Raw genomic sequence first — 69,603 nt, forward strand, 5'->3', positions numbered from 1 at the left:
GATGGAAGAGGACATAAAAAAAAATTTAAAGAAATAATGGCTGAAGAATTTTTCCAAATGTGATGAAAACCATAAACTATAGCCAAGAAACTCAAGAAACCTTGATATGGTTTGGCTATGTCCCCACCCAAATCTCACCTTGAATTGTAATAATCCCTATGTGTCATGGGAGGGACCCAGTGGGAGGTAATTTAATCATGGGGGTGGGTTTTTTTTTCCTTCCTGTCACCTATATTTAGTAATTCGTTCTTCATCTGCTCCCTTTTTTCTCTCTTCCTTGCAATCTTGAATTGTAGGATGTTTAGTGAGACATTGTCTATCTCTCATATATCTTTGCATTTCCTCAACTTTTAATTGCAGTCAACTTTGCAAATTTGCATATTTTCTTTATATAATCAAGTTACATATAATGGAATTTTAACCTTTTTTATGATTCTTTCTTATAATTCTGTATTCTATATAAGCCTCCCTACAATTAAATATTTCTCTGATCCCCAAACTCCTCACTGTGAAACAAGGATGGGCATACATGCCTCTTCTGGTTGTTGTGAAGATTAGACGATCACATGTCAATGGAACCTAGCTCTGTGCCCAATGTTTGGCAAATGTTGGTTTGTTCTCCTACCTAGGTAACTTAAAATTTAAGACAATTCTTGGTTGTATTAAGAAGAAATAAAATATTACTTAAACTGAAAATATTCACAGATAAGAAGCAGGCTCATAGAAGTTGGCACAACTAAGATTTGAATTCAGATTTCCTGATCCCAGAGTGTGCCTTAATTACCAATAGTTTATTATAAAATAAGACGAAGAGTATCTTCACTTCTGTCTTGTCAGTGTGTTAGTCTGTTTGGTCTGCTATAACAAACTACCATACAGTGGGAGGCTTAGAAAAACAGAATTTTATTTTTCACAGTTCTGGAGGCTAAGAAGTCAGAAATCCAGAAATGGACAGAATCCATGTCTAGAGAGGGCCCACTTCCTGGTTCACAGATGGTGCCTTCTTGCCATGTTCTCTCATAGTAGGAGCTAGTTAGCTCTCTGGGGTCTCTTTCATAAGTATACTAACTAATAAAGTGCATTAATCACTTCCTAAAAGCTTCATCTTCTAAAACCATCAACTTGGGGTTAGGATTTTCATATATGAATCTTGGGAGGACACAAACATTCAGATCATAGCAGCTGGGTTCTCCAGAAGCAGACTCTGAGACAAGGATTCATGTGCAAGTGATTTCTTATTTATTATTTTCCTTTCAAGGGAAATCAGTAAGGAAATGAAGGAAGAATAGGGAAGGAGAGGAAGCCAAACAAGGTGCAATATTGGACATAAATCCTGTGGAAGATAGGCGTGGCCTGATCCCAGAGATAGGGGAGAATAATGTGAGGTAGGGGAGCTTGGCTTCTATACTCCTGTGCCCAGCAGCTAAGCAACATCCAGAGAGAGGTAAATTTGCAGGCATTTTTGAATCAACACGTGCAGGGGATGGGCATGGGAAGCAGCTTCATTAGCATGAGGCAAGTCTTCTAAAGAAGGGCTGGCCATCAAGAGCAAGAGCAGAGAGGTGCACAAAAACAGTTAAAGGGATCTGAAGGGTCTGGGTGGATCACCAACACTGTGCACTTCAACTCCAGCCTATTCCTTGTGAGGCTGTTTTCACAGATTTGTTTTCACTTTTTCAAAGAAGATGCTTTTAAAGATGTGTGCGTGTGTGCGTGCCTACACGCGCGCGCACACACACACACACACTAATACCATTACAATGGGGGTTAGGATTTCAACATACAAATTTTGATGAGACACAAACATTCAGTTTATTGCACACACACACACACACACACACACACACACACATATATATATATATATATATATATATATATATATATATATAACCTCTATTCCAAAGGCCATCATCAAACTAGTTTGTAACTGGAATTTAAATTAGGATAATATCTTTTTGATAGTTTCACGGTAAGGAATGATTAGTATTCCTCTTACATAACTTCAAAGCTAAAAAATCCTCAGTACCATCATCTTCATATTTCTTGATGCTATCTAGTCCCTTCTCAGAATTGGCAAATTAGGCTTTGGCAGGACCTGATTTCTGCTTCACCCTTGTTTTTTCTAAAATATTCTTGGCTTCTGTAATAATAAAGCTAATACTTATAACTATGTGCTATTCTAAATGCTCTTTGTATGTTAACTCATTTAATATTTGCAACAACTGTGTTGTAATAAGTACCAGCATAATCCCAATTTATGGTTGAAGAAACAGGCACAAATGGGTAAGTAGTAAAAGTGGGTTTCAAACAGTCTGGCTCTAAAGTCCAAGCTTGTCATCACTATGCTGAAATGCCTCTCCATGAGGACAAAATTCCCTCCAAAAGCAGCCTACCTTGATTTCTGTTTCATCTACTTTCTTATCAATGACTTCCTGTTAGCCTGAATTGAACAATAAGTACTTACGACTAGTAAATACTTAGTTCCTGAACTTGGTGATTCAGATAGCAGGACGCCTAATGTAGCTTCCTTCCAGTTTCTATTCTAGGCCATCTTTGGCTTGCTTCATATTCCCTCCCAGCAGGATTCCACAGAGGGCAGGATTTTGCCACTTTTGACCATTATAAATAAAATTGATCAAAGTACCTCCTACAAATCATATGACATAATAGAGAATTAACAGACCTTTTATTAAAATAATTACAAATCATATTTAAAAAGAAAATTACTGCACACTATATAATATAAAGCTTTAAAACATGCATATAAATTGATATAAGAAGACACTACTGATATCCATAGGGTCAAGTTTATTTACCTGTATTTATTTACATGATCTTCAGGGAATGTTTCAGGTGGAGAAAGGGCCTTGGTCAATGAGCCTGAAGACCTTTGCCAGCTTTTGGCCTGAAGTCAACTTCTTCATTTGAGATAATTCCTGTTTTATGTACTTTCATTTGAGATATTCCTGGCATATTAAATGAAACAAAATCTATGAAATAGCAGACTCACAAAAATACATTTTGAAGATTGAATGTGGATAGATGTATTTAAATCTTTCCTACTTTTTGCACTTCCATAATATATATGCCATTTTTTCTACTAATGAATTTACAATATCTCAGGGCCTTATATTCTATATCTTAAAGATGGATTTTTAATAAAAATATTACTGAATAGGTAACACTTGTTTCCAAAAGCTATGCTCGCCTGTCAAAATTCAGAATTTGTCTCGTCATCCTCTTGCTACTTAGCATTCAGTGCCCTCTACTGCCCTCCCTGGCTCCACCAAACTTCTCTCAGGCTCTGACGGTGGCATGCATTCTGCTCTTGATGCTTTCTTCCACTCTCCTGTCAAAATGCATTTAAATCCCATTCACCATGAGTATTTTTATGAGCTTCTTCTCATTAGAGTGATTATGACTGCCCTTGAATGTGGCTTAATGTTTGCCCTTTGAAAGAACTTGTATTTCAATAGAGAATTTCTGAATATGCAAAACCTTCACCCCAAATAACCAATCTTTAAGGGATTTCAGGCACCAAGTAGAAAAGTAATAAGGGGACAGACGGATCTGTTTGTATCTGCTAATAGAAACATGGATTTCATCTATTTAAAAGTGATAGAAATGTCTATGATTAATGTTTTCTTTCCTAGACCACATCATGTGGTGTTTGCACATGGTTTTACACTTGACTTCCCATTGCTAAGGATGAAGAATCAAATTATATTAGAGCCTGTTTTTGGAAACCCAAGGGGTACATGCAGTTAATTCAAGATATGTCCTCTATTTATTTTCCCTGTTTTTCCTAAGGGATGTAAAAAACATTTCCAATGGTATTCCTTCTGGACATCTTATTTAGCCAGTGGGCAATTTTCCAGTGTTCTAATCAATTTAAATTGATGCTTTTAGAACTCTAAGCTTAATATTCATACTAGAGCCTCTTTTTACCTAGGTGAAATTCTCAAATTGCTAGTATAAAAAGATACTTCCTTCTATTAAATGGGATTCAACATATCCTCACTCCATAGTTTCAGTTCAGAGATATGAATTTAAAATACATTTAGTTTATTTTGGCCACATTAAGTGGATCTGCTTTTTAAGATTTATGTAATTCCAACATGTTTTATTGCTTATTTTTTCAAAAAATGCACATAAAAGAGGCTGAATATCAGAATAATTCCATATAACGTCTTATGCTTTCCCAGTGGTTTTGTAGAGCTTAAATCCATAAAATTGTTTTGAAGGATTTTAATTTCCTTTTTTTTTGTTTGGCAGCTATCCCATGTTTCGAAAGAGCCATTTCCTGGAACTTTGTCAGACTATTTTTACTGGCTTATCTGCATCTGTGTTTTCTTATGTGTGACCTGATTATATCCAAGGGGAGGTAGCAATACTGAAGTCAATAATATTCTTCATAATTTCATAAAATACATTTTTTTTATTACTGTCAACACTGTTATACTGTTATTCAGTGCTACTAATTTGCTAGCTTCCAGGATCACAGGTGTAGGTTGAGTGTCTTGATCAATTTATGCTGCTTTAACAGAGTAAGTGGCTTGTACAACAAGCACGTATTTCTTACAGTTCTACAGGCTGGAAGTCCAAGACCATGATTCAGCATGGTCAGATTCTGCTGAAGGCTCTCTTCTGGGTTGTAAATGGTTCCATCTTGTTGTGTTTTCACACGGTGGTATGCGGGAGGGAGCTTTTTGGGGTTCCTTTTATAAGGGCACTAATTCCATTTATGAAGATTCCATCCTCATGAACTAATCATCTTCCAGAGGCCTGACCCCCAATACCATTACAATGGGGATTAGGATTTCAATATATGAGTTTTGGTGAGACATAAACATTCAGTTTATTGCACTGAATATTTTCATAACAATTCACTTCCATACAACAGTGGATGCATGACTTCAGGGTTCTTAGCATGTATGTTTATGCAGAATGACATGAGGGACTTGGGTTAAGAAAGGGTATCAGTTAAGACTGCATTTGGCTTCTTGTCATAGAAACTCCTCTAGAAAGTTAACTGAATAGGGTTTTCTTTCTCTGCTTTTAAAAGAAGAGTAAACTCAATAGCCAGGGATAATCAGCTGCTCAAGAAAGTCGTCAAGGACCTGAGCTTCTTCCCAGTTTCCTGCTCTGCTATCCTTAGCCTGTAGTTTTCATCCTCATGATTGAAGGAAAAGAGCTCCTCCTTCAATCATTTAAGGGAAGGAGGGCAGAGGGCAAAAGCTCATCTGATTTAGTTTTTTGTTATAAGGAAAGTAAAAACTTTTCTGGAAATACTATCTAGTGTATATTTGCTTATATGTGGTTGAGAAGGACTAGGTCACAGAGCTAAGGCAATCTGGGAAGGCATGTTTTGAGTTGGTACATTGCAAATTTAATCAGGATTATGTTAGAAAGGAAGGGATACTGGGTGGGCAAAGCAGTGTCTGTCACAAAGGGATATAGGGCAAGGTAAATGTATGGAAAATAGAGCATCCCTGATCTAAAGATCAGTCCTGAAGCTGCTAATGATGAATACAGAAGGAGCTTCCATGAAGTACGAACCACTTGAACCAGGTCACTGAAGGCTTTACCTTGTCATCTCACCATGATTTTGAACTTGCTGATGCAGAAACCTGAACTATAGACACATCAGTGATGTTACCAGCTTTAGGATGCACATTCACCTGAAGCTGCAGAGGCAGGGGGAACACTGGAACACTGGAAAGATAATTTCTTAATTTACAGTAAGGATATAGCTAACAAGTGTTTCAAATTTTGATGCTAACTAACCAACCCATCTCTTCCAGTAGGTAAATGTATATGTGAAGCCAAATAATTATTAGAAAGAAATCAAAGAGAAATTAAAGTTGGAAGACTTTGATAGCTAATGTAGTAGAACCAAGCCATGGTAGCCTGTGCTTCCATCCTTCTCCCACCCTGCAGTATCAGGGCCCAGGAGTAAAATACTGTGTCCTAGGCTGGGCAAGGGGTATGACGCTCCTATTTGTACCTCTAGCTTTCCATTTATTGGCTTTAGGAGTTGACAAACTTCTCATTACTACATTGACATTCTTTCCTTTGATGTGTGATATAGTCACTCTCCTTACTCCCAATTATTAATCTGGTGAATCAATCAGGGAACTGACTGGAAACAAATGGAACCACTTACAAAGATGAGGGTAGGGAACCCACCAAAGGGGTGATGCACCCTAGGGCTAACCAAAGTAGGGAGATATCACCACTCCTAGAGTGATGTTGCTTTGGCTTAGCTCTAGGTGAGGGTGGCCTGGCAGGAGCTGGGGACTTTGGTACAGGAATATAGTCACAGCCAACCCATGGCCTGGCAGGCAGACAGCTGAGTTCCTATAGACATCTGCCATTATCCGTATCAACTGGAAGCGAGGGAGCAGGGGGAAACCATGAATACCATCCCAAGAGGCCTGCTTCCTAGGGTACAGAGAAGTGTGGAGGAGGCTGGAGAGGGAATCTGGAGTGATCAAGGCTAAAAACCCAGCACCCCTAATCAACTGACTGTTTGATCTCTTCATGCTAATATCCGTATCTCTTCTGACCCAGTAGTTCTTATTCAAAGATTAATCATTATCCTCCCTTTCCAAAGTGCTTCCTGTGTATGGCACCTCAGTCCCAGGCTGTTGCGATGACAACCTGTGCCCACAGTCTCTCAACTAGGAGTTCAGTACTTCTCACAGTGGCTACTCAGCCCTCAGCTCATGATTACTTAACTGGTTTATCTTTTTACCTGGCTGCCAGGAAGCTACAGATGAATCTGTGTCTCATCCTTATCAAAGATACATGTTTTACAATATGTATTTTTTTAGCTTCTTTCATGGCTCCATTTTCTCTTTCCACTTAGTTCCTTTATTCCCTTACACTTTCTTTTAATTTATACACACTTTTCTCATATTAAGGCATGAATATCTCTAGGTCACGGTTTCTCAACCTTGGCTCTGTGGAAATCTGGGCCAGATAATTCTTTGTTCTTAATGGTGAATGATGTATCTTTATTCATAAAGTATTTTACTCATGGGCACTGTCCTGTGCATTGTAGAACATTTTGCAGCATCTCCAGCCTCTACCCACTAGATGCTACTACCACCCACCCCCTAAAAATATCTCCTGCAGAGGCAAAATTGGCCTGTATTGAGAAACTGAATGAGAACCTGATGGAGATCACTAAATGAAGTAGTATATGAAGAGGTGAAGTAAAAACATGAGTCAAAACATGGCACCTCTCCTGGTTGTGCCACCTTTGCATTAAAAATTTGAGAATACATTAATTAAAACAGGTATGTTATACGGTAACCTTTACTACTCCTGTGACTTTTCAAAATAAAAGATCAAGAGCTGCAGGCTACAATCCTTGGTGTAAACACCAACAAATACATGGAACAAAGCTATCAGGCTGGATTTTTCTGTCTTTTGCAGATGTGTAACTATGGCTGAAGGCACTGTAGGTGCCGTCTCTGATTCAGTACCAAGCATAAGCATCGCTGACTATGCAGGAAGGCATTGGCACCAAACATTTAGTAAATTTTCTGCAGACTTGAGGGACTGGTTACATGAAGCTTTGGGCAGTCTCCGTCACCTTTCTGGCTGTAACTCTACTTTCTTCTACCCTCACTCCTCCCCGGTTGCATACAGAGCAGTCAGGCTACATCCAAGATTCTGAGGGTCTCACTTTCTATCCCCTAGCATTTATCTGTATGTGTGTGTGTGTGTGTATATGCTCGTGTATTTATATGGTGATAAATATGTATAAATATGTGCAAAACACTTAAACATTTAAATATGTATAAAATATATTTTTATATATGTTAATATATAAAATATATGTACATAATACATATATATATAAACACTTTGTGGTATTAGCTTATGAGAGAATAGCAATGTCTCTACTTCATTATGTAAGTATATGTAACAGAATGAGAGAAAATTTGTAGCACAATGGATTTCTAATGGAGGAAAATGTCAAGTGCCACTTTAGGTGTAGGAGCTTGACACAGGTTTAAAATGAAACAGCATTTTCCACATATTTTATTTACCTGAACTTTCCTCTAAGTCCTGATCATTGGGGTTGTGGTTCTTCTTACAAACTTAACTCCATTTTCATGCTCCATTTTAGTCATCAGATATTTTATTTAATCTTGATTTTCATTATCAATTGCTATATAAAAAACTGCAAAATTTCATGACTTTAAACAGTAATCATTTTATTATTTCATAATTCTATGTGTTGGCTGGGCTCAACTGGAAGGTTCTTTTGTATAGACTTGACTAGTGACTATATCTTTGGTGTTTGGATATAGCAGCAGTAAGCTGTGATGGATATCACATAGCAGTAAGCTGTGATGGATATCACATAGCAGTAAGCTGTGATGCCCGGAGAATATCCAAGTTGGCTCACTCACATGACTGGCACTTGATGCTTAGTACTGGCTAGTTGCTCTGCTGGGGTTCCTGAGTGAAGAGGCTACACATGTTCCATGCACAGTGGCTTGGTTCTGAGAGAGGGTGTCCCAAGGGAGCTCACTGGAAGAAAGAGGAAGTGGAGGCTGACAGTCTTGTGAAAGACTAGATCCAGAACTGGCAGCGCATCACTTCTGCAGTGTCTTCTTGGATATGCAGTCACAGAGCCAGATTCAAGATGATGAAAAACTTCCATTCTTGACAGGGAAAATGATAAGAATTTGTGGCCATCTTTAGTCCACTGAAACCACCTACTGGTTTTCAGATGCACAATGTATATTTTTCCTATTTGGGCCACTTTGGTTGTCATTAAATCTGGTATCTGAGCAGCACCTCTTTCATGATTTGGCCCATCCTGCTGAGTTCTTCTGCTTCAAAATTGGCTTTTTCCTTTTCATTTTTCTGCCTGTATCTTGATCTTAGACTTGGTAACATTTCAAACTAGAGGGTACACCTTATCTTTGATTTCAGTTATCAAGTAAACACGAGGGTGTGTTTACTCATCTGCTCTGGAAAGTTCTCACTGTCTTCTAATAAAATATGTTCATTTTCCATAAAACCTTCCAACCTGGGAGCAGAAGTGCTATGACTTCAATCCATAATCACATCTTAGGATACAGGTGTCAAATAGCAGTTTTTCAAGTGTGGAGACTTGTGTTTATCTTGATAATCCCCCAGTTTAACGCCTAGTTTTTTTGCCCCCCAATATTTTGTTGATTGACTTAGTGAATGAATACTTACAAAAGGAGCTACCACAGTGAAGATGGAGGGAATGAGGTTTTGGGGAGGCTGTAGAGGTTATACAGATTTGTAAGAGTTATAGATGTCATGTTACATTTGTGGAAATGAGTATTCAAAACTGAAGGTGGGCAGGGAATAAATGTGGATGTGTGGATCTTTCCTGAGGTTAGGGAGGACAGAGGGGACAAGGGTTATACTGACTACACATCAAAGTTTTTCCAGGATAAGTATTATGTCTCATTGTCCAAATATTATGCTATTGTGTTCCTTATAGCCATGAATATGTCACCTATCTGTATGATTTAGCTCCCTCATTTCTGAGAGCCAGGCAAGGCAACCCGTTATTAGAGGAGAAAATGATGGTGTATATATCCAGCTTTTACTAAAAATCATTCCTTAACTGTGGTTTATAGTTATTTAAATTGTTTTCAGTGTTAATTTAATGATAAGATTTTATTTTGGTAATAAAATCAGTATGATGGTTAGAAAGAGGATATGTATGCTTGGAAAAATTGGAAATATCATTTTTGAAAGAAATGTGCTATGCACATATATTACATCTTGTGAACGGTGTTGTATATCGACAAACCTGCTCACAGCAGAAAAACTGGCTGTCACTTCTCACAGTCAATAAGTATAAATCAAGGACATAGCAGTAAGCTGTGATGCCCAAGCTTCATGGATAAATTTTCCTAAAGAATAATGCACTAAAAACAAAACTACATGACAAAACAAGCACTAATTGCAAATCACTGTGAAACAGTGGCACAGAATCTTTATGTTGTGCTATTAGCGATAGCAACAGGAAGCAGTCAAATGCCTACACAGATAGGGGTGGGTCCCCGGTGAAACACCACCTCCAAGCTGAAGACAGTTTAAAGCCTGAAAGTCAAACTACAAGTAAATCCTCAGACCTGACTGAGAACTTGTCTTCCTGTTTGGCACGCTTTCTCCTGATTGATTCCCACCCTTCACCTAATTCACATATATCTACCCTTTCTAATTGGTTTTCGACACTGTTTTGCCCACCTTTGACTGGTGTCTTTGCTTTAACCTGTTTTTGCATGCTCACAAACCAATCATCATGGACTTCCCATTCTGAGTGCATACAAGCCCCAGGCTCAGCCACAAGAGAGGGGATTTTCCCACTTTTGGGTAGGGGAACCACTCCCCACATTCCCTCTTTGCCAAGAGCTTTCTTTTCACTTAATCATTTCCACTCCACTCACTCTCTAGTGTCTGTGACCCTTATTTTTCCTGGTTGTGAGACAAGAACTTGGACCCAGCTGATGTAAGGAACAGAAAGACCACAATACTAGTCTACTCATCCCAGTTTCAAACTATTATCAATACCAATTGAAAGAAATCGGCTGGGCATGGTGACACATGCCTGTAATCCCAGCATTTTGGGAGGCCAAGGAAGGTGGATCATTTGAGGTCAGGAGTTGGAGATCAGCCTAGCCAACATAGTGAAACCCTGTTTCTACTAAAAATACGAAACTTAGCTGGGCCTGGTGGTGGGCACCTGTAATTCCAGCTATTCAAGAGGCTGAGGCAAGAGAATCGCTTGAATCTGGGAGGCAGAGGTTCAGTGAGCCAAAATCACTTGTCACTGCACTCCAACCTGGGTGACACAGTGAGAGACTGTTTCCAAAAAAAAAGAAAAAAAGAAAAAAAAAAGCAATCACAATTTTTTTTCTTGGTCCCCAAATCTAAATATTTTTTCTTCAATAGGAATTGAGCAGAAGCACGTCTCATTATAACCCCAAGATAATTTTTAAAAATCTGTTATAGTAACATATTTTAATAAATGTATGAGTTAATGCAAAAGATCTTGAGGCTGATGTTCTTAAAAGTTGACCAATGATGTAGCCTCTTTTCTTGATTCTGCGTACAGTAGGGTTACTCAAGGTTTGTTGGCCTGGTAGCTAACAATGTTAATGCTAACTCTGGAAGTCCAGAAGGCATAGGTCAGGACACATAGTTGTTTGTGAATATTTACACTGATATTCAAGTTTTAAAAGAAATATATTATAAGTGGTTTTGTTTCAAAGCAAGAGAATACTGAAAACAAAAAGTGCCACATCTTTTACTGAGTATCATCATTCATTCATTCCTTCATTCAGCCTACAATCTGTTTCCACTCCCTCCACTCCCATTCCTTCTCAATACCAGAATTAGCTTTTAAAAACAACCACATGACTTAAAAACTCCTACTCACTTCTTGCAGCCCATGGGATAAAGTCCAAACTCCAGGTGCAACACATGAGGCCCTTTTCATACTGACTCAGTTTCATCTCACTCTCCAATTTCATTTTTTGTCCTGTCCCTACTACGTGCCATAATCTCTAACTCAGTACTTAAGTGAGATGTGAAGACCATCTGCTTCACTATTAAAAATGCAGATCCGTAGGCCTACTCAGATCTACAAAATTAGAATCTTTGGGGGATGGGATCCAGGAATCTGCATTTTAACAAGCACCCCAAATATTCTTACCCATACTGAAGCTTGAGAGTCACTCACCTGTGTTGATACTCTCAGCACATTGCTATATCTTTGTGAGAACTTCTCAAATAATTAAACATATCAGGGCATACATCATAATTTTCAGGCTAGCAAATGTCACTGCTATTATCTAAAGAAGCAAGAGCTCTTCCCAAAGAGGAAGGTTTGATCTTCCCCTAGAAGAAACTGGATAGCTGTAGAAAAAAGAAAGACTATAATTCCACTGGCTCAGAGTGGAAGCAGAATAAAGCCTCGGACACTCCCATGTGTCTGTAAGAACTCCAATCCTTCTTTCATGGTGTGTTTCCAAGTGTCCTTTCCTCATGTTTCACTAAGTATCTGCACTCCCATGAACTCAGGCAGCCTGGGATGCTAAGAACCTCTTACCTCTGGACTGCTGGGTTCCACTCTTCCCAATTAAGACCCAATGCAAATGTCACCTCCTCCATGAAGCACCCCCCCCGTAATTCTGGATCATAATGTATCACTTCACCCCTTGCACTCCCATCCAACTTCACGTATGTGATTTTCTCATGTATTTTGGAGGTAACTCAAACGTCCCCAAGTCCCACAGCCTGTGGGTGCAAATGCAGTCATGTTAGTGATAATACCTGAATTATTTATCTTGGTATCCTTTTTGCCCCAGGAACTCCAGGTCTGTCTTCTTGTTGCTGTCTCCAAAGCTAACAACAAAATCCCTTCACACAAATCGTTCTTTGGCTACAGGCCTCAAGGTCCGTGCCATTTCCGCTGTGAACCTTGTGGGGTTGGCGTGCACAGACCACTCCGCTGCGCGTGCACTCCTCTCTGCTGACGGCCAGTGCTTTGAACCCCAGAAGTGTTAAATGGCTTGGGAACATAATTTTAAAACTGACAGTTGGATAAACACCAGAAAAAGCACCAAAAGGAACCCAGGCTCGAGATGGGCCGGCTACACCACTGGGCGCTGAACCTGTCTGGAAGCTTCCTGGCAGCGACATTGAAAAGGGAACACCTGTCGTGGGCGCCCTTGTTTCACTGTCAGATGTAGAGCAACTGCTAGACGCTCTCCACAAAAACCTGGACGCACTTCATATGTGCCCACCAGCAAGCTCAAATACCCGGTGAAGCTGGGCGCCCGCCACCCCCAGGGCAGGCAGCCGAGGAGCTTTCAAGGGGGTAAAGCGAGCCTTGTGGGGCCAGCGCCCGTTCTCCCTCCTGCTGTCCGCGGGCACACAGGCAGGCTGCGGCGCGGCTGCATTAGGGCGTCCTGCAGCTCCCGGGGCGAGGGGGCGCTCGGCCTTTCGGTTCTGCCCTCAGAAGGGAGAGGAGTTGGTCCTCGAGTGGAAGTCAGTTCAGGGACCCCACCGCCCCCTCCCCGAGACCCCGCCCCGCCCTGGCCCTTATGCCCCCTCCCTGCAACTCCCCGCGTGGGCTTCCGGCCACTGCGACCCCGGCCCGAGAAACCGCGCTCGCTCGTTCGCTGACAGCCGCCTCGAGGGCGGCGGGGCGGGGCCTCGGCGCCGGGGGCGGGGCCTCCAGCGGGCGGGCGGGGTTTTGGCGCCGCGAGGTGGCGGCGGCAGAGCGGCGCAGAAGGGAGGGGGCGGCTGGCCGCGCGGAAGGAGTGAGTCACCTGACCGCTGCCCTCGCCGCCCGCCGGGTTCGCTCGCTGCAGTCAGTCGGGCAGCGCCGCGCCTCAGCTCTGGTGAGTGGCTCGGTCGTCTTGCCGGCCTTCTCCGGGAGGGCTGGCGCGGTCGGGGCGGCGGGCCTGTGAGGGGAGGCCCGCGGGCAGGTCTGGGGGAGGCGCGGGCGGGCCGGAGGCGGCTCTTTCTGGGCTGGGCGGGGCTCGGGGGGCGCCTGCCGTCCGAGTCCTGGAAGTGGCCGCGACGCCGGAAGGGGCGTCCCGTCGGCGCCCGAACCCCCTTCCGTGGCCGGAGCTGTTGTTTACCCGCGCGCGCCGTACTTTACTCGGGGCGGGCGGGGGCCGGTGGCCGCGGGGTCCCCGCCCCAAGCCCTCGGGCTCCAGCCCGGCCCCTCGCCCGGGGCCCCCTCGGGCTGTGACACATCAGCACCGCCCTCGCGGCTGGGGCCCCGTTTTGTCCTCCGCCACCTCCCACCGCATGCCCAGCCTCGCGTCTCCCCAGTCTGGTGCCTGTCGCGCGTGCAGTCGCGTGAGAAAGGCCGAGTTTGTGGCAGGGGAGAGAAGGCCACCGTGCTGAGCTGGATTTAGCGAAGACTGGCTTCGGGGACCGGAGATCCCAGGACTCCCTTTGTTGGAGTTTTGCCCACGCTTTGTAATTAAGCCTCGCACAATATGGTGAGAGTGGGCGTTGATTCTGGAGACACCAGCTTTGTGCTCGTGTAATGTAACACGAGTGCCGTTGCTTTCTCATTCTTACACGGCAGTTGCATGTCATTGAGTAGAATTGTGCGGAATGCTTTTATGGAGTGAGGCTTCTGCGTAAAATGTGTGCTGATTCCAGGTAAAGTGTAGTAGTAATTGTGAAAGAACGTGTATGAGAAAAACAAGCTACAATGTCATGCTTGGAGGAGCAAAGACTGTTTTTGTAGGATGCTATGCTTTTTGGAGAATTATCTAGGTGTAGGGACTGTTACCCATGGCGGATGCCATGGGAATTTGTTCATATATTTGAACACTCTTTACATCCCAGAGGGTTTGCATTGAAGGCAATTCAGAAGATTAAAGGGTGGAAATCCCAGATGTGTTAGTGGCGGAGCGCTTGAGCGCTTCACGTAGTCAAGCAGAGAAATGGGAAGAGGTCGGCTTGCTTCTTCCTGGTCTTTGGGTAGTGGTGCAAGGGATGGGCTGGGCTAGGAGGCACTTGCCACTTCTGCCTTTGGACATCTTAAAGTAGCCCAGGGAAAAAAAGGTTCCTGGTGAGTCAGCTTGGAGTAGAGTAGCTTTGGTGTACTGACTCTTGTATTGCTGTTTAACCTATGGTTCTGTCAAGTGGTTTACTATGGTTCAGTATGTTGGTTGGTTAACAAGGTAGGATGACTCTTTAAAAAAAAGTTTGGTTGCTGAGTCATTCGCCCCAGCTTGAGAGGTAATTAGAAACAGCTGGTGCAGATTCTCTCATCACATGCCTCCACTATAACAGGCCAAGGAGCGCTCTAGAGGGGTTGCTTCAGAGGGCTGAAGGGGACCCAGCTGGGTTGTTTTGGTACAGGTATTCAGTGAAGTGGAAGAGTACTCTTAGGCAGTGGCCAGTAGCACTGAGATGGTATTTAAACGCAGAGCCTCGTTACCTGAAGTCTGTGAATAAATCTGCACTGGAGAGAGCCAAAACTCGGGAAGAAATTGGCAGCTAGGAGTAACCCAATAAACAGTATTGTAACAAAAATATTTACCACTCTCACTGGACTTAGTTTCCTTTTTGTGGTTTTGTTATGTGGTCTGTAGGTTTCAAGCAGTGAGCCTAATTCGTGCTTCATAAAAATTTCTTTGTAAATACACAGAGCGGAGTTGCTCTGTTTTTCATGGCCCTTGGCTTTTTATGCATACACAAGAAATTTCAGGAGCCAGAGGAGGGTAAGCACAATATGGGTGGAGTTAACAGGTTATATCGGGTCAAGTCTGGAAAGAGCTGTTTAATGAATGGCCAACCGTATATACCTGTCTCGTTGTCTTGATTGTATGACACTACTGTCTTTACACCTTGTGTCATTGCTTCTTGCTTTAAAAAGGAACACACAACCCACATCGTTACATGAGTCCTCATTGCAAACAAAGTTTAGGAATGGGAAATGTAGAGCTGGGAATTTGGCCCTTACTTTCGTGAAAAAAATGATTTCTATTAATGGTAGTTAATTTAAAACATTTTGTATTGGGAAAAACTATTTTGTTGCTTTAAGTCTGGGACTAGAGAGATTGGAAATCATGAATTTTTTAAGTATTAGTGCTTCTAAGGTGGGGTGCAGGGAGGTTCACTTGGAAATAATATATTAAAACTTTTTAAATGTCTTTTAAGAAAGACATTAAGCTTAAAGATGCATTATGTACATATTATATAATGCCTGTACATGAGCCCCACTTCTTTTTTATTGGGGAGCATAGTCCATTAATCACTGTCAATAACATTCTTTCAACAACTAGAATGCTTTTTCTTTTATAGTTTCCTCCTAAGAGTTCTTTCAAAATGTTCTTAATTATTCCATTTAAGTTTTATAGGTCTATTCTCTGTGTATTTTACTTTAAAGATTAGAAGCTTGAGTATAAATTTCTTGTTTCATTGTGGATATTGGGGATGGAAATACAAAAAACACAAAATTTCATTTGATAACCTCTATTTTGAATTTGGAGACAAGCCTATGGTTGGTTTGTTTAAATGTACTTGATCTGAAGTGCAGTGATAGGTAAAAAGGTGCAGTGGAAACACTTGAAGATAATCTACACATTGGAATGTAATATGTATATCACAAATTTTGTGAAAATTACTTTGTACTTTTACCCCTTGAAGTCTTTTTTTTTTTTTTTTTGGCCAAGCTTACACCTGCTTAATGAATACGGTAAATGGCATTTATTCAGAATATCAACCTCCTACTAGTGGGGGTGGTGGGGGGGGTGAGGGTGGTTAGTATTTATCATTCAGTTAAATCTCATGTGCCATGTGCCTTCCACACACCTGTACTGTGAGAGATGATGTTCAGAATAACAGTTGCAAAGCCCTTTACAATTACCACTTGTCAGAGGTTCTCTTCATAGTGCTGATGTTTTAGGAATCACCACTTCCCTCCTAATTTTCTGACTAATGTTCTGTTAATGAGAGAATTGTCTTACCCCTAAAACCTGCATTTCCTGAGCATTCTAAACAGAGGGTTTATTTTATGTGGTGGAGTGATGATTTTTGAGATTGTTTTGATTTAAAATATATGTCAAATGAGGTGATGTACTGATGTCCAAGGTATGGGTAATATGAACGCAATTCGCCAGAATCCAGGCCCGTTGGAAAGAGTAAACATTTCATGACTGCAGATAAAATATTGACTTATACTGCCCCGAAGCCCGGGCATCTGGCTTGCGCAGTGCACTAACAACTGAAGTTGTGGGTTTAATCACTGTTCAGTTGACAAAGAAGCAATAAGCAGGATGTTTAAAAGTAGATCCGGAGCCAGACTGCTTAAGGTCAGGTTCTGGTTGTGTCACCCACTTTGAAGCCTTGGGTAAGCTCTTCTACCTGGTAACTAGTGCCTCATTGTTTCCTCTGTAAAACAGGGATGGTGATAGTAAAATCTGTATCAGACAGATTGTTGTGAGGATTAAATGTGTTAATACGGGTTAAGTGGTTAGAACAGTGCCAGCTTTATAAGAAACATCAATAAATGTAAGATGTTATTATCTGCTGTTCAGAATCAGGGAAGTACTTAGTTACACAGCAATGTTTCATAGCTGCTGAGGGCTGAATTGCAGTTATTGCTCACAAGTGGGACTGAGGAGTGCAGCAGGTTGCTGCTACTGGAAAAACGATGGGAACACTCTTATGTTAAGGCAGTAGCACCATCTCAAACATACACCCAACTTCCGAGGACAAGGAACACAGGACATAGCTTTTTACTTAAAGAAATCTAGCGGTTTCAGCGGAATGCTTGAGATGGTCACTAACCAGTTAATTTAAACACTTGCCATCCTTTGCCTAGTTTTTTCCACGTTGTAGTTGAAGACATTGTGGCCTGGCAGCTTTGGTAACCTGTCCACCCCTCCCTGCTTGTTAATACCAGGACAGAACTAGTTTTTCAATACATATTCCTGGGTCTTATCCAGTTTGTTGGAAACATTTGGAATGTAAATTTGTATGCCAGTTAGTTGCTTCTAATTATTGTGTTTTCTTTAGATGATATGCCTATACTAATATAGAAAAATTATCCACGAAATGGATATGAATACAGTGGATATGTTTCTCATATAGCTTCTTGTACCTGTAATTCAGAACGGTCGTGTTATTTTGACCATTCTCTCAACCACAGTGTCAGTTTCCTGATGGTGAGAATCTGTGTCTTTCTGTTTGGATGTGTTTCTTTAAAAAACTGTTGGTTGCTGGACTAGGTGGTATGATATGGGTTCATTCTAGTTCTGTGGTTTTGAAACTTGGGAATGTTTAACAGATTAAAGGAAAGAACATTGTGTGTTGTACCTTGTAAGTCTGCACTGAGTTGAAATTCTTTTGATTATTTAGCTTGTTACTTTCTGCTTTTGTTATTGGTGTAATTATTGAGGAAGCAGCTGGAATTAAGTCATTCTAGTTCATCTCCTAAAATAGACATAAATCTTGTGACTTATTTTTACTCATAATTGGCTTAGAATTGAACAAAATATAATTTGGTTTTCTAGATGTTAAATGTCTTATATGTCTAATACTTTGAATATCATCACTCCTCTGGAACAGATTCTTTGTTTAGGATCAGGGACAGGTTAGAAAATATCCATAGGATCATAAAAAGTGCCCCAAAGCAAACATGAGGAAGAAGAAATAGTGGTAGCCAGAATCTTGGTAGTTAATGACCATTGTATGAGCATAGTGGGCATGCAGTGAAATTGTCTGGCAGCTGGTTCCTTTCTCAGTACCCACACAATTTAGAAAATGTTCCATTAATGTAGCTGAAATTGTTTGCAGGTCATGTTATTTGAAAGATAAATGTAAATACTTTTCTCAATGCCTTAGGAAAGTCATCGTTCAAACTAATGTTTTTGTAATAAACGAATTATTCCCAGTTTCTCTCTTTTTTTTCTTTTCTTTTTTTTTTTTTTTTTTTTTTTTTTGAGAGAGGGGCATGATCTCAAGTTCACTGCAGTGTCCGTCTCTTTGTTAAGCAAGTCTCCTGCCCCAGCTTCCCTAGTGGCTGGGATTACAGGCCCCCCCACCCCATGTCCAGCTAGTTTTTGTGTTTTGGTAGAGACGGGTTTCACCATGTTGGCCAGGCTAGTCTTGAACTCTTGACCTTAAGCAGTCCACCCGACTTGGCCTCCCAGAGTGCTGGGATTACAGACGTGAGGTTCTGCGCCTGGCCCCTAATTATTCCCAGTTTCTATCAGGTAAAGTTATTTTCACTTTTTAAATTTATCATTTTTAGATCAGATCAGTCATAGTGGACAGTTGCACTCCACTTCCCCATCCCTCATTAAAGTGGAATTACACTAAAAAATGTTTTCAATTCCTTTGTAGCCTGGACATTGGTAATAGCCTACCTCCAGGGCTATAGAGTAAATAATATAGTAAGGGTAATGTCCCTCCCTCCCCCAACACACCCTTTTTCCAGTTATCTCTTCTTTTTGTTGACTTGTCTGCCTCCAGGACCCTAGGGAGGTGTTTTTGTTTCAAGGAGGTAAACTTCTCAGGGTCCTATTGAAGAAATAGGGAGACCTATCCACCCAACTTCCTGTTTACTGATGTCTTCATATGCTTAATGCCTTATTCGTTTTTTAAAGTGTACCAGTGTCTTTTGGAAGTCAGCTAAATTAGTGCAGTTACTTTTCCATCAGACAGTTTGTTATAAAATGTGTGGCTATAAAAGATTGAATAAATTTATTAGGTTGTAATTTCATTAACATGTATTTTATATTTAAACATTATTTAAAAAAATGTACAGTGGTTATCTGATCTTGGCCCAGCCCTCTTTAATTTCCAATGTATCTGATGTCTTTCTCTCTCTCTTTTTCTCTCAACACTTTATTATATAATTTATATATATATGTATTTTTATTGCGTTTCAGGTAATGGGGTACATGTAAAGAACATGCAGGATTGTTGCATAGGTACTTACATGGCAATGTGGTTTGCTGCCTCCATCCCAATCACCCATATCTGGCATTTCTCCCCATGTTATCCCTCCCCAACTCCCTACCCCCCACTGTTCCTCCCCTGGTCCCCCCCACAGACCTCAGTGTGTAATGCTCCTCTCCCTGTGTCCATATGTTCTCATTGTTCAACACCCACCTATGAGTGAGAACATGTGGTGTTTGATTTTCTGTTCCTGTCAGTTTGCTGAGAACGATGGTTTCCAGATTCATCCATGTCTCTACAAAGGACACAAACTCATCGTTTTTTATGACTGCATAGTGTTCCATGGTGTATATGTGCCACATTTTCCTTGTCCAGTCTATCATGGATGGGCATTTGGGTTGGTTCCAGGTCTTTGCTATTGTAAACAGTGCTGCAGTGAACATTCATGTGCGTGTGTCCTTATAATAGAATGATTTATAATCCTTTGGATATATACCCAGTAATGGGATTGCTGGGTCAAATGGAATTTCGCCAAACTAAGCTTCATAAAGGAAGATGGCGGTTCATGATGTCTTCTTGTCAACTGTTTTTCTTAGGTATATTCTCAGCATGGCTCTGGGTACTCCCCTAGATCAGAGTCATCATTCAGGTTAAAAGAGATAAGGAAACAAAAGCTTTTGGCTCTTGTAATCTTTCCTTTTTCCTCACATTAGCAAAAGGCTGAAGTAGAAAGCATTTTGCCCAGCTGACTGGGTTCTTTGTTGGCATGCCTTCAGTTTCAGTTGTCATCCAGAGAAGTCAAAGGAAATGCTGCTTGGGGATGAACATGTAATTATGATTAAATTTACCTTTTTGTTGTCTTTTTGTGGTAAAGGGCTATCACAAGTGCTAATCAAGCTGTAGGTGTATTTCTGTAGATTTCTAAAAAATGTATTTTATCTCTGAGGGCCTCCTGTCTTTGGACTAGTTTGTCTGTTCCAGACCCCAGAAAGGCTGGGCCACCTTCTCTGAGCAGGTTGGCAGCAGTGGTCACAAGCAGCAGAGGAACTTGGATTCTGAAGAGCTATCCTACCACTGCCTTTCAGATGCCAGTGTGGTAACAACTTCTCCTTTATTGCTGAATTAGCTTGGAATAGCTCTCTAATCTCTGAAGAGTGAGGAAGAACTGTGTTTTAAGTTTCAAGGCACTTTGTTCGCTTTTCTCCCTGTCCCTGCTGCTGTTCTCCCCAGACTCACACAAACACTTATTTAACTTTTGGTGTATGCAGACAGCAGGGTTGCTAAATTCATTTCAATATTTTTGGCATTCCTACATGTTAAATACTTGGTTTACATTTAACTTATGAAACAATTATTTAGGGCTTTATAAGCCAGGAACTTTTCAAGATATTGGCAATAATGAACTTTTCAGAAGTGACAGTCTAGTAGACAGGTAAACCATTCCCATAGTATGTGTTGATTGCTATGGTAGTAACATGTAAAATGTGCTGTGGAACCATAGACTATTAGAAGCCTAAGTTTTGAGAAATCGGGAAAGCTTTAGGGATGTTTAATGATAAATGCATAGGTTAGTGGAGGAAACAACTTGTATCAATTCATTTGAGAAGCTTAGCTGTAAGACTAGAGAGAAATAGATTTTAGTAGGGGAAAGTTGGGTTAGGAAGGGAGGGTGTGTGTGTGTGTGTGTGTGTGTGTGTGTGTGTGTGTGTGTGTGTGTGTATTTAAAAATCTGGTCAATGGAAAAATGTTGAAGATGCAGGCAACAACCTCGTTTTATCCTTGGCAAGTTTCTCTTAACGGTTACAAGATGGCTGCCACAAACAAGTTCAAGTGTCACAAGAAAATATGACTAAGTTTCCTGGAAGAAGAGACACTTTTTTTTTCTAGGTTGTTTTTATCAGTGAGAAAAACTTTTCCCTAAAGCCTCATAGTAGATGCTACTGTATCCCCCTCTCTTCTGTTCATAGGCCAGCATTGCGCACAAGCCAGTGCCTGAACCAGTCGAGGTCAAGGGGAACGGCACTGCTGTGATTGGCATAAATGGATCGTGATTCGTCTTAGGTTGTGACTGGGGTCTATTTCCTCGAAAATTGATGGCCTGAGGTTGAGAGTAGATACGTGATCACAATCAGGGTTTGATTAGAAAGTGAGGGGGCGAATGGTGTGAAGTTAACAGTGACATCCTTGTCTACTAGTTCTGCCATCACTACACATAGATACAAACTTCTGAGGAGAAAAAGGAAATGTGCTTGTCTTTGGATTTGGAATTTTAGGTGCCTTTTTTTTTCTTTTTTTATGCCATTTTCTTCTATGATCAAGTAGCACTTTTGCAATCAAATCAATGTTTTATTTAAAAATTATTTAAAAATTGAAAATGTCTAATTTGCCAATAAATTTATGTATAAATTTCTTTCAGTACTCTAAACATTTCAAAAATTTCCTGCTATTGTCTTATTCCTTTCAGGGAGAGGAGAACATATAATTATATCTTGTAGCTTCTGATTATGTGTATACCAAGAGGACCACTCTGTTTCTCAGTCCATAGTGCACACCCACTTGTGATCTATATGGCTTGTACTGAGTACTGAGGCCAGCCTGGCTCAGATAGAATGGTGAATTCATTGGCTAGTTGGGTTAGGATTCTTTAGAACCCAAATTCTTGAATCAGGAGTATAAACAGGAACATCTCCCCTTCTCTGTGCACTCATTCCTTTCCTCGAAGGGAAAGCTGTCCTGTGGTTAGTTTATTTGTCATTCATTTCAGACTTCAAAATTAATGCCACCTTAAGTTTATACAGTATTCTTGTAGTAGTCCTAACTTTTCAAAGCACTTTAAAATTTATTTAATTGACAAATAATAATTGTATATATTTATGGGCTACAATGTGATGTTTTGGTGTACATGTACATTGTAGAAAGACTAAATCAAGCTAATTAACATGTCCATTACCTCACTTACCTTTGTGTGTGTGCGTATGGTGAGAACCTTTAAATCTACTCTTAGCAATTTTGAAATACAGTGGGCTCCCCACCCACGTTTCAGCCGTTTGTTACCCATGGTCAAATGAGGTCCAAAAATATTAAATACAATAGATTTTTTGAGAAAGAGACAAACATCACATTCACATAACTTTTATTACCGTATATAGTTATAATTGTTCTATTTTGTATTTGTTAATCTCTTACTGTGCTTAATAAAATAGCTAGTATATATAGGGTCGTTACTGTCTATAGTTTTAGGTATCTACTGGGGTCTTGGATTGTATCCCCTGTAGATAAGGGAGATACCCGTGTGGTCACTGTGTAAAAGCATTCTTAATGTTTCATTCTTTCTTCTTTTCCATCCCAGGTTTTGGTGCGTCCTGTGCTGTGAAAGGCAGACAAATAATGTAAATCCATAAACAATTGAGTGTTGTAAATTTACAAAATGAAAACTAATTGCTAATGGTTGTTTCTTTTTGAGAGTAACAAATAGACTGTGATAAATGGCCAGAGTGGGCTTCTGAACTGGTGTTTTTTTGGGTAGAATTTAGAAAGACTTATACTTCTAGTATAATTTTTGTCTCAGATAAATGCAATAGTAGTTACCTACTCAGTAGTTCCTCAAATGCTATTTAAACTGATATATATTTCAGTTTTATGCCTCCCAAATTATTACTTATTTGGCTGAATCTTGTGGTTATAATACAATAAAAAGTAGTTATTAGGACTACTGGTGGAAAATCTGTAGCTTAGAAATCCTCATTTTAGAAATGATTATTTTGACTCCCAAGTTAACATAATAAAAAATAGACTTACATTTTTAGTTTTAGCTATGTATATTGAGAAACTGTGGCCTTATGGTGGTTTTTAGGGATTAATGGATTAGGTTGTTTTTAAATAAGGCATCTCAGTTTAGTATCTCTACTTGAATAAAACAGTTTCAAATCTGTGATTTATGTGATATACTGATTGCTGTATGGTAACTTCTGCTTTATTTAATTAAAATCGTTAACATTCTTTTCAAACTCTTAAGCACCTCTCCCACCCCTGACCCGCTTTTTGACTCAATTTTATTGTGAGTTGGTGTATAGTTAGGAATTTGAAGAGCACTTTTTCTTGTTTATTTTGTCTTTTCAGTTACTATGCATACTATGTGTGTCAACTCTTAAACCTACAGAGGGTCATTCTGGCCTTCAATTAGTTTTAAGGCTTTCACCTCCTCTGTGCAGTTGGAAATAAAGAATACGAATCATAGGTATAACTTTTAAAGTTTAAAAACAAGATGACATATGAAGAATCTTTAATATTTCATTATGGATGTAGGACATGGATACTTAATCCTCTATATTGAAAGTAACTTGTAGTGAAATGCTTTCTAGCATTCTTCTAGTTTTCCATATGTAGTATGTATAACTATAGACCTTGATGATTTAAGCTGAGCATAGTTTAGTGTCAGGTTCCTTTCAGTGATGTATGAGATTGGTTATTGGTTATATTATCCAATGAGTGTTATTTAGAAATCAATTCATCAGGGCTGGGTGCAGTGGCTCATGCCTGTAATCCTAGCACTTTGGGAAGCCGAGGCAGGCGGATCACCAGAGGTCAGGAGTTTGAGACCAGCCTGGCCAATATGGTGAAATCCTGTCTCTAAAATATAAAAATTATCTGGGTGTGGTGGTGCACGCCTATAATCCCAGCTACTTGGGAGGTTGAGGCATGAGAATTGTTTGAACCTAGGAGGCAGGCGTTGCAGTGAGCCAAGATTGTGCCACTGCATTCCAGCCTGGGCAACAGAGTGAGACTCCCTCAAAAAAAAAGAAAGAAAGAAAAGAAATTCATCAGATATTGATTCATAGGAGAAATTTGTTGTTCCACAAATGCCCATTTAATCTGTTTGTCTTAATAGTGTTCATTCTCATCATACACAGGATACTTGAAGTATTTCTTGTACTTTTGTTCTTCCATATATCCTCAGTTTGACCTGTTCTTCCCCACATACCACTTGAGTCATGTAACATGACTTGAAATGTAATACTTGGACTTTGCAGCAAAGACTGTTTCAATCTTTTAAGTTATTGGCTTTCTCAAGACTGTAGTTCCTTATCTGTGACAGAAGTGGGTCATTCTGAATCAATGTGCTCTTTTAATTGGAAATTCTTTAGGTCTGTGAAATTAGCAGTTATTTTGGGCATACTTGTGCAGTTTTAACATTTTCATTTTATCTTGAGATCCTTAACAAGCTTAACTGAATTTTTATTATAGGAAGTGTTAAGCCAGGTAATTTGCAGAAGATCACACAGTTGATGATATAAGTAGAGTGTTAATCTACTGATTATCTAGGGCTGCTGGTAGCCTTTAAATAACCTAAAACTTGATTTCCCCTTGTCCTTAGTAATTCTGTGTGTTTAACATTTCATGCTTTTCAAAGGGCTTTGTGAGACAAATAGGGTGGGAGCTACCTACTTAGGCTGTCTATTCAGTTTCACAAATGCACATTTGCTCTTGTTACATGGTTAGGCTTGACTTGATGGGTCTTTTTCCTTATTTTCCTATAGCAGGATTGTCTTTATTTTTTTATTTTAGGTTTCTATAAAATTTAATTTGTTCTTTAGTAATTATTGTGAAGAAGCTGCTAAGTTTTAGGGCCCATTAACTTACCATGTAGTGATAAACCAATTATCTGCTGACAACTGTAGGAAATATCTACTTTAAAGGGGGGAAACATAATTGGCATTCTTTGGGAGATTCCACAACAACCAAAAAAATTTTTCAAGAAAAGTAAAGAGAACAACCTTATCTGCCGCACCTCACCCCTAATTCTGCTTTAGAGATATGTTCAATGTTTGCTGATTTCTGCTGTTTAATGTTTTTGGTGGATACCTCTGTCTTTCTGTTTATACCTCAGTTTATTTATCAACCTAAGACATTATCTGTTGACTTACTGTTACTGCGGATGATGATTTTGTTTATCTCTACTATTCTCTCACCTGTCTTTGTAATCATATTATTAATTTCACTTCTACTCTTGATCACCTCTGCAACTCCAGCTCTAAACATTTTTTTCTATTTCTTTTTCTTGTCTCATTAATCTAAGACAGTGTTTTTGACTCTGCACATTGTAAGTTGTGTGGAAATACTATTCCCATTCTTTCTGATTCTGTCTCTCAGCTTGTTTTGTCAGAGTTAAATATTATTTACATTATGTGCTATAGTCATAATTCATCCTCCCATTATTTGTCTATTCTGAAAGTTGAAAACCAGTTAACCAGTTTCATTTATGTTATCATAGCCGTGTCAATACTGGGCACTGAGCTGAGTAGTGTACTCTTGTATTTCTTTCTTTACAGTTTCAGTGTTGCCCTGTGCTACTCAAAAAACATTTCTGGCATCAAATTCAAATAATAGCTGATGATTATTGAGCAGTCATTATGTGCCAGACATTGTCCTAAGAAGATGAAATATATTATTTCATTTGAATCTGCCCCAGAAGTACTATCCTTGTTCCTAGTTTGCCAAAAAAAAAAAAAAAAATTGTCACAGAGAAATGTAAAGTGACATGCTCAACTGACAGTGGGGTCCTCAAGTTATAAAGTGTTATTAATATTTTGTGCTATCCACCTGTAAGTATCCCTAGAGCAGTTAGCTGCTGTTTTAGAGTTTCTGGAAAAGTCTTTATGGCCTTACTTGTGCTCCCTGATAAGAACTCTTTGTCCTTCTCATCTTCAGTCCCTGACTGTGGGATTTTAGGGGTATCTGAGGTGTAAGTATTTAGAAAGTGGTGTAGGCCATACCTTGGAGGACGCTGAGTTGGGAAATTTTACGCTTTGGGGGAATTTTCATTCTTTGCTTTTCTCCCCTCCCCTCTCAGTTTCTTGTGGGAGCCTTAAGTTAGTTAGGATAGTAACAGCTGCACCTGCCTCTCTGCACATTAGTTGCTCATCTTAGAAAGCCTACAGTTAACAGTGGTAAAATATTGAACACCTTCCTTATATGGAAATGAGATGGTGCCCACTGTCACCATTCTCACTGTTCAGTCATTGCAATAAGGGAAGTAAAAGAAATAAGCATAAAGATGGGAAAGAAGTAAAATTATCTCAGCTTTTAGATGATGTGATTATGTGCATAGAAAATCCTATGGAATCTACAAAACAACTATCTGAACTAGTAAGCAAATTAAGTAAGTAAGGTTGCAGAATTCATGGTTGATATTTGAAAGGATAATTTTGTTTTTACACAAGAGCAGCAAAAAAAAAAAAAAACAAAAAAAACGGAAAACGAATTTAAAAAACCAACTTGATTTGCAGTAACTATAACTATAAACATTAAATGCTGAGAAATAAATTTAGCAAAAGTTTCACAAGACCCCTTTACTAAAAAGACAATAATGCTGACGTGAAGAACACCTACTAAATGGAGAGAGGTGCTGTATTGGAGGACTCGGTTTTTTAGATGTTGGTTCTCCCCAAATTGATCTATAGTTTTATTGCAATCCTAATCAGAATTCAGCTAGCTCTTAGAGTAGAATTTAATAAGAATTAAAAAGCCCAGAAAAATTAGACATTTCACAAAAGAATATATACAAATGGCTAATAAGCACATGTAAAGGGGCTCAACATCATTACTTATCAAGAAGTACAAAGTAAAACCACAGTGAGATACCACCATACATATTAGGATAGGCAGGATTAAAAAGACGACAGTACCAGGGGTTAATGAGAATGTAGAGCACAGTTCTCCAACCTTTTGGCTTCCTTGGGCCACATTGGAAGAATTGTCTTGGGCCACAAATAAAATACACTAACACTAATGATAGCTGATGAGCTAAAAAATAAAAAAACAGAAAGGTCCATGCATGATTTTCATGACATTACAATAATCTCAAACTGAGAACAATGCAAGGGTGCATCTTTATTATAGTAGTCCATCAGAGTCAAATGGATAAACAAATTGTGGCATATCCATGTAATGGAGTGTTATGCAGTAATATAAAGGAACATCTGATGCATGCAACAAATGAAAACCGCAGAATCATTAGGTTGAGTGGAAGAAACCTGAAATAAGAGTATATAATGTGTGATTCCATTTGCACGTTAATCCATAGTGACATAAAGCAAGTTGTTGGTTACCTGGAATTGGGCTTGGGGAAGGGCACATGTCATGCCCATGAAGGGGTACGTGAAATTTTGAGGACTGATGGAAATTTCTATATCTTGATTGCGGTGGTGGTGGTTTTATGCACACATACAGTGTTAAAGCTCATTGAATTGTATGCTTTAAGTAGATATCGTTTATTCTATATAAAGCATACCTCAGAGTTGCTTAAAAAGTAGTGACTGGCAAATGCATGACAAAAAATATGTGTTCAGTAAATAAGCTTTACGGATGTGGACCAATTCTAGTTAGTAGTTCATATTTTCATAGCAGAGGTAAAAATCCTATTCAGAATCAGATAGATGCCAAATATGTTAAGGAAATAAAAGATTTCATTGTTTCTTAAATTCTTTGTGGTAAGAAGCTATAACAGTGGAATCTGTTAGTCTTGTTTTGGTTCTGGAGCTTGGATTTCCTATGTTCTTTCTCATCTTGTTCTGTATTTTCTTCCAAGCTCTTCTAAACTTATGACATGGAATTATCAAAGTTGAATTTGTTAATTTGGGAAGTAAAACATCTTTTTTGTTTGTTTATTTGTTTGAGACAGAGTCTCACTTTGTCGTCCAGTCTAGGGTACAGTGGCGTGATCTCGGCTCACTGCAACCTCCGCCTCCTCGGTTCAAGCGATTCTCCTGCCTCAGGCTCCTGAGTAGCTGGAATTACAGGTGTGCACCACTACACCCAGCTAATTTTTGTATTTTTAGTAGAGATGGGGTTTCACCATGTTAGCCAGGCTGGTCTCGAACTGCTGACTTCATGATCCACCCACCTTGGGCTGCCAAAGTGCTAGGATTACAGTCATAAGCCACCATGCCCAGCTATACCTTTTATTTTTGACCTTTGAGTAGGTGAGTCTATAAATAACTCCTTCGAAGTTATCTAGCAGTTCAGACTCTTCTCTTATAAGCTTAACGTTAGTTTCATAATTTCAAATGTGGATTTAGATCCAGCAACTATAAAAAAAGAGGTCCATGACTTAACTATATACTTTTTAATATTAGGAAAAGTAAATGAAAAATCTTGCCTGTATGGGACCTCACGTGTTGTAATAATCATGAGCTGCAAAAATGGTGTTGATTACCCCTTTGCCAATTTTAAAAAAGCGATAGCATCTTTAGTTATGTAATAGTTCTAATGTAAATTACCAGGCTATTTACTCATCATTTTTGGTGTTGCTATAAGCTCCACTGCTACTTACCTTAGTTCAGACTTTTTTTTGTTTGCCATTTTCGTTCAGCCTTTTCAAAATGTTTGTGTACCTTATCCAGTCATACTCAAGGCTTTTCTTAAGGCTGAGAGAAATAACTTTAGAAAATGTGATTATCAAATACAGATGTTTAAACAGTTATATTTAAGCCTGTAAAAGGTTAACGAAAATAACAACTTGATCACGGAGTTTCTCTTCCTGGTTACTGTACTGAATTAAGTTTCAACAGACTTTTTGATGTTATGTTTCCTTTAGAAATATAGAATGATAGAAAAGCCATGGCTTTGGAAATATTTTTTTCCTAGGGAATCTCCACCTTAAATTTAAAATTATTTTTAAAATAAAGACCCTTAAAGGAAAGTCAAAGATGTAGACACATGATACATGTGGATCATGTCATGTGTCTACACATGACACATGATACATGTTGGATCTTTGCCATCCTCTTGAAAAACTGAATGTAAGGTTCACCTAATTTCAGAAGAACACTCAAACTCTGGGTATCTTAGGTATATTGTAACAGGAACTGATGGCTTAGGGGATTTTGAAGCTTGGTCTTAGGGAGCTTAGCTTTCTTAGCTTAGGGAGTTAAGAAAGATGTCATAGTGAAAGGAGTTTGCCTGTCTTCTGAGCCATTGAAGACCCTGCCCTGCAATTGAGTGAGGTGAAAATAATTAAGTTGATGAAGGTGATGTTAGGCAGAAACAATAAGGAGGCAAAGGTAGAAATTCCACATAGCCACTGAAAAAGGGAGAAGGCAGGTGTTGAGGAATGGACTGGGCTGCAGATCAGGGCACTGCTTTCGTTAAAAGGCTGACAGTTGCCCATATGCACCATTCCTGGTGTCCACTGGCCACCAGTTTTGGCCAACCACACACACCCTTGACTAACAGAACTATTAGTGAAATAACTGTTCTGATTAATTAAATATTATGGTTAATTGACCAGGAAAGTAGTTTTTGTTTGAAGACTTACTTCAAATAAATACCTTTTCGAATGTCCACATTCCTGTGTAAATTGATTATAATGATCATTATCTCTTACTTTGAGGTGTCATTTTTATTTTAAACATATCTAGGTTATGTTCTTGAAGGGACAGTCTTTTATTTGTGTTTTCATAGCACTTAGTGCATCCGGTGGCACAGCTAACACTTGTAGGAAGAACATTTGCCATTGTTCAATGAAGATAAAATATGTATGGTCGCCTTTTTTTAAAAGAAATTGAGGTAGCCGGGCGCGGTGGCTCAAGCCTGTAATCCCAGCACTTTGGNAGCACTTTGGGAGGCCGAGGCGGGTGGATCACGAGGTCAAGAGATCGAGACCATCCTGGTCAACATGGTGAAACCCCGTCTCTACTAAAAATACAAAAAATTAGCTGGGCATGGTGGCGCGTGCCTGTAATCCCAGCTACTCAGGAGGCTGAGGCAGGAGAATTGCCTGAACCCAGGAGACGGAGGTTGCGGTGAGCCGAGATTGCGCCATTGCACTCCAGCCTGGGTAACAAGAGCGAAACTCTGTCTCAAAAAAAAAAAAAAAGAAATTGAGGTGTTATTTATTGTACCCTTCTTCATTGAGAATTAAAACACAACATAGTTCATTGAGACTTGAGGTAAATAAAATTCCAGCTCTTTTGCAAACGTGGAACTTTATACAAAGTTATCTTCTGACTTGTATTATATGCAGTGTTATAGACCTGGCTCCATGATCAGATGTTCACCTTAGGTTTTTACAAGTTTTTTTTTCTTTAAATAAGTTACCTTTAAAGTTACGTAATTTGATAGTCATAACATATTGTTTTACTTTCTGTATGGTTTTGAAAATAAAAATGTTGTGTAGTAACTGTATCAAAACTTAAATTACATACATTCATCAGAGAGCAGAAGTTATTTCCAAATTGAGGTGTAGAAAGTTTTAAAATGCTTATTCTTTATCAGCACTAGTGAGTGAATTGGCAATTTCAAACTTTTATTTTGAATGATAACAATAGTATTTCTAAGAATATAGAAAAACTCACGTGTAACACAGGAATCTAAATTTAGTATTAATAAATTAATAGAATTTTAGATTCTGGAAGGCTGGAGTGTTTTACTTTTTAGGTTTGTGAAATGTGAGAAGGTGCGTGATGGACCTTAGATGACATGAGTGTGCTGTTCTTGTCTGGTATAGTTGTTACATAGTTAAATTACTGGGTAAAAAGGGATTGCTGACCACCACTTAGATGGTTTCCAGGATTAGGAGAAGTGATTTTCAGAACACTAGAACACTCTTCTACAGTGCCTCAAGCTAATGAGAGCAAAGGGCAAGGTCTTTTCATTACTGTAGGTCAGCTGTATCAGCCATGCTTATAGTTGCCATTCCTTGCTCTTTTTTTGCCTGTTGTCTTGCAGATATGTTTTTGACTTCCAGAGGGATGAGTTGGCCTCTTTATTGCCCCTCAAGGCTCTGGAAAAGTTGTCCAATAACTTTTCTCTGAATACTTGGCTCAGTGACATTGTCCCACATATGTTGAAATAGATAACTGGGCTGTGTTTGGAAGAAGATCTAGGTCGGGGTCCCCAACTTCTGGGTCGCACAGCAGGAGGTGAGTGGCTGCCAAGTGAGCATTACTGCCTGAGCTCTGCCTCCTGTCAGCTCAGCAGTAGCATTAGATACTTGTAGGAGTGCGAACTCTATGGTGAACTGTGCATGCAAGGGGTCTGGGTTGTGCGGTCCTTATGAGACTCTTAATGCCTGATGGTTGAAACAGTTTCGGCCCATCTGTGGAAAAAATTGTCTTCCATGGGACCCATCCCTGGTGCCAAAAAGGTTGGGGACTGCTGATCTAGATGATCTCTGATGTGTTTTTGTATTAAAAATAAGAAATTGTTCATTCAGCAATGTGTACTTGTGTTGGACCAGCTACTCTGTTATACCTGTTCTAATAGGTATGCTTGGGTTATGGCAGAGAACAAATCAGGCAAAGTTGTGACATTTAAGCAGAGACCTAAAAGGTAAGGTATTAGCCGGCTAAAGAGTAGAAGTCCAGATAGTGGGCACAGTGTATGTGGAGGCCCTGAAATCGGTAGGAGCTTGGTGTTTATGGAGCATGAAAGAAGAGGCAGTGAGGCTAGAGAATAGCAAGAGGGGGGCAATGGCTTGACTTTAAGTCTGGATTAATGGATGGAAAACCCAGCTACATAGGACTTGAGGACATATTAAGGATTTTGAAGTGATCATAAGTCATTTATTTGGAAGACAACATAGGATTTTTGTTATGAAGAGACTGCATTGGAGGGGATCAAGAGGGGCTTTAGGGGTTTAAGGCTTTTGTTAATATTATCACCATTAATAACAGCTAATACTGTTTCCTTACTGTAGACCCAGCACTGTGCTGTAAACCCTTTTCCCTTATCATCTCATATATACTTCAGAACATCTCAGTGAGGTGGTGTTCTGTTTTATAGATGAGGGAACTGAGACAGTGAGGTTAAGCAACTTGGCTAAGGTCATATAGCTAGTAAGTTGCAGAGCTGGGATTTGAACCCGGATAATGTAAGATTCTAAATTCGGAGACTCTAAATCCTGAGTTGTTTGCCATGGGGCCTGTTTTTTTCAGTGCGTAGATGATGGGCCATTAGGGGACTTGAAATTGAATGGATCACAACGGGGATTTTAAAAAAAATTGAATAGAAAATATCAGACTACATGCATGTAATAAGCATAAATATTGACATGTGAAACTTTGTTTTTCTTTTTATTTTGTATAACTATACTTGTACATTTGTGAGCTTGTGAGCTGTTACAGAAGGTTAAACAGGATTTGTCAGGCAGGTGCTGATGATGGCTTGGATTAGAATTGTGCTGGTGCAGGTGGAGAGAAGTGGACCTCAGTGTTAAGAGGTAGAGACAGCAGGACTCCGGAAGCAATTAGATAGAGGTGCCCAGCTGAGGAAGAAATGAGGAATGAGTCCCAGATTTATTGTGTGAAGAGCATCAATCATGGTGCATGCTGTATTCAGTCCACTTTAAGGGAGACTGATCCTTCTTAGAGGGGTCCTCCTGGGTGGCTGTTTTGCTACCTGAATCTCTAGTTTCTTTCACCTGCAGCTGATAGGACTTGGGGTTGGCATCTCACCCAGGGGCAGCAAATCTGTAAGCTGGCTGTGAACCCATGAGATGATGTGTTACCGAAAACTGCCTAAATAGATGTTGAGCAGAGAGTAAACTCTGTCTCTGGAATTTGAGGTGAATAGTCAGCCAACTGGTGGCAGGATGAGAAGCTATGGGCCACAGATGTATGTAGTTGGGCTACTAGCAGCTCTAGGGTAAAGGTGTAGGAATTATTTGTGTGGAGTCACCTTGGGATCTAAAGAACCTTTAGGTTTCAGTGTCTAAGGCCCAGAGTCATCCTCTTTCTGAAGCTCAGGTTCAGTTTTTTTTTCTTGCTTTCTGTGTGGGTCTATTTCCTTATTCTGAAGCATAACCTTTTAGTAATACCTGGTTCTCCGCATTACTGCAGTGAGTCTTCATACTGTGCCTTCAGCTAGTACTAACTGGAGACAGAGTGATGGAATAGTTAAAAAATGTCTGGTGGCAATTCCCCTTCTTTGTCTTATTGGTCTTTTGATGTTGGCCAAGATGCTTTTCACTGAGCTTGGTATCCACATCTGTAAAATTGGGATGATAGAGGAGCATCATAGGGTTGTTGTGAGGCACTAATGATAGAAACTGTCTAGCACTTAGCTCAGTGCCTGGTGAAGAATTAGAGCTTAATGATTTGCCATTAATAGTTGACATCTTTAGGACAGTCTCTGGAGAGACTTAAGTGTGTTTGTTAAACTATGGGAAGGAGCCAGCATAGAGGGAGACATACATATGAGACAGGGTGTTAAGACAAGGTATTGGGTCCCAGAGAAGCAGGAATGGCATGGGATTAAGACAGTACATTACAGATTGTTTTCAGCAGAAGAGGGAACCTGGTGGAGGTGGTAGGAGGAGTATTTTTTTCTGATGTTGAGTCCCAGTTATGGTGATTTACCAGGAGAGATGCTGATATCAGGAGGAGAAGGGTGGCAAGTTGGAAAGCTGTTACAGAGAACATAGCAAAAGACAGGGATATAACAAAAAATTGGTAAACAGTACTGAGAGCCTGAGACTGCACATTGTGAATTTGTAGTGACACCAGTCTGTGTGTTTCTACAGTGTTTTCTGGCAGTGCTGTGTTCAAAAGAATGATGAGCTACAAAAGTAAGATTAGTATAGTTTAAAGGGTGTGCATCCCAAATATCAGGAAAGAATAAGGAGCCTGGGAGCTTGGGTACAGGGACATAGCAGGAGGTCAGCCATGGAGTCCAGCTTGGTTGGGAGGGCATTGTGGTCTGGGCAGGGTGTGTAGTCTTGAAGAAAGAAGAGGGCAGTGGTCTCTGTGTGGTGCCATCCCCCAAAAATACATAACTCTTTTGATTCATGGTTTTCCCTATTATTCTTAACACTAATTCCTTGTTGATAACTGAAGTATTAAGACTAACTGCTAAAAATAAATTTATATTCTTTTATGTGCCCAAACTGGAGTTAGAGCTAGTGTTTAATTTTGAAGTTACCAGTGATTTCATGTGGTATGCTGAATCAGTAAATAAGTTGTGATCCTTAACCTTAAGGTAATGTTTAACTGCCAAATGGGGGATTTTAATTTTCATTGACTACTTCTGAGGAACTTAATATTTCAGATATACTGAGGACTTTAAAAAGAAACACTAGGTGGAAGAGAATTTTTAAATGCTTATTTATTTTTATTTTTTTAATTTTTTTGCAGCTAAAACAGCCTGTCTTTGAGGTAAAATTCACCCATAATGTGGGTCTGGTCCATCTGAACTTCAGTAGTCCTTACGTCTTCTTTCATTTTTGCCTGGAGTGTGTGACAAATCTGAAAGCAGTACCATTTACTCACTCACTGACCATTTGAGGGCTTCCCATGTTTCAGGCAATAAGGTGTCAGAAGACCAGAAGTGAATGATGCAGGGATGATACCATGAGGCATTACACAGATAAAGGCCAATAAGCTCCTCACAGTATCATCTTTTCCGACCATAAGATGCTGGAAGAAAATATTAGAACTCTTTTAATCTTACTTTGAACGTCTGTGTTTCTCAGAACATGCATGTTAGGATAGTAGCACGTGTCTGAAAAATATAGATAAGCATACATGTATTGGGGGTACACTTCTTTTTGCTAATAGTGTGTATGTGATCAAAAAATATTTGGAGACTATTACATGTTAATATGTATTTAAAAATAAATAAAATTATTATAACTTTTGCTTGTTTTTAGCATCTTGAGAAAAGTTTCTGCATGTGTTAAACCATGTTATTAATGAGGTAGTTTTACTTGCCTATATTTGTAGTGTGAAGTAAATCTTACTGTATAAAAAGACTTATTACCAAGATCTGGCTTGACATGTTTGTCATTTTTTTCTCTGTATTGGAGGAACTTTACCTTTTGTAGAACAGTGTCCCTTGTTATAAAGCACTAAATTCACTTGCCATCTGTCAGATGTTGAGGAATGGGACATGGAGAATGTGGAACAGCACATGCCTGTTTTAATGTCAGTCTTATCCCAAAGTGTGACCTCTGGGGACCTCGCTTCTCACCTCTCTGGCTGTCTCTCCTCCCTTCTCTCCCTCACCTGTCTCAAAAACAATAGAATTGGAATGTCCCCAGAAATTCCCTGCTCCCATCTGTTTGCTCATAGTAGGTGGTTTCTCCGTGTGAAATGTCTCACTTTCAGAGAGCCATGAAATTCTTGGTTCAAAAAGGTCATCCTTCCCTCACCTCAAGAACATTTTCCCTAAAATTAGTTAGAAAAACTGCCATCAAGAGTCTATTTTAAATGAAGTATATTGAATAAATGCTTCTAGGTTGTTCCTCTGGAGGTTTTTATTTTCATTTTTGTTTCAATGAGTATGTACCTTATTCTATATTTGACAGTCATTTATTAACAAGATGTTTTTTAAGTGAAATCTTGCATGTGTGTTTGCAGGTTGATGACAATTAGAAGCATGCTTTCCACTGAACTTCCTGACACCATTTGTTATACAGAATGTCTCTGAGTGAGAACTCGGTTTTTGCCTATGAATCTTCTGTGCATAGCACCAATGTTTTGCTCAGCCTTAACGACCAGCGGAAGAAAGATGTGCTGTGCGATGTCACCATCTTTGTGGAGGGTCAGCGGTTCCGTGCTCACCGGTCCGTGCTGGCGGCATGCAGCAGTTACTTCCACTCGAGAATCGTAGGCCAGGCTGATGCAGAGCTGAGCATCACTCTTCCAGAAGAGGTGAGAGATCCATGTTTCTGGTTATTTTAATCTACTTCTACTTAAGTTTTTTATGGTTCATAATGTTAAAAATAAAGCACAGCCTCTTTGTTAGGTGGTTGTGGAGTATTTCCTATTTCCCAGGTTCTGTAGCAACCCATTTTTTTAAAATAGTTTTTTTCATGTAAAATCATTAATTTTGAATGTTGGTTAACAGTGTTTATTGAGCAGTTGGATATAACATAACACCCACTGTTATGTTATTTTTGATGAAATGACCAAATCAGGGTATACCCAGTGGATTATAGGTAATTGGAAAAGTCATGATTTTGAGAGTCCATGCTGTATGACATTCTCTTTCTAGGGGCCCTTTCCTGTGATCAGCAGCTGTAGCTAGGTATATTAGCCTGTTCTCACAGTGCTAATAAAGACATACCTGAGACTGGGTAATTTTTAAAGGAAAGAGGTTTAATTGACTGACAGTTCCACATAGCTGGGAGGCCTCACAGTCATGGTGGAAGACAAAGGAAAAGCAAAGGGACTTCTTGAGAGAACTTGTGCAGGGAAGCTTCCTCTTGTAAAACCATCAGATCTCCTGAGACTTATTCATTATCATGAGACTAGCATGGGAAAGACCCGCCCCCATGATTCAGTGACCTCCCATTGGGTCCCTCCCCTGTGGGAATTGTGGGAGCTACAGTTCAAGATAAGATTTGGGTGAGGACACAGCCAAACCGTATCACTAGGTTTAGGGTTCTATAAAACGTCCATTTTCCCAAGACATCTCCTATGAAAAGTAGTCACTCTGTAAGTGTTCTCTCTGTCTCCTCTTCTTTCTTTCTTGACTTTGTCTTTATGTATTGAATAGAAAAAAGAAATAGTCTTGCGTCATTTTTATAGAGCCTTGTTTTTACATACATCTTTTTCCCTGGCCTGTTGTGGAGCTCAGGCTAATAAATATTTGGGTCCTTGTTAAGGTACTGCCTTTAAAAGGAGCTCTTGTTTGGGTGGGGGTGTGCTGACTGTGTTGACTCAGCAGCGTCCCTTGCTTTATTTAGTTAGTAACTGCTATTAGCAGAGTATCAAGGCCGTGGGATTGAGGCACAAATAGAAGTTAGGAGGAACGGAGAAAGAATGTAGAAATTCTTTGTGTATCATAGGTCTGTGTGGGATGTTTCAATTGGATACAGTTGTATAAACTGTAAACTAAGTCTACCGTTTAACTCGTTTAACTCGTTGCTGTCCATTCATACTTCTGTGAAATTGCAGCTACAGTTTTGGGAACAGATAGATTGTCTGTCAGATTTGTGGCAGAGGTCAGGGTCAATGGTACAATACCAAGAAAATGGTTAAAAAAAAAAAAGGCCAGTCTATGGGTAGCTATTGTTTTAAAAAAGAACAACACATTTTATAATGGAGATAAATTAATTATGGTTCATATTTTCAAATTATTAAATGAGACTTTCCAAGTAAAGCAGTTTGATTCATGGATTTAGGAGGAAAGGTGTGTGCATACATTCATGTGTGTGTGCATCCATTCATTCCTTCTCTAACGTGTAAATCAAAAGTTTTCAAATATTTGAAGTGTTCCATTATAGTGACAGAGTCAAAATACCGTATAACTCACTGTCCTAAAGACCTTTTTAGATTATTTTAACTTATTTAAAAATTTTACCCAGCACTTTGGGAGGCCAAGGCGGGCAGATCACGAGGTCAAGAGGTCGAAACCATCCTGACCAACATGGTGAAACCGCGTCTCTACTAAAAAAATACAAAAATTAGCTGGGCGTGGTGGCACGCACCTGTAGTCCCAGCTACTCCAGAGGCTGAGGCAGGAGAATTGCTTGAACCCAGGGGGCGGAGACTACAGTGAGCCGAGATCGTGCCACTGCAATCCAGCCTGGCGCCTGGTGACAGAGTGAGAATCTGTCTCAAAAAAAAAAAAAAAAAAAAAATTTTTTTAATTAAAATTTTTATTGAGTGTGTTCGCGTTCTCAAGAGGAACAGAACTTTCAGGATATATGTATATGTGAAGGGGGAGTTTATTAAGGAGTATTGGCTTACGTGTTCAGAAGGTGAAGTCCCACAATAGGCCACCTGCAAGCTGAGGAGGAAGGAAGCTAGTAGTGGCTCAATCCGAGTCCAAAAGCCTCAAAAGTAGGGAAGCCAACATTGCAGCCTTCATTCTGTGGCCAAAGGCCCGAGAGCCCCCGGCAAACCACTGTTGTAAGCCTAAGAGTCCAAAGGCCAAAGAACCTGGCATCTGATGTTAAGGGTAGGAGGCATCCAGCAGGGGAGAAAGATGAAAGTCGGAAGACTCAGCAAGTCACCTATCCCACCTTCTTCCTCCTCTTTTGTTCTAACCTCGCTGGCAGCCGATTGGATTCTGCCCATCCATATTGAGGGTGGGTCTTCCTGTCCCAGTCCACTGACTCAAATGTTAATCTTCTCTAGCAATGCCCTCACAGACACACCCAGAAACAAGACTTTACAACTTTCAATCCAATCAAGTTGACACTTAATATTAACCGTCACATTGATGTTTTCATGTACAGATGTAAGAAATTATGCAGAGTTCCTTTTCACTTTGTCTAGTGTCCTCCATTGATAACGTTTTAGAAAATTATAGTATTGCAACCAGGATATTGATTCCATCTCCCATAGTGTTCAGATTGCCACAATTTTGCTTCTACTAATGTGTGTGTGTGTGTGTGTGTGTGTGTGTGTGTGTGTGTGTGCGCGCGCGCGCGCGCACGTGAGCATTAAGTTCTATATAATTTTATCTCCTGTGAAGGTTTGTGTGTCTACTACCATAGTTGAGATACTCAGCCAGGTGTGGGGCTCACTCTGGTAATCCCAACACTTTGGGAGGCTGAGGCAGGCGGATCACTTGAGGTCAGGAGTTCAAGACCGGCCTGGCCAGCATGGCAAAACCCTGTCTCTGCTAAAAATACAGCTGGATGTGGTGGCAGGCACCTGTAATCCCAGTTACTTGGGAGATTGAGGCAGGAGGATCCATTGAACCTGGGAGGCGGAGGTTGCAGTGAGTGGAGATCGCACCACTGCACTCCAGCCTGGGCGAGAGAGCGAGACTTTACCTCAAAAACAAAAACAAAAAACAAACAAACAAAAAAACTGAACTTGCCAACACACAAAGATTCCTTGTGTTGTCCTTTTATAACCACAGACATCTGTCTACACTTCATGCCCTCATTCCCTTGCTCCCTTCCTCCATTCCTAATTTATGGCAACCACCAATCTTTCTTCCTTTTCTAAAGTTTGGTCATTCCAAAAATGTTATATAAATGGAATCATGCAAGATATTACTTCTTAGGATTGATGTTGTTTGACTTAGTTGAGATTATCCAGGTTGTGTGGTATCTGCAATTTATTCCTTTTTATTGCTGAGTAATATTCCATAGTAGGGATGTACCGTGTGTGTGTGTGTGTGGGGGGGAGCTTTTTACCTGTTGAAGGAAATCAGGCTAATTCCAGTTTTTGGCTATCACAAATAAAGTTGCTGTAAATATTTGTGAACTGGTTTTTGTGTCAACGTAAGTTTTCATTTCTCTGGTATAAAAGACCAGGAGTGCAGTTGCTGGGTCATATGGTAGTTGCATGTTTAGTTTTATAAGAAACTACCAAAGTTTTTTTTTTTTTTTTTTTTTTTTTCCCAAAGTGCCTGTACCATTTTATATTCCCATTAGGTGTGTGTGAGTGATTTAGTTTCTCTGTATTCTCATCAGCATTTGATGGCATCACTGCTTTTTATTTGAGCATTTAAAAAGCCTAAACATAGTTTAGCATGTTTTTAACAAGATCACAAATATTAATAGTATTTTGACCACTCTTAGAAAGACTCAGTGGTTTCAAATTAATTCTGTACTTTTAACCCAGGATGAGGCTTTCTGTGTACTTCAGCTGGTTTCATTTTGCAGAGGCAGGTTTAATGTACATGTACAAGTTTCTACTTAAAAGTTTTGTTGGCCTGGCGCAGTGGCACATGCATGTAATTCCAGCACTTTGGGAGGCTGAGGCAGGTGAATCACCTGAGGTCAAAAGTTCAAGACCAGCCTGGACAACATGGTGAAATCCCATCTCAACTAAAACAAAAAAAAACTTCGGGGTGTGGTGGCAGGTGCCTGTAATCCCAGCTACTTGGGAGGCTGAGGCAGGAAAATCGCTTGAACCTGGGAGGTAGAGTTTGCAGTGAGCCAAGATCGCGCCATTGTGCTCCAGCCTAAGTGACAAGAGCGAAAATCTGTCTCAAAAAAAAAAAAAAAAAGTTTTGTTACCTCGAGTCTATGAATTTTTTATGAAACAGTGCTGAGGCATGATTTCTATAACTTCTCTTAGATCACTTTAAAAAACCTGAATCTTTAAAACTTTTACTATTAAGAATTTTTGACAGAAAGTTAATATTTACCAGTTACTATGCATTTACCATGGATCAGGACTTCTTTGTAACTGCTTTACAGATACTGTTTTATATCCTTAAAAATTCTGCTTTCGTAGCATGTAGCAGTTGGAATACAGTGGCCACATGGAGCTGGGCTAGCAATAGACTCACTATGTATGTGTAGCAGGTAGAATAGAATTTGAAGAATATTTTTTCAAATTAAAGTACCTATTTTATAATTATCACAAATAAGTTACACATCTCTCTATTCCTCTTCCACTTATCTTGTTTTTATGTACTAGACAGCTTTCAAATGATGTGTTTTGTTTTTATTTTGTGTATCAACAGGTGACAGTTAAAGGATTTGAACCTTTAATTCAGTTTGCCTACACCGCTAAACTGATTTTAAGTAAAGAGAATGTGGATGAAGTGTGCAAATGTGTGGAGTTTTTAAGTGTGCACAATATTGAGGAATCCTGCTTTCAGTTTCTCAAATTTAAGTTTTTGGACTCCACTGCAGACCAGAAAGAGTGCCCAAGAAACAAATGCTTTCCATCACACTGTCAGAAAACAGAGCTTAAATTTTCAATTTTGGACCAGAGGGATCTAGAAACTGATGAAGTGGAAGAATTTCTGGAAAATAAAAATGTTCAGACTCCTCAGTGTAAACTTCGCAGGTATCAAGGAAATGCTAAAGCCTCACCTCCTCTACAAGACTGTGCCAGTCAGACATATGAGTCCATGTGCTTAGAGAAGGATGCTGCTCTGGCCTTGCCTTCTTTATGCCCCAAATACAGAAAATTCCAAAAAGCATTTGGAACTGACAGAGTCCGTACCGGGGAATCTAGTGTCAAAGACATTCATGCTTCTGTTCAGCCAAGTGAAACGTCTGAAAATGAATGCCTGGGAGGAGTCCCGGAGTGTGGAGATTTGCAGGTGATGTTAAAATGTGATGAAAGTAAATTAGCAATGGAACCTGAAGAAACGAAGAAAGAGCCTGCTTCTCATTGCCCAACTGAAAAATCGGAAGTGAATCCTTTCCCCCACAATTCTTCCATAGACCCTCATGGACTTTATTCTTTGTCTCTTTTACACACGTATGACCAATATGGTGACTTGAATTTTGCTGGTATGCAAAACACAACAGTGTTAACAGAAAAGCCTTTGTCAGGTACAGACACTCAAGAAAAAACATTTGGCGAAAGTCAGGACCTACCTTTGAAATCTGACTCAGGCCCCAGGGAAGATAGTAGTCTTGCATCTAGTGACAGGAGTAGTGTGGAGCGAGAAGTGGCAGAACACCTAGCAAAAGGCTTCTGGAGTGACATATGCAGCACCGACTCTCCTTGCCAAATGCAGTTATCACCTGCTGTGGCCAAAGATGGCTCAGAACAGATCTCACAGAAACGATCTGAGTGTCCCTGGTTAGGTATCAGAATTAGCGAGAGTCCAGAACCAGGTCAGAGGACTTTTACAACATTAAGTTCTGTCAACTGCCCTTTTATAAGTACACTGAGTACTGAAGGCTGTTCAAGCAATTTGGAAATTGGAAATGATGATTATGTTTCAGAACCCCAGCAAGAACCTTGCCCATATGCTTGTGTCATTAGCTTGGGAGACGACTCTGAGACAGACACTGAAGGAGACAGTGAACCCTGTTCAGCCAGAGAACAAGAATGTGAGGTGAGCAGGACTGTATGTTTTTAATTCATTATTTTAACAATGATTACTTGGGATTTACTCTGGATCAGCTCCCTTTGTGTCATTAGGGTTATGATCAGGTTCAGGGAGTAGAGAGAAAGCTCATACAAAGTTAATTATAAGACTGTGTGATAGGGCTGGGCATGGTGGCTCATGACTGTAATCCCAGCACTTTGGGAGGCTGAGGCAGGTGGATCACTGGAAGTCAGGAGTTTGAGACCAGCCTGGCCAACATAGTGAAACCCTATCTCTACAGAAATTAGCTGGATGTAGTGGCAGGTGCCTGTAATCTCAGCTACTAGGGAGGCTGAGGCAGGAGAATTGCTTGAATTCGAGAGGCAGAGGTTTCAATGAGGCGGGTTCATGATACTGTACTCTAGTCTGGGAGACAGAACAAGACTCCATCTCAAAAAAAAAAAAAAAAAAAAAAAAAGACTGTGCAGTGAATACCAATGAAGTCTGAAGGACTTCTGTGATCAATTATTTCTAGTAGGTATATTTATATTAACCATAAAGTAGGTTCACACATCGGTCATTTAATTGTTTAAATCAAATGCTATGTCCCAAGAGGAAAAAGAATAATGATCCCGTGGTCATTATGCGATCAGTCTCGGAAAAATGCATCATGTATTTAGTCTTGCTCATTGTCGATAAGGACCTCTAAACCTGGGACATGTCACTGAGCAATGGTTTAACAGTGACTAATTGTGGGAATGTGGCTTCTAGTGGAGTAAAGTTTTCTTGGATCTAGTTTTAAATGGTCATTGATTTTTTTGTTTTTTAATTTCCTTTAGCCATTTCAACTATTGATAAATGTCTTAATTTAGCATGAGTTGCATGTAGCTGGTACGATATTAAAGCAAGCTTGATTTGTATATTATGTACATAAAAGTTTGTATTTGATAGCTCCTTTCTGTAAAATATTACTTGTAAGTCCAGTAATGACATGGGCCTGTTAGTTCCTTCCAAAAACGTATTATTTAAATGATTTTTAAAATATTTTATATGATTTTGCTTGCCTTTCAGTAGTTGAATTTTCTCTTTATAATCACAATTTACATTATTTTTAAAAATTATTTTTCTATTTTATCCATTGCATTTTTCCCTTTGTTGGGCTTTATTTTTTTTATTGTGGTAAGAATACTTAACATAGGATCTACCCTTATAACAAATTTTTAAGTGCATAATATGATATTGTTAAGTGTAAGCACAATATTGTACAGCAGATCTCTATAACTTATTCTTTTATAACTGAAACTTAACCCATCCAATTACAGTTCCCCATTTTTTCCTTCTCTCCAGCCCCTGGCAACCACCATTCTACTCTCTTGTTTCTATGAGTTTGACTGTTTTATCTGCTTTGTATGATTGAGATCATGTTGGGTTTACTCTCCTCTGTGTCTGGCATATTTTGCTTAGCATACTGCCTTCCAAGTTCTCTCTATTGTAGCAAATGGCAGGATTTCCTTCTTTTTATCAGGCTGAATAGTATTCCTTTGTGTATGTACACCACATTATTTTTTATTAATTCATCCATCCATGGACGTTTAGGTTGTTTCCATATTGTGGCTATTGTGAATAATGCTGTAACAAGTATGAGAGTGCAGGCTGGGCACAGTGGCTCATGCCTGTATTCCCAACACCTTGGGAGGCTGAGGAGGGTGGATTGCCTGAGTCCAGGAGTTTGAGACCAGCTCGGGCAACATGGCGAAACCCCGTCTCTACAAAAAGTACAAAAATTAGCCAGGCATGGTGGCATGTTCCTGTAGTCCCAGCTACTTAGGAAGCTGAGGTGAGAGGATCACTTGAACCCAAGAGGTTGAGACTGCAGGGAGCCATGATTGCACCAGTGTACTCCTGTATGACAGAGACTCTGTCTCCAAAAAACAAGAATATGTGTAGATGAGTGCAGATATTTCTTTGAGGTGCTGATTGCAATTCATTTGGATAAATATCCAGGAGTGAGATTGCTGAGACATACGGTGCTGTGATTTTTAATTGTTTGGGGAACCTTCATACCATTTTCCATGACGTCTGCACTGTTTTCCCACGGGTGTACAAGGATTCCAGTTTCTCCACATCCCATTCTTTGGCATTTTCTTTGGTTTCGTAGCTGTTAGATGACATGGCTTTGAAAGAGGCTTTCTTTTTTAAAAATAGCCTTGGCTTTGGAAGGAGATGGATTGGTGATTAAGAAGTAGTATGTATGCATGGGTTTTTATAGAGATTTTTATGACGTTATAGATGTAGCCTTTGGAATTACTATGAAAATAACATTAAAAATAAAACACTTTAAAAAATTTAAAACATTTTGTGTAACTAACATCTGTAAGCTTAAAAGGTAAGCTAAGTAGGTTGCCAGACTAACTGACCAGTATTTCATTTACATTTTTGATAATTACTGTAATTCAACTCATACAACTTTGTTTTTAAAAAATGTCTTCTTTTTCTAAAATTAAGTATGTTGAAATGACTTTAAAATATTCATAAGACTTTACTTTTTTTATATTGGTGATTGAAATGTGTATCTTAAGTGATTTTTATGAGACTACGATTTTCTTGATAGAAAAATAAATTTTCTAAAATGCTGTAGAAATTACTAACATAAGTATACTAATATCAAAGCAATGCTACATTCATCCAAATGATAAAATAGATTTTATTTTTGGGTTGAGTAAAAATGTGTGTGTATTAACATACAATAGAAAAATAAATTCTGTCTTTACATTTTACATATATCAGTATTTGTGTTAATATGTTTGATTTGCCGAAAAAATCTGCTTAATGTGTTTATCTTTTGAAATAGACTATAAATACAAATCAGATGATCAGTTTTTATTATAATGGATTACATAGAAATTGGGAATAGAGGTCTGTGTTTTCTTTAATGTAAAATAAGTTCTCTGAAAAACCTAGATGTATACCTTTATCTTCTTAGGTTTGAGTATAATTATAAAATACAGCAATAATTAGTAATATTTATTTCATATTCTAGGTAAAACTGCCATTCAATGCACAACGGATAATTTCACTCTCTCGAAATGATTTTCAGTCCTTGTTGAAAATGCACAAGCTTACTCCAGAACAACTGGATTGTATCCATGATATTCGAAGAAGAAGTAAAAACAGAATTGCTGCACAGCGCTGTCGCAAGAGAAAACTTGACTGCATACAGAATCTTGAATCAGAAATTGAGAAGCTGGTAGGTGTACAAGCTTCTTGTTACTATTTAAGTTTCACCACTTTCTTTTTTGTTGAGGAAATAGTTTTTAAATTTCTAGGTCAGATATAATTACATATTAATTTTAATATGTATCAATTACCATTTTATCATTTTTACCATGATATGCTATGATATGTAAAGCACTTTTTTTTAAAAAAAAGTTTTTCAAATTGAGAATGACTTTACTGTCTACTTAATCATTACGGGTTGAATAGATTAAAGAAATTATAAAGCACTTTAATTTCTCTGTTCTGTTTTGTGTCTATAAAAGCTAAAATTCCAGGTGTTAATTTAAATGAACTGTGGACCTGAATAATTTGTTTTGGTTGATAACAAAACCAGACCAACCAGGATCTTTCATCTGAGGAAAAAAATTCTGATAAGATATGGTGATATGAATTGAAAATTTTAATCTCTAATGAGATCCTAAGTGGGAACAGTGCTTGGTTTTGAATCTTATTTTCTACTCCAGCATCAAGACACAAATTAACTGAAAAATTGATTAGTTTACTCCTTCTGTTTCTTTTTTCAGTTGGCAGTTGGTGGAAGGAAGCATTGTATGAAAGAGGACAACTGTGATAATGCAGGCCAGCTAAGGCTAAGATATGATTAAAGATAGCAAGGAAACAGCTTAGAAGTAGTAAAAACATTCCTTAAATATTCAGTTTTCTGTCTTTGTTAAGTGGTGAAAGCTTAAAGTTGGGATTGTGGCAAGTTTTCAAGCATGAATATTCTAGCTATGGATGGCAATTAAACAGCAACAATTTAGGGAAGAAAATTGTGCCTTCAAGAGAAGTTGAAAAATAAAAATTTATTATTTCTATATTGTACATATACTTTAATTATATGAAAAGATAAAAAGTCATAACTTTTTATAACCAGATGAAGCATAACTAAATAAAAAAGGAGGAACCAGATGTTTTACAAATAGAGGCATGAGAGATGTAAAAACAAAACAAAACTCAGACACCTATATGATATTGCTGAATAGTTAAAATTGTTAAAACCAAAGAGGAAAAGTTTTGAATTCTATAGTACTTGGTACTTTTGGAGTATATGTCAGTAATACCTTTAATAAACACTGTTGGTGTTTCTTCCTCAGTTTCGAATTAAACCCTTATCTGCCTTCAGACAGAGTACAGCATTTTGAGCTTCAATTATTGTTCTGTGGCATAATACAGAGATACTTTTTACATCGTTAGGTTATGTGAAGCTATCTGAATGAAATCTACATAAAATTGTACTACTGGAGTTCTTAGTTCTGCTTCTTATAGTTCTTGATCTTTCATGTCTCCCAGTTATAATTTATAGCAGTTCGTAGAGTTTATCCAGTTTTCTTACTCCTCTAAAAATAAAAATGAAACAAGAATATTCTAGTTTATTTCATCAGTAACTTTATTTTACAAATGGATACTAAGCAAATATGTTCGAGAATAGCTATTATCCTTTAGAACTATTTCTTGGCTCAAAGGTTTTATTTTTTTGATTCAAATCAGACATTAGTTTGCTAGTTACTGACATTTTTACTAAATTTCAGATATCTAGAATGCAGAAGCTTGCTGTCTTTGGCCTTTCTGCTCCCTCTGCCTTTCCTTCTTAGGAGAGAGGTGGCAGATACAGTGGTTAAAATTGTGGGCTCTGAATCAGATGCCTAGTAACTTTGGGCAGGTTATTTACTTTCTCTGAGATTTGAGTTTCTCATTGGAAAAAATAGGATAATACTAGTTTCTACTTTATAGATCAGGTGCTTATTTTGGGGAATTAAGTGAGTTAATACATCTGAAGAACTTAGAACAATGCCTGGCACATAGTAACTACTCAATAAATATTACATATATTTATTATTATTATATTATTTATGGATTTTTAAATTTTCTCTCTCTTAATTGACCCTCTTCCTAATGTCTCCACCTAAACTGTAAACTCTGTGTGTGATATATTGCTTCTGTCATCATAGTAAGGCTCCTTTCATATGGTCAGTGGAGTAAGAGTGGTCAGTATCCTGTTTACCTATTACATTAATTTGAATTCTTTGGCTTCAAGAAACAGAGTCTTGAATGAAGAATGAATGAATGAATGAATGAATGAGTTTGTTGTAAGGAGATCCATACCTCTCATTTAGAAGCCAGAGAATGGAGCCAAGCCTCATAAATAACAGGGAGCAAGAAAGGAGCCCAGCAACTTCTCTCTGCACCCGCTTAGCTCTCTACCCAGAGAGTGGCTTTGTGTGCCTCTAAGTGCACGGGAAGGGTGGCTGTGGTACAATGCCTGAATAGTTTCCCTGTCCTCCAGGGCCTAAGCCAGAAACTAGCGTTTTAGTTAGTTCTGAATCCCCAAGGAGAGTATCTTACTGGCCTAATTGACTCAGCTATCCTTTTCTGTGACTAGAGAGCCAGAACAAAAGAGAAGAGCCAAGACCCTCCTTTCTCGATAGGCACAGCAGACAGCTGATAGTGTCTACTGCACCTAGGTAGGTGCCAGTCTGACTTCTGAAATAACCCCAGAGAAGTCGTATTGGAGTTTTTGTATCAATGTGACTCGTTTGTGTTTCATCTTTCTTCAACTCCCTACTCAGTCCTTCATACTACTCCCAGTTCTAGGTGTCTTTCTCAGATAAACAGAAAATGTGCTACGTATTATCTGGTAAGAATAACAAAGCTGGCTCTTCTAGAAGTAAAAGAATTTGACGTTTAAGATATTTATTATGGTAAGAAGTTTACTTGGACCCTGGTCGTTGGGTGATGTTACAGATCTTGTCTTTTGTAAACAGAGAAAACTAGGGGAGTTGCAGCCCAAGGTTTATACTTAGTGGCATGGAGAGTTGGGAATACAGAGGAAGGAATGTGAACAGATATTTGTGTATATTTTAATCTCATTGAGATGTTACTTTTTGAAAGTGACGTGGCTAATAGCAGTGTTCTTAATCTTTATAGTCTAAAGATTATAGCAAACATACTTCAGGGAAATTGCTTGTTTAATAATTAAACAGCCATTTGCACATAGTGAATGACTGGTTGACTTTAACATATAAATAGATTCAGTCTGTATTGCCCTGGTCTGAAAATATTCAGGTAGAGGGCCCTATATTTGAGTCAGTTTGGTCTTTGGCTACTGGCTGTTTGCCTAGAGAGCAATCTTGGAACTTTTTGCAGTTGGTCCTGTGGGTAGTAGACTCTGAATGGATCGGCACATGATAAAAGGGTTTGATTATAGTAGAATAATTTTTCTAAAATGTTTGCAAAGTGGGTTAGTATTATAATCATATATAAAGGACACTTTGTAGTCTCAGAGTGTTGGGAAAGTCAAAGGGAGATATGAGTTTGTATTGAGTAAATAAGATACTTCTCAACAAGATGTTCTATCAGAGTCTGATAGAACCTTTGAAGAAAGGTTATGTATTTATTTGGTGGAAAAATTGGTGGCATTGACTTTAACATTTATTTTGAATTTTATAGTATGTTAGAAGTTAAGCATTAATTTAGCATTTCTTTTACTATAAGGACTGAGTGTGCATAATATATAAGACACTAACATGACTTTTAAAACTATTAATTATAAAGTCTTTGGATTCAACTTCTGTTCATGTGCTTGGCTTATGAAGCTCTTGTCTATGTAGCTTTCTTTACAAGGTCAAAGTTTCTTTTTTTCTGGAAGATTAATTCAGTAGTTAGAAAGTATACATATGTCTGATAATGTTTTAACCTCAGACGTAACCCTGAAATGAAGGGAACCTCACTTTTTGTAGAAAAAAAATTTACCAAAATGTATTTCTCTTAGAAAGTTTCAAATATTGTTTTTGATATCAACTTGTAAGTGATCAGCAACCAGAATATTCACAAACACTTGTGCTCAGGGTTGAGGTGTTCAGACACCATTTTATTTCATTATTTTTGTCCATTATGATGGCACAGAAGTAAAACGACCTCATCTGTCCTTAGTGATTTGCATTTTGTGGTGAAGATTATATTTTATTAAAAATAAACCTGTTCTGTTCACAACTAGTCACATTTTACTGGCTGCTCTACCAAAGCGCACCCCGGTGGCCCTTCTGGAACCTGTTCTGTGTCATTCTGTGTTGTCCTTGAGCAGCATTTCTTGAAATGTGGTGTGTGTCCCATTGGGATCTTAGTTATCTTGGGCCCCTTAAAGGTGGTAGACATTTTTTAGTCTATCCCAGACCTGTTGTCAAGGCCCTGGACCATGCATTTTATACAAGCCCAAGATAAATGTTACGTACATTTTAAATTCTGAGAACTCACTGCACACGATAGCACTGAGATCAGATGGAGGCTTTGGTGGCAAATGACTGGAAAGGCTGCCTGGCCACCGAGTAGCTTTGTGGCCTGGGGCAATTGCTTAACCTCTAGTCCTCACATTCCTCCATTACTAATCTGGGATAAGAGTAATAGCCACCACAGGGTTGATGCAAGAATCTAATGAGGACAGGGATGGAAAGCTGTACTGCCCAGCATGTGTTCATGGCTCAATATGTATTGTTGTACTTTAAATAAAAGTGGTTCTCTATTCTTTCTGTAAGTATTTGCTGGTCACCCTACATGTTAAATGCTGTGCTTGGTACCAGGATGTCAGAAATCAGTAAGGCATAGCCCTCGTTTATGGTCTCATAGGGAGCCAAGTTCAAGTGTGTTCATTTTTTCTTGAGTTTCATGTCACCCCTCTCCACCTCATTCTAAAAATTTCAAGCTTTCAGAAACGTTAAATGAATGGTACAATAAACAACTATATACCATCAATGTAGATTCATTGATTTTTGACATTTTGCCACATTTGCTTTATTTATCTTGATCTTTCTCCTTCTGTCTCTGTATCTCTCAGTTTATCTGTCTGTACCTGTTAGTTTGTCAGTCTTCCCATCTCTGTCTCCATCTATCAGTCTTGGTCTTTTTTTAATCCCACTTGGTTGGTCTTGGTCTCTCACCCCTTGGTGTCACTGTCATTCCTGTCCTGCTGTCTTGCTGGCATTCCTCACTCTAGCTCTCTTCCTCTCCTTTATTTTCTGAATTGTTTGAAAGCTACAACAATTTGTAGCTTTTTTCAAACAATTTGTTTGAAATGTTTAAACATGCATCTTCTAAAGAGAGACATTCTTAGATATGACTGATATCTTTATTATGCCTGAGAATATCAACATGTCCTAAATATTATATTTAGTTCTTTTTCAAATTACCCTGATTTTCCTGTTTTTCATAGATTCTTTTTTTTTTTTTTCCAAACGAGGATACAGTCATCACGTATTTGATTAAACCTGTTTAGTCTCTTAATCTGGAACAAGTCCTCTTACTGTTTTAATGACAATAACTTTTGAAGTATCCAGACTAGATCTCATCAATATCTCACTTGAAGTATTTGTCTGATTGCTTCCCCGTGGCTTTATTTTAGCCATTTCTCCATCTCTTTATTTCCTGTAAACTGGAAATGTTTGAGTTGATATGACTGAGTTTAAACATTCTCTGGTGTTGTCCTTTATATTATGTCACCTAGGGAGGCAGGAAATGCAGTGTCAGGATTGTCCCTCCTAGGTGGGTGGGAAGTGCCAGATTGCTCCATTTTCAGAGTACTTTTTTTTCACGCTTGTGATGCTTAGTTATCTGTGACATGTTATTTGGGCAGTTTATAATTAATTATCCTGTTCCCCAGTACTCCTAGATCCTTTAGAATAGGTCGATGACCTTTACCATGATTACGAAATCATGATTTTTCTAATTCATTCTATTTACATTTTTTTTTAGTTGGTATTTCTCTTTAAAAAGGATTGTTCTTCCTTTTTCTCCCTTCCCTCCTTTTTTTTTTTTTTTAGAAACAGAATCTCACTCTGTTGCCCAGGCTGGAGTGTGGAGTGCAGTGGCGCCATCTCGGCTCACTGCTCCCTCCTCCTCCTGGGTTCATGCGATTCTCTTGCCTCATCCTCCCCAGTAGTTGGGACTACAGGTGCCTGCATCACACACAGCTAATTTTTATATTTTTATTAGAGATGAGGTTTGACTGTGTTGGCCAGCCTGGTCTCAAACTCCTGACCTCAAGTGATCCTCCTGCCTCAGTCTCCCAAAGTGCTGGGATTACAGATGTGAGCCACTGTGCCTGGCCTTTTCTTCTTTTCTCTTTTCCTTACCTCTCACTCTTTGAAATCACTGTGGACTCTTGGATTAATTTTTTCTGATTGTTAGAATAAGTAATAGTCATTATTTTTGATGTTGACGTTTTTCACATTTGGCCAGGGAGAGCCCGTTCAAGCCAGCTGCTGTCCTGTTGACATCATCATCTAGCACCTGTCATAGTCTCACTTTTTAACCTCTCATTTCAAGATTTGGAATCACCCATTTCTTTAAAACTCCTGGTTTCTTTTAGCAGATATATTGGACTTTTGGAAGCCTACCTTTTACTGGAGTGTTACTCCTTCTGGGCCCTTTTCAGTGGACAGTGCTAGGAAATATATGCGTCTGTGTATAAAATAAAGAGTTCATTATATCGTGAGTTTATATATATCAGGCTTCAGTAAATGAAAGTAAAAAGTATTTTGGAAATTCTGAGTTGTAGTATTTCCAGTCCAAATTTAGCAGTATAGAGCTTTTGTCTTCACTTCTTTTATATGTTTATGTTTAATCTCTCATCATTTACAGGGAAGATTTTGGCTCCAATTACATTAGTGTATTATGTCCTTTATCTTATATACCATAAGTTTTCACTTAACAAGAAATGATGGGTAACAAAACCAGTTTTTTTCCTTATCAACTTTGTAATGAAAGGATGTCAAACACAATGTTTGTTGAGGACCTGCTGTACATTCTTTCTCTTAAAGTCAGTTTCCAAGAACCTGTTGTTTTAAGTGAGGGCATATGTAAAAAAGTAAAAACAATTACAATCAGTATTACTATTAACAAATATATTGAGCAAAATTTAAGATTTATTTGCTTTTTTGTGCGCTTAAATATATCCCAGAGTGTGAAGGTTTAAAGTTATTTGAAATATTGTGTTACCAATTTGATATACAATTAACTTTTTTTTTCTGTTTATATTACTGGGATTTACTGTACATTTTTTGAGGCAGAGTTTCACTGTGTCACCCAGGCTAGAGTGCAGTGGCAGAATCATGAGTCACTGCAGCCTTGACTCTCTGGGATCAAGTGAACCCCTCACGTTAGCCTTCCAAGTAGCCAGGACTACAGGTGTGTACCACCATGCCCAGGTAATTTTTTTTTTTTTTTTGTCAGGATGAGGTTTTGCTATGTTGCCCAGTCTCGTCTCAAAACTGCTGGGCTCAAGCAGTCCTCCTGCTTTGGCCTCCCATAGTGCTGAGATTTTAGATAAGAGCCACCGTGCCTGGTCTACCTTTTTTATTCGTTTTATTTTTGAATGTAAATCATTTATATGGTTCAAAAGTTAAAACTATGTTTTAAAAAATATATACTCCAAATCTTGATCTTACCTTCTCCTTGTACTCAATTCATAGCTATTTCCTGTAGGTATTCCTACAGGAAATAGCTATGAATTGAGTATAAGTTAAAACTATGTTTTAAAAAATATATACTCCAAATCTTGATCTTACTTTCTCCTTAAACTCAATTCATAGCTATTTTCTGTAGGAATACCTATTCCTGAAACTATTTTCATTAGCTTCTGGATTTTTTTCCCCTGCGTTTCTTTTCTAAAAATGTATTAACATTTTATGTCTACTTTTATTATGCATCTTGCTGCATAGAAATACTTTATATACATTGTTCTGTATTTTACTTTTTAAACTTAAGAACTGATTTCTAGGAAATATCTTTTCTAAGTTCAGAGAGGTTGTCATTCGTTTTACAGCTCCGTAGTACTCAGTTGTGGCTGTAATACAATTCAAACCAGTCTTCTGTGGGTGGACATTTGGGACACTGCAGTGAATAACTGTATACTGTTGTTTCATGTTTAAGGAGCTATGTCTCTAGGACACATTCCTAGAAGTGAGATTGTTGGATCAAGGTTAATACGTACATAATTTTATTAGATATTAACAAATTCCCCTCCATAGTAGTTGTAATATTTGACCTTCCACCAGCAGTATATAAATGTGTCCGTCCACACCCTCAGTAAAGATTTGTTGTCATTTTTTGGGGTTTTTTTTCCAGTTTGATAGTGAGATACCATATCTCGTTGTAGCTTTTGTTTTTATCCTATGAGAGAAAATGAGCATTTTTGCTTATATTTCTCGGTGCCATTTGTAGATTTCTCAGAACTGTCTGTTCAGAGGTTTTACTTACTAAGTAACTATTAATGACCATTTTCTAGCAATGAGTACTTTACCCTATCATAAAATTGTCACTTATTCTCTTGGTGCCAGATTCTTCTATTCCATATCTTTATTGGTTGAGTTATATTTATAATCTTTACAAAAAAACTTGTTTTGACATTAGCTATTCAAAATAAGGATTTATATGTAAAGGTTTTTTTTTTGGTGGGGGGGGAGACAGAGTCTCGCTCTGTCACCCAGGCTGGAGTGCAGTGGTGCAACCTCTGCTCACTGTGACCTCCATCTCCCAGGTTCAAGTAATTCTCCTGCCTCAGCCTCCCCTAGTAGCTGGAATTACAGGCGTGTGCCACCATGCCCGGGTAATTTTTTTGTATTTTTGTTGGAGATGGGGTTTCACCACATTGGCCAGACTGGTCTTGAACTCCTGACCTCAAATGATCAACCCACCTCAGCCTCCCAAAGTACTGAGATTACAGGCGTGAGCCACTGTGTCCAGCCTGTAAAGGTTTTTTGTTGTTATTAAATGCAGAATGATACCAGAATGCCAGTTTTACTCCTTTCAAAAAATAGATCTGTAGTTGAAGGTGCAGCACTTCAAACATGCGATTTATACAGTTGTTTTTATAGGAAAATGGAAATATATTGTAGAAATAGGTAGCAGGACACCAATAGTGAGTCACACTCACAACTACAAGTAGTGATTTGGGAGGTATCTTAAATACTGATGAAGTAATCTACTTCAAGTACTTGTATTTTGCTTTTAGTTATTAAGCTGTGTGCTATTATAGTAAATTTGTGTTTTAAAATTAGAGTGAAATGGAAACTTTAAGCTAACTGCCTAGAAGTGTAGCTGTGTAGGAGTTAAAGTGCAGGGGAACAGATGGGAACATTTAGTTTATAGAAATAATTCTGGTGGAGTTCTGGAGTTGTACCTATTTCTTTTAGTTGTTGTGAAGAAGCAAGCCATCTTGTATACTTAGAGAATGATGTCATCCCTAATTTAGTGGGGTGGGAGGAGTGAGAGTAATTAAAGATCGTGTGGATATTAAGATACGGAAGTCATAAAATACTTGTAATCTTCATAGTATTTGTAGGCTGAGTAGTGGTTCTAATTTCTGGGCGGAAGCGCAAGTACTCCTTATTTTGTTTAACCGTATTTAATTTAAAAGACCAACCAGCAGTTGAAATTTTTTATTGCTGTTTAGAACAGATTCATCTCAACTTTGATAGAGGAATCCATGGCTAAATTTTGGTGTGACTGTTCTTCACACCAAAAAGATATTTCTCACTTTTTTTCTGGAAGCTTTGTTTCCATCCTTTTTTTGGATTAGCTTCTGAGAGACCATAGGAAGAAATGGGTGTTGATGCATTTAATGGTTCCTTCTGTGAACAAGTAGTAGCTACTGTTCTTGCCTTTTTGGTATCTGCAGACTCATTTATCAGAAGAGTGCAACTGATAAACTTTGCCTAAGAGAAAATGTACTGGTCAAACATTGATTCTGGTTACATACACATACTTAACATTCATTTTTGACGTACATCTATTAAAAAAACAAAACACTTGTATATAAAAATCTGAACAAATTGGAGAATACCTTACCATATGAAAATTTAGTACTTTGTATTTATAGTATATTTTCTCAAAATATTAGATGGCTTTAAAATATTTTAGAGCTACAAATAATTGGATTCATACATAATTTTGTAGTAATACTTTTGTATAAAACCATAACAGTACTTTTGTATAAAGCAAAATTCTTTTTACCCTTTTAGCGATTTTTGTGTCATAAAAGACTCTAAAGGGTGGCACTTCTTGATTAGTGCTGTGAACTAACTTATCTCAAAGTTAACTGGCAGCCTCAACTCTCCAGAATCCTCCAATGAGCAGAAAGCAAATAGAACAAGACTGACTTGTTGAGAGTTGTCATGAATTTCACAAGAAAAACCTTTGACTTTCTAGCAAGTATTTATTTACTCTTTTCTTATAAATACCTTGATTATTTGGTTTTCTGGCTCATAATAGATTAGAAGCAATAAAATGGCAGAACAAGGATGAGATGGGACCATAACAGAAGACATGCTGTCAGCAGTGATAAGTGACATGGACAGGAAGGCAGGAACCAGGAAAACTTGAAAAATTCTATGGCAGACTTTCTTATAGGGGTAACATCTTAAAATTATAATACTAACAAAAGTAGTAATTAGCAAACACAAAATTACCCCCCAAATTCGTCACACTGTAGTAATTCACCCAGCCACTTTCTCTAGGCATGTTAAACTCAGTCCATTCATTCAGTGGGTTTGATATTGCTGAAATCAGGAGAGGTGTTGTGTGGATTTCATAGCTGAGATTGTGTGTTGGAACACATTTAGCACAGTATCTGGCACAGAGTATCTGCTCAACAAATGCTGGTCATTAGTTGAATCTTGCAGTGCTTTGAGTCTCCGTAGTTAAGTTATGCTAACTATGCTTTTACTCTTTTCTTGTATCCCATCCAAAATGTAATCCATACCTGTTATGTAAGAGTCTGCAAATCCAAAAAGCTCCAAAAACTATATAAGTTTGTCACAAACTCTTTTGACCAAAGAAGTAACCTAAATTGACATCAGGTTACGTAGTCTTTATTCTACTTTCTTTATGATTTGCTATTTTAATGTTTTACTTAGAAATATAAAGATAGTTGATAGTGAAGTGCTGCCTTAGAGCTGCTAGAGAAATTATCTGTGCACCCGTACTATCTTTCTAAACCTGCAAAATGCTTTATGCCAGAATACGTCTGCCCCAAGAGTTTTAGGTGGGAGATTCTGGACCTTTAGTATTTTGTGTATAACTGAATGGAATTGAAAGGATAAACTCCATGTGTTCTTATTTGATGAGAAGACGCTGTATATTGTTTGATCATCTTGGAAATATTGATTGCACTAATAAACACAAGCCATTATGTTCTCTTTCCTCACTTCACAGCAAAATGAAAAGGAGAGCTTGTTGAAGGAAAGAGATCACATTTTGTCAACTCTGGGCGAGACAAAGCAGAACCTAACTGGACTTTGCCAGAAAGTTTGTAAAGAAGCAGCTCTGAGTCAAGAACAAATACAGATACTTGCCAAGTACTCGGCTTCAGATTGCCCACTTTCATTTTTAATTTCTGAAAAAGATAAAAGTACTCCTGATGGTGAACTGGCATTACCATCGATTTTCAGTTTACCTGAGGGGCCTCCAGCTGTGCTGCCTCCTGGTGCCAGAGGAAACAGTGAGTCCATCTACGTGCGGGGGCAGGAGTCCCAGCAGACGTCCACAGCTGCCTCTGAGCAAGCCAGGCCTGCGGAACAGTGTCATCAGAGTGGTGGGATCTCAGATTTCTGCCAGCAGATGACTGATAAATGTACTACTGATGAGTAAACTTGCATTCACTTCCTTCAAACCATCTAATTTTCTACTGACGTTTTGGCAGTGTCTTGAAAGCCTAATATGACCATCTGTTGCTTAACAATACTGTTTTTTCCTTTAGTAGTTTGCCGTAAGGGAATTTCCCTTAAGTCAACCATGATTTCTCCTTGATTTCCACAAGAGACAAAGAAATGATTTTGCCTCCTGGATATCAGAAAAATCCATGTGAAAATGAAGTAAACCTTTAAAATTCATGTTTTAAAGAGTAATGACTCTAGTAATAACTCTTCCTGCTATTCAGAATAAGTAGGAATGAAAACTGCAGCAGATCAAACAGAAGTTTAACAGCTTGAAACATCCACAGATAGTTCCTACTAAAAAGAAGTGGCCTGCAGAAGTTTAATAATTTGACATTTTTGTAATATTTTGGTTTGAAAGAAGATTTCCTCCCAAGCAATGCTAATAGAGTTCTGTTCTATTCAGAAATAGGGTGTCAGCTACTGGGAATATTTGTATAGAGCTGCAATGTGAAAAATAGATTTTCTTACCTGAATCCTAGGGCTTCGCTCTTCGGCTCCTCAAATCTGAGGTGTCAAGCTACGTTGGGAAGATTTGGTAAACGGGCAAGTGGTTGGCCTAAGACGGAGGCTTCTCTTCTCTATGGACTCTAGAAATTCTGGCTGTATAAACAGATTAAGTCTCAATTTTTCTGTTTTTTCCCCCTCTTCAGTCTCTACCACATCTGGACCTATCATGGACTTCCTATTTCCTAACATTCTTTTCCCTTTGGAAGAAGAAATAGGACTCAGAATACCGTGGCATGAGTGATTACACTGGCAGCATTATCTCAGGCTCACTAGAATCTGGAGAGCTTACCAACGTGTAGGGCTGTTCACTTGTCCACCATAGGTCACCAGTGCCAGAAAACCAGACGGGGGAAAGAATATTGCTTTGTTTTATCAGGAGTGCAGTTCATTTTTCGTCCTGTTTTTGAAGTCGTATGGTTTACTTGTAAAAAGCGTTATTACAGATAAAAATGTATCTGCAGCAACTCTAGGTTTATGAAATAGGATGAAACTCAATCTTTTTCTGTTGTGGGTTTGCATTTGAAAACCAGGTTTAATCCTTGCTTTCTTCCCCAAATTTGGTGTGGTAGAAAGACACACAAATCATTTTAACTTGGGCTTTTAAAGATCAGTCTTAGTGTTTTTTCAGTCCTGTTACAAAATAGTTAATTGAGCACCTATTGCATAACATTTTGCAGTGGCTTTTAGCCATGCTGGAGTCAAATGAAAGCTATGGATCTTCTCGGCAATTAAAAAAAAAATTATATTCACATTCACAGAAACATTGGCAGAACCCAGTTTCAGTGGATACAAAGGAATAGTTTGTAGTGTTGATGTCACTAAAATCAGAGGGCTGAAAGCGACACTTTTGTAGACTGCATCCTGAGCCTAGTGAAGGGCCTGCCTAGGTAATGTGGGCAATGACCACCCACTGTGTACGGACAAGTCTGAAGCAAGTGGCCTTGCCCTTGAGAGTATATGGGGACCAGTGTTCATGTGTTGGAGTAATTTGTCAAATGTTACCCTTTTTGATCAGGGTGTTGGGGAGGATATTGCTAGTATATTTTCAGTGGCTTGTATGTTATCTCTGTTAATGACTTATTTGTAAGAGAAAATTAGTTGGACTTGTTATTTTCTAGTAGCTTTTATAAGTACACTCAAGAATTTGTCAGGGAGAATAATTGTGATAATGCATCCCATACTGCGTGCGTGCGCGCGTGAGAGGGAGAGAAAGAGAGTGTGTGTGTGTGTGTGTGTGTACGTGTGCGTGTGTGTACATATATATATATATATCTCCCCATATAGGTATTTCTTTGATACTTGTAATTTTAAATTTCAACTTCACAATATAAAATAATATAAGAACTTCTGGTTTACAACATGTAAAAATCTTAAGCCAATGGAACCCTTGATTTCCTACCTCAGAGTACACTCAACTATTGGTAGTATCAGTTTGTGTATGTGCAAATGTCAAATAATCTTTTGCTTTAATTGCTACTGTATTTGCTTTGAAAGGTTACTTACTATTTTATGATAAAACATAGTTGTCTCCAGATATTAAATATAATTTGTAAAGTACTTGGTTTAAATTTCTCTCTACCTATAAACAGTTTAGCATTAAGGGTTTCTATTAATGACATAGAATTATTGGCCAAGTGTAATTTGTTAAAATTTAGCATTACTTTAAATAGCCAGCATGTAATACAAGTAACTACACTACCTCATACCTACATGATTTTCAAGTTGTAATGCAGATGGACAGATAAAAAAGATTGTATCTTTGTCTTTTGGCCATAAAGTGGGGAAGTTTTCTGTATATTGCATAGCATTACACATTTATGCCTATTTTAACATTAACTTCTAAAGAAGTTTTTTCTAAGAAAATAAGTTTCAAGGCAATATTTTTTTGAGGCTGCCGAAGACAAATGATAGGACAATGAGTATACAGTGTATACTTTTTCCTTCATGCAGAATTTTGAAATGTTTTCAGTTTGTATATTGCATATTCACATTATCATTGTTCGCTATTTTATGAACTGGCCTTCTCAATGCCTGATGATTTTTTAAAAGCTGTTATGTTGAATTTGGTAAAATAACATTACCTTATTTTTTTTCTTATTCGAATTCTGGATCTATAGCAAATAATTTGTTAAATTGTCATATTCAAAACAAAAGTGGATGCAGTCTTGGTTCTCCATCTGTAAAGTTTAACAGTTTGCTATAGCTTACTGCTTAATGAATTTTAAATGAGGAATTAAGCATGTTAGATGCAGTAGACGATACAGGTTGCATGTGGACACTCAGCCACAGTAACAACTTGGAAAAAAAATGGCAATGTTACAGTGAATTCTCAGGTGAACTTTTTTCAGCTATAAAACATCTATTTTGAATTTGTAAATATTTTAAATGTTTTATTAAGGCATGCAATAAACTATTCTTTGAAACTTGTTGGGTAGAATGAAAATTTAAAGCCATAATGGTAAAAGATGGCATACTGATTTTAAAAGAAGCAGAAATAATAAACATTGATTTTTTTTGTATCTTTCGTAATATTTTCTAACAATGCAATAAAACCACTAAACTTTTATGTCCATATTCTACTGAGACCATGTTTCATTAAAAGCATACTTTCATAGTATTTAATTTACATTTTCTTCCTAATGTTCTTACCCAAATGTACCTAAACTATAAAGTGTTAGATGTTGGTGATAAATTGACAGTTAAATAAAATTCTGTAAAATTGCTTCTAATTGAATAGAGTTGTACTACATTCCATTTTCATTTTCTTCGTGGATTTACTCAATTAGTGTTTTGATTGGTAATTAGTATGTCTGAATTTGTAGAAGATAACCTTTCTTTAGTTGATAATCATGCCTGAAGAAAAAATTTCCAGCATTCAGGTGTTTTAGGAAGCACAGATTTTAGCTTTGCTTCTGATTTTACATAATTTTAGTCTTGAGTAGAGAAGTATAGGAGCCCTTAAGGGATATTATCTCTATCAGTCATTAATTTTTAAAAATTATCTGCTGAGTAGCTCTTTGTACTCTATTCTATTTCCAACCAGGCCTTTCTGACCAAGCTTTAGGCAGCTGCTCCGTGGTATAGGTCATGCAGGGCACAGTCTTCTGGTCTAGTCATAGTGATTCTCAACTGGGAATGGTTTTGCTGCCTAGGGTACACTTGGCAATTCCCAGAGACACAAACCATGAGGACAGGATATAGGATATGGCTTCTAGGGGCAGAGGCCAGGACAGCCCTCACAACAAAGATTTACCCACCCAGGGTATTTGATCAGGCTGACACTGAGAAACCCTGACTAGACCAACAATGGAATCAAGATGACTTGTAGAAAGTGCTCAGTGTGTGAGGTAGTGTGGTGGCTACAAGAGTTCAAAGGAGACAGGGTGAGAAACGTGGGATTTCACTAAGCTTTGAAAGATTGTAGTCTGAATTGGGAGGAGGATAGTCTCTGGGGTGAGGAGGCCACTTAGCACAAATAAGCCTGGTGTGTTAAAGGAACAGAAGGAGGTTGTGTCACAGTGAGAGGAAGAAGGAGGAAGCCCCCACTTGCATGTTCTTCAGTGGGTGTCCCGGCATCTTGCATATTGCCCTACCCAGATTGACTTATCGAAGGTCTGAGGTCAGACTATAAGGATTAAGATTTTAGAGAAAGGGCAATAACTAGCACCTTTGCTCTGGCCAGAGTTTTGAAGCATTTGAGAAATAAAAAGTAGGTGAAGTCCGTATTGCTGATGGAACTCAGCTTGGAACCATGGCTTTCTAGCTGTTTAGCCCAGTGAACCTGCTAGAAGTGCATTCTGGAATTAGGCAGACTTCATCCATCCACCTGGTCACCTTGGCCCACCCCAAAAGGGGCAGAGCTCTTAAAGGAGCAGAAAAATGTATACAGGGAACAAATTCCATGAGCAAGGAGTGTGCCAAGCCAAGCAGGCTTAATGACTCAAAATTTACTCACCAGAATCAGAGACGACTTCACCAGGGCCAATGGGAGTGAAGGGATACAGAGGGTGTTTCTTGCCCTGGAGGTTTAAACTAAGGAAGTCTTAGGGAAGAGTGTTTCCTTTTATGCTCCACAGCTTCAAGTTCTCTTCAAACATTAGTCACTGCTCAACCAGAGCTGTGATTGATGGTCTTGAGCAGGAGAGCAGTGGTTCCAGAAGGCAGACCTCTGGCCTTTATGAAGACACTTCCCAACACCAGCCTTTGCAGCTGTGACTCCCTGGGGATGTCAGTGAATAATTGGTTCTCAGAAAGCTCTGGATCCAGCAGTGTACTAGTAACTAAATGAATTCAAAGACTAGTAAATGAATTCAAAGACTATTCTGTACCAAAGACTGAACATTTTTCCCATCCCTAATTCTCTTCTACCTCATTGTCTCATATGGCATATCACAGGTTGTGCACTGAAATTAAATCCTGACAGAAGATTCCCATAAGTAAATGTATGAAAGTCCAGGAATAAAATGCTAGCAACATAATGATATCCAAATCTGAATAGAAGTTCAACTTTTATTCAACTTTTGGAGAAGAAAATTCAAAGATTAAGTCCCTTTGAATTAAAAAAAGCTAAAGGCATTAAAGACTAAAGGAACTAAAGCAAATCAAATTATCTTGTCCACCTGAGTTCAAAGTACAAAACTTTGAGAAAAATAAATCCCAAAACTATCCTGCCAGATTTCTCATTTGGATCAGCCTTGGCCAGAGAAGTTATTGATGCGCAGGTCCAGTTGAGATTGTTTCAAGAGGCTGTAGCTGGAATTGTCTTTAAGAGGGTGATTGTTCTGCAGTGCTGCAGAAGGAACTGGCTCAAGGCTGAGTCTCGGACGTGCTCACTTTATCTCACTAATTTTTCTTTGCGGCAGCAAGCATCTATTTTCAACAAGTCAGAAGAGTTATCACAAAATTATCATAGCCTTGGCCCCACAACCACACTTGTTTTGAAACAACCCAATTCCCAGGTACTAAAGCAGCTATCCCATACTACACTGCTCCCAAAGCTCAGTAACTAGTGCTGCCGAAGACCACAGTAGAACCTCAGTAGTATCCAGAAAAAAAGAAAAAAAAGCTTGGTTTCAGCTCCCCAAAGATGGCTCAGTGTTCTGTAACTCACAACTTGTGATCCTAATTTCTACTGGAAGGACGCTCAAATAGGGCTTAATTTTGGCCGTGTACACTGATCATTCCTGGTGGAAAGACCACCATTTCATGACACCTTAATTTACATTTCCCTTTTCCAACAAGGTGTTTCTGGTACCTGGGACTGTTGAGTGAGGGCTCCCTGTAGGGACTCTGAGCCCACATCCCTGTGTACAGGCGTTTTCAGGCCTGAGCCACAGTGGATATTTAGGCCTAAGAAAGTTGCCCTCTAGGGGTGGAGGATGCATCTTAAATCTATCTTTACATAGATTTAAGCAATCCAGAATCAACTATAGATGAACCACATGGATCCAAGGTCCCTTCATGGTTCCCTCCTTGCGCCTGAACGCAGAATGGAATTTGGGGTGGCTGATACACCAAGGACCACGCTGGCCTGGTGTTAACGGTTAGAAGCTAAAACCTTGCTAGCACTCTGTAGTACGCTGGAACCCTGCTGCCTTGAAAATAGGTGAAAATCAGTACCGGTTATTTTTCCCAGCTATACCTAAAAGGCCTGTGAAGTCTCCTTTTCCCCTGGAAATTGCAGCAGTGGCATCTTGAGGCCGTGTGCTCTGCCAAGCACTTGTTGGCGCTGGGCCTTTTCCTGTGAAACTGCCGTGTTGCTGTTGATGGAGAGGGACCCACAGGCTGCTGCCCACATTTACTTTATGCCATGCTGCACGCACTTTCTAGGGCCTCTTGCAGTCCATGGGATGTGTGGAGGGAATTTCTGCCAGTTGGGTTTAAGATCATGGGTAGTGGCTGGGCATGGTGGCTCACGCCTGTAATCCCAGCACTTTGGGGAGCCAAGGCGGGGAGATCATAAGGTCAGGAGTTCGAGACCAGCTTGGCTAAGATGCTGAAACCCCACCTCTACCAAAATACAAAAATTAGCCAGGTGCGGTGGCAGGCACCTGTAATCCCAGCTACTTGGGAGGCTGAAGCAGGAGAATTGCTTAAACCCGGGAGGTGGAGGTTGCAGTGAGCTGAGATCGCGCCACTGCACTCCAGCCTGGCCGACAGAGCAAGACTCCTTCAAAAAAAAGTGTCAGCGTTGACTGACAGGCATCGGGGGAAGCTAATGTGAGGATTTTCTCCATCGATTTTCCTTGCCTCAGATACCACTGAGTATCTTCCACAGCCTTTGGGCATGCCAGGTATTGTGTTCTAAGAGCATGACTTTTCTTGGACAACTGCTTGCATGGCTGGAGATTGGCTTGATTTCAAAACAGGTGGTGTAAATGCTGTGATAATCTTGTGAGTGTCTCGTTATTAATGCTGAGCCACTTAGACTCTTGGCATTGAGCCAGTTAAACTCTTGAGTCCCTGAAGGAATTGCACCATCCTTGTGAGAAGCACCCCATGTCTCTTCTGAAGTCCTTGCACCTTTCACTTAAGATGCCCATCAGCCTCTCCAAAGGCCTCAGGAGACCTGCTGGGACTCCACAGAACGTCATTCAATCCGGAGAGACAGCATAAGCCACAGTGACCCTCTAGACTCAGTATGCTCACAGCCTGCTTTAGAACCTCTTACACAGACCAACGTCACTACTGTAAAAACCCACTTGGCCTAATACAAGCGTCCACACGCAACTGAAGGTAAGACGTCCCAGCCTCTACCACACCCCATGGTTCACAAATGTCTATTACTCCCAATCACATGCATCTGTTACTACCCAGACTCTGCTCCTCTGGTTTTGATTTTTCAGTGTCTCTATACAACGCTGCTCCGCCAGTTATTGGGTTTCCAAAGGAACATTGCATATTCCTTTCCTGAGCTAAGAAGAATGTGAGAGCTAAAATAAAGGAATGGTAGATGGGAAACCCAAACAAAACCTCAGTTGCTGAAAAAGGAGTAGCTTAGCGTGAGAGCCTAGTGCAAACCCCAGAATAAGGCAAGTTGGCCTTATCGGGTTGTTTATTGTCAGAGGGAAGTAGCTTACTTTTCCACCTGTAGTTTCCGTGAAGGAAAATTTTCCTCTGGGCAGCACAGCACTCTTACACCCTACCAATCAGCGCAGAGTGGTGTGTGTGAGGCGCAGAGTGCGATGGGTGCGATTTGGAGACAGACACATCCCAAGAGGAATAGTGGCTGTGCAGGGCAGGGGACAACCAGTTACTCTTTTCAGATTTATCGATCAGCCAGCACACCCCATCTCTGCAGGGATGAAAGGAGCAAAGAGATTGAGGGAAGATTATGTTCCAGGGCTGGAGTGTAGAAGGTGAAGGGAGGAATGTAGAAAGGAATTATGTGGAAGCAGAGTCTGGGGGCTTTGAAAAGCTTGCGGGAGAAAAGAAAGGTACCCCAGAAGAGGAGCACACTCCCACGAAAGCCATGAACTTGCCACTCATCTGCTGACTCCACTACATAGGTTCAGGTTTAAAAGCCAAGGCTGACCTTGTGTTTAATTGCAAACACTTCTTTTTCCTCTTCTTCATCTCTGTGATCCACATTCTTAAAGTACAAATACAAAGATCATGGAAAAGATTTTAAAAAATCGAGGACAGCACATGACCTTTTCATTTTCAAACAGCCATCTTTTGAAGCAGACCTATTTTCCTTCTCTACTCTTAGTTTATACTTAATCACTGTCCTGAAAGTCTGTTTCCTAAACAGTTACTTTCCTTCTTTCAGGATACTGGACCTAAATAATTTTCCAGTTACCATCTTGATATGCAGGTTTCCCATGTGATATTAATCTCTTGCCAGGAGATCCTGTTAGTAATGCTCTGCACACTATATGAAAATATCCATTCTAACTTACGCTTTCTAAGGTAATACCTCTTTGGTCCACGTCAGAAACTGACAATATTTCTGCTTTGAACTGTTAATCTCATGTGAAATAATCATGCTTACATTTCCTTTGCTTTGATTTAAATGATAGCCTTAACTGCTGGGCACAGGACTACTATTAAAACCTTAGGAATAAGGTTTTCTGAAGAACTCTTTTTTTTAAACACTGTTTTCATCTCATTTGAGCTTTTACTCTGGTTTTAGACGACCTCATCTACTATTCTCAGCATCTTATATTTGAGGGGTCTGTTTCAGGGTTCCGTGGAAAATCTGATGTGCCAGGAAGTGTTCCATACCATTGTGAGAACCTCGGGTATCTACTCAGACAACTCTGTTTCAGCTAAACAGTAGCATCTGGGAGGGAAGCTTAATGTGGAATCAAGGATGGAGTTTGACACAGGAATGAGAAGTAGAGCACATAGCTGCTAAGATAAGGTAGGAGAATTTTGCTAGTATAAGCACTTAACAGCCTGATTTTTGTGTTCACTAGAGTCTGGGAGAGCAGACAGCTGCCAGCATACTTAAAATAGGGTGAGTGTGAAGTATGCACTTACGGACCAAAGGAATTGCACAAATTTAGGCAATGATCAGGCACAAATCCAAGCCCTTTCAGAAAGTACAGGGACTGCGGGGAGGAATGGAAAGCATAAACCTACAGTGAAGACAGACCTGGTTTGTTTGTTTTGTTTTGTTTTTGAGATGGAATCTCGCTTTGTTGTCCAGGCTGGAGTGCAGTGGTGTGATCACGGCTCACAGCAACCTTTGCCTCCTGGGTTCAGGCTGTTCTCCTGCCGCAGTCTCCCAAGTAGCTAGGATTACAGGCATGCACCACCACACCCAGCTAGTTTTTGTGTTTTTGGTAGGGTTTCACCACGTTGGCTAGGCTGGTCTTGAACTCCTGATCTCAAGTGATCTGCCTGCTCGGCCTCCCAAAGTGCTGGGATTACAGGTATGAACCACCGCTCCTAGCCCAGACCTAGTTTTCAAGCCTGGTTTTGATGCTTAGCCATAGTATAGCCAAAGGAAAATTACTTACTGCCACTCAGACAGAAGTTCCTTATATGTATGTCTTCCATGTTGAGTCTTCTGGTTCTTGAGATCAAAGTAAGACTGACTCAAACTTCTACTCATACCCTGAGGAAATTCAAATCAATCACCATGATTTTTTTTGAATGCCTCTTTAATTTGGGACAGTGGGTAAGGGAAGATTCCTGGAGTGTAAAAGTGAGTATGACTTTTACATGACTGGCTTAGAGTCCCATGGTCTCTCTGTTTTAGGTGCCTGCTTCCATCAAATTTGTTCAGTTTCTCGATTGCCTTGTTCTGTTTTACACATGGGTGATGGAAACCTTAAACTCAACCACTTCCTTTAGTTCCACAAAAATAAATAAATGAAAGAATAATTCATATACCTCTGGCACTCGACATTTATGAGAATAGGCTTTATTGAAAATTTGGGAAATACTGTATTATATCACAACAATGCAGACGTCTTGAAAGTGAACATTGTTAGATAGACCTGTGATAAGATCCTCCGCTCCCTTTGGGGGAATTTTCACAGGCTCCCCAACCTCATGTTGTCTCCAAGCCTTATTCTGCCCCCTGGCCTCCTTCCTCCATTCTACTCCTTCATTGTCCCAGGGTTCCCACATTCCTCTCCCTGGAATATAAGGAGCACTTCGGCTCTTCCCAATCTTAGCCTCTGAAGTTGGCTTTTGCTGTGTTTGTGGGAAAGTGAAACAGTGTCCAGATTCATGAAACATGGTAGAGGTGCCTGGCCTGAGGTAGAAAAAGAGCTGCTAAAAAGGATAAAGGAATCACAGACGATCCCTGGGTTCCTTTCCTAGACAACAGAGTGGAAGATGTTTCTATTCAGTGAGATGGTGAACATCTGCTTTGGCAGATTTGCGGAACACGAGGTCAAAGCCGTTGTTAAATTCAGTGATGAGTGTACTGCAGGTGACCCATGCTATGTGGCTTCCATGTGGTGGTTGATATGTAAGACTTCTGCTCAAGAGGAAGATTTGGGCCAAAGCTTTACATTTATGCCCTTGACATACAGTCTACTTTTGAAGCTGTGTAAGAAGAAAAAGCTTGCCTGAATTATATATACAAATAAAATATGCATACAAATGTGAACCCCTCAAATTCAGGACAGGTCTCAGTTAATTTAGAAAGTTTATTTTGCCAAGGTTGAGGATGGGCCGGTGACACAGCCTCAGGAAGTCCTGATAACATGTGTCCAAGGTGGTTGGGGCACAGCTTAGTTTTATACATTTTAGGGAGACATGAGACATCAGTCAATATATGTAAGAAGTACATTGGTTCAATCTGGAAGGGCGGGACTTGAAGCAAAGGCAGAAAGATTCCAAGCAGGGAAGGGGCTTCCAGGTCACAAATAGATGAAAGATGAGCGGTTGTATCCTTTTGAGTTTCTGATTAGCTTTTCCAAAGGAGGCAATCAGATATGTGTCTATCTGAGTGAGCAGAGAGATGACTGAATAGAATGGGAGGCAGGTGTGTCCGAAGCAGTTCCCAGCTTGAATTTCCCTTTAGCTTAGTGATTTAAGGGACCCAAGATTTATTTTCCCTTCACACAGATAAAATTTAAGGAATGTGTATGCGTATGTATATGTGTGTGTGTGTGTGTGTGTGTGTGTGTTGGTGTCTGGAATGCTTGTGTGTTTGAGAGAGGTTGTAAATGTAGGGTGCAGTGTGTGAGTGTGGATGTGTAGTTTGCTCTTTAAACCATCTAATCTATAGTATTTTCTCATGCAACTGTTTTGAGGACCCTCACCTCTCATGTAGATTGTGTACAGGCTGACGAGACGAACCCGGGGTGGCGTGCATTTTAGTCTGTTCAGGCTGCTATCACAAAATGCCATAGACTGGGTAGTTTATACACAACGGAAGCTTGTTTCTCATAGCTCTGAACGCTGGGAAGTCCAAGATCAAGACTCAGCTGATTTGGTGTCTATTGAGGGCCTGCTTTCTGGTTCATAGACCGTGCCTTCTTGCTGCGTCCTCACATGCTGGAAGGGACAACAGGCCTCTCTCAAGCCTCTTCATGAGGGCTCCACCCTCATGACCCAGTCACTCCCCAAAGACCCACTTCCAAATATCATCACTTTGAGTGTAAGGAATTTACTGTATGAATGCTGGGGAGACATACATTCAGACCACAGGGGAACGTGAGACAAGTTTCCAGAGACCAATTCTGTTTCCTCCTATTGGATCTAGTGGAGTCAGTGTGATCTACTTCTCCCACTCACCTAGTCCCCACATGCCTTGAGAGCTGGTCCCTGTGGCCTGGCATCCACCCCTCACTTCTGCCCTTTCCTTGCTGCTGGAGTGCCTGGGAAGCAGGGATGCTCTTCCCCGGAGGCAGGGGAGAGGGAGGGCCACTGGGTTTGTCACTTTCTCTGCCCTTTCCTTCGTGGGTGAGGCAGGCAAGGCACGTTTGGAAGTTCGCAATTCAGGGTAAAAGTGAAAACCAATTTGGCCCCAAGATTTAAGAGCCATCCAAACAACAACTAGAGGGCTAATATCTTCCATCTTTACACATTTGACCCTATTCAGTAAAAAGAACAGAAACTTACAGCAAGACAAAGGAGCAACAGGCATGGTCCTGCAGAGTACACAAGAGAAAACAGGAGCACTCAGTAACCAGGAACTCAGGGACTTTGGAGGCAGCTTGTGTGGGTTAAACATGCTCTTGAAGATTTTTATCATTATTTCTCATTAGAAATGTAAAAAGTGGGCCATGCGTGGTGGCTCACGCCTGTAATCACAGACAGCACTTTGGAAGGCCGAAGCAGACAGATCACTTGAGCTCAAGAGTTTGAGAACAACCTGGCCAACATGGTGAAACCCCGTCTCTACTAAAAATACAAAAAGTAGCCAGGTGTGGTGGCCGGCACCTGTAATCCCAGCTACTTGGGAGTCTGAGGCAGGACAATTGCTTGAACCCGGGAGGCAGAGGTTGTAGTGAGCTGAGATCATACCACTGCACTCCAGCCTGGGCTACAGAGTGAGGCTCCGTCTCAA

At 39.3% G+C, this 69,603-nt stretch overlaps 1 protein-coding gene across 8 annotated transcripts; it reads left to right on the forward strand.

Moving 5' to 3' along the window:
- The first annotated feature begins 13,292 nt into the window (after nt 1-13,292).
- BACH1 (BTB domain and CNC homolog 1) lies at nt 13,293-60,360 on the forward strand. Of its 8 annotated transcripts, none has more exons than XM_037743255.1 (6): nt 13,293-13,421; nt 35,811-36,104; nt 40,831-42,165; nt 45,179-45,385; nt 45,939-46,043; nt 56,617-56,701. In XM_037743255.1, the coding sequence occupies exons 2-5, from the start codon at nt 35,871-35,873 to the stop codon at nt 46,017-46,019; spliced, it is 1,857 nt and encodes a 618-aa protein (XP_037599183.1). In that variant the 5' UTR covers nt 13,293-13,421; nt 35,811-35,870; the 3' UTR covers nt 46,020-46,043; nt 56,617-56,701. The 8 variants fall into 8 exon arrangements, with proteins under 8 accessions (XP_037599183.1, XP_017397425.1, XP_017397427.1 ...); XM_017541938.2 differs by lacking the exon at nt 45,939-46,043 and adding an exon at nt 20,052-20,114 and having other exon boundaries at nt 13,340-13,421; nt 56,617-60,360; XM_017541937.2 differs by lacking the exons at nt 13,293-13,421; nt 45,939-46,043 and adding exons at nt 13,671-14,033; nt 20,052-20,114 and having other exon boundaries at nt 56,617-60,360.
- The last annotated feature ends 9,243 nt before the right edge of the window (nt 60,361-69,603 follow it).

This window comes from Cebus imitator, unplaced genomic scaffold (genome assembly GCF_001604975.1).
Source record: "Cebus imitator isolate Cc_AM_T3 unplaced genomic scaffold, Cebus_imitator-1.0 Scaffold138, whole genome shotgun sequence".
NCBI classification, from domain to species: domain Eukaryota; kingdom Metazoa; phylum Chordata; class Mammalia; order Primates; family Cebidae; genus Cebus; species Cebus imitator.

Bases quoted from the DNA above. Each gene is read 5' to 3' on its own strand.
- BACH1 (XM_017541936.2), top strand. From the start codon at position 35,871: ATGTCTCTGAGTGAGAACTCGGTTTTTGCCTATGAATCTTCTGTGCAT. The intron at 36,105-40,830 runs GTGAGAGATCCA...GTGTATCAACAG, and splicing joins GCATCACTCTTCCAGAAGAG to GTGACAGTTAAAGGATTTGA. The intron at 42,166-45,178 runs GTGAGCAGGACT...TTCATATTCTAG, and splicing joins CCAGAGAACAAGAATGTGAG to GTAAAACTGCCATTCAATGC.